Source organism: Oryctolagus cuniculus, chromosome 19, assembly GCF_051225735.1.
Source record: "Oryctolagus cuniculus isolate XC-2025 breed Fujian yellow rabbit chromosome 19, ASM5122573v1, whole genome shotgun sequence".
Lineage (NCBI taxonomy): Eukaryota > Metazoa > Chordata > Mammalia > Lagomorpha > Leporidae > Oryctolagus > Oryctolagus cuniculus.
This window is the reverse complement of record NC_142885.1, coordinates 27,437,865-27,509,953: the sequence shown is the minus strand read 5'-3', so window position 1 is coordinate 27,509,953 and position 72,089 is coordinate 27,437,865. Positions and strand designations below refer to the sequence as shown.

General features: G+C 44.6%; 2 pseudogenes; both read right to left on the bottom strand.

The window, feature by feature from the left end:
- Positions 1 to 1,946: 1,946 nt before the first annotated feature.
- Positions 1,947 to 3,100, bottom strand: LOC149120438 (26S proteasome regulatory subunit 10B-like; annotated as a pseudogene).
- A 27,755-nt stretch (positions 3,101 to 30,855) lies between these two features.
- Positions 30,856 to 31,885, bottom strand: LOC138846859 (progestin and adipoQ receptor family member 3 pseudogene; annotated as a pseudogene).
- Between the last annotated feature and the right edge of the window lie 40,204 nt (positions 31,886 to 72,089).

The window sequence follows — 72,089 nt, the reverse complement described above, 5'->3', positions numbered from 1 at the left end:
AGACCTGAGAATGAGGCCTTGGAATCCCCTCTAAGGGATTAGGGCTTTTGCAAGTATGCAAGAGATGAGAAAAGATCAGACAGAGTCACCTGTGCTTTCTAGGAAAATGCAGGTGGTGTGCAGGCCTGAAGCAGAAAAATCCTGGAAGAAAGAATCCAGACAGAAGTAATAGTTATCAGCAGATGTTCAGCTTTGGTCTGAGTGCTTGTGTAGGTCCTGAGACACCACTGGCATTGATTTGGTGACTACTAGGAGACAGATGGTTGGAAAGAGGGTGCTGCCAAGCTTTCCAACTTGGAAGGCAAGTCAGATGGAGCCACCAATGCAGAGATCCAGTGCAATGTGTGGAGCAGGTTTAAAGGGAAGAGGAAGTTTGTGGTACCCACAGGACACTCAAGCGTGTGTCTCTAACAGGCAGGTGGCAATGGAGATTTGGATCTCATGGTGAAGGCTGATGATGGAGACACTACTTTGGAAGGTAGTCTCATAGAAACATTGGTTGAAGCCACAAAAGTAAGATCACCTCAAGAGAAATGGGGCGCCCAAAAGGAGCAAAGCATTTCAGATGTGGTCTGAAATGATAGGTAATGCACAAGTAAGAGAGAAGGAAGAGAAGTACAAAGAATCCATCAAGGATAGCACAAAGTAGGCAGCCACACACAAGGAGTAAAGTCACAGGGTTATATTTGTAGAACAAACCAGTGGATGGAGAATCTCCCTCTCTACCTATCCCCTCTTCCCTCCTCCCTCCCCTTTTCCCTCTCCCTACTTCCCTCTCCCCTCCCCTCTGTCCTCTGTCCTCCATCCTCTCTCCTCTCTCCCTCCTATCCATTCCCAACCAGCTCCCTCCCTTTCAAACAATTTAAAAAATATATTTGTACAGAAAGATTTCTTTGGATGCTGAGTGGAAAACATATTACAGAGGAAAAGATTACTGATAGAAGAAATCAGCTCAGAGGTCACTGAATTCAGTCAAGAGAATTATGGTGGGCTGGGCTACAGTTGGGGTTATAACCAGGCATTTGGGGCATCCAGGGTACAGAATTTATGTAGGCACCTGCTCTATGAGCCATGCAAGAACAGAGTTCAGCTTTGCCTTGGCATAGAGTGGTGGCAGATATAGGCAGGTTGAAGATACATTTTGGTGGTGAAATCAAATTTATTGTGCAGATTCTTGGGTTCCTAAGTAACAGTTTTGAAAAACTATTAATGTTGGACGGCACCGCAGCTCACTTGGCTAATCCTCCACCTGCGGCACCGGCAATCTAGTCCTAGATGGGGCAGCGGATTCTGTCCCAGTTGCTCCTCTTCCAGAACAGCTCTCTGCTGTGGCCCGGGAGTGCAGTGGAGGATGGCCCAAGTGCTTGGGCCCTGCACCCGCATGGGAGACCAGGAGGAAGTACCTGGCTGCTGGTTTCACATCAGCGCAGTGCGCCAGCCATAGCAGCCATTTGCGGGGTGAACCAATGTAAAGGAAGACTTTTCTCTCTGTCTCTTTCTTTCACTGTCTAACTCTGCCTGTCAAAAAAAGACTATTAATGCAACATATTATGGAGGATCTTAAATATCAAAGGTCTGATGTTTCACTTCCTCCCATAGCCTATCTAAATCAATACTCAAATGATATAAATCATAAGAAATACTCTCTTGTACTACTCCCAGACCATTTTCAATGTTTTACAAAATGTTCACATAGCAAATATGAAAACCTTCAACACATTCTTCTTTTGTAATTTCTGCTGCAATAAATACATGAACAACATACAGATTTCTTCTGTACCCATCTTAAAAGTGGAGTCACTGAAGTATATACTAATTTATGTTACTCATACATATTTTACTCTTATTTTTAATGAGATCATTGCCAGTACACACATTGTTTGCTTAACTTTATTTTTACATTAAGCCAATGTCTGTCATGCAGCAATCAAAAAACTGACAGCAAATTATACGGGTTTGTAGTCCAATTTAGACTCTAGCTTCTTAGAATAACCCACTTTTTTTGACAGGCAGAGTGGACAGTGAGAGAGAGACAGAGAAAAAGGTCTTCCTTTTTCCTTTGGTTCACCCCCCAATGGCTGCTGCGGCCTCAAACACCACGTTGATCCAAAGGCAGGAGCCAGGTGCTTCTCCTGGTCTCCCATGCGGGTGCAGGGCCCAAGCACTTGGGCCATCTTCCACTGCACTCCCGGGCCACAGCAGAGAGCTGGACTGGAAAAGGAGCAACCGGGCCAGAATCCGGTGCCCCAACTGGGACTAGAACCTGGGGTGCCAGTGCCGCAGGCGGAGGATTAGCCTAATGAACCATGGTGCCAACCAGAATAACCCACTTTTCTGATGGCTTTCATGAAATCTTCCTGTACTACAAAATTATGATCAGCACGAATTGCAAACATACCAGCTTCAGTACAAACACTTCAGGTTTGCTCCAATAAAGCCATCTAAAAGGTTCATGCTTGCTTCATAATCTATTTCATAATGTTTTGTAATGGGAGCTGTGTGGATTTTCAATATATCTAACCTGGCTTGTTCATGTGGTAAATCAATATGTATTTTTCTGTCCAATCTTCCCAGACGTAGCAAAACAGGGTCCAGTGTATCTGGTCTGTTTGTAGCCATGGTCATTTTAACTCTATGCAGAGTATCAAACCCATCCATTTGATTTAGCAACTCTATTAAAGTTCTCTTAATCTGTCAGCTGATGTACCCTCAGGAAACCGATGACCACCAATCACATCTATTTCATCCATAAAAATGATGCATGTTTGATGGTCGGTCTCTGGCATAATAAAACATTTCTCTGATCAAACAGGCACTTTCACCAATCTATTTGTCTACAATAGAACTTGATACAACCTTTAAGAAGTTACAATCCAGCTGAGTAGCAACAGTTCTCACCAAAAGCATTCTTCCTGTGCCTGGAGTTCCATATAACAAACAGCCTTTTGGAGGTATTACTCCTACATGCTGGGATAATTCTAGGTTTTTAAGAGGTAATTCTATTCCCTGGGTTCCCATGAGGCATATTGTAAACCAGTGAATCCATCACTCCTGGCAAATCTCTCATGATACTTAGTGTAGTCATATCCAAAGAAGCTCTTGTTCCTGGATTCAGCTTACTTTTGTCAAGTTGTCTATGACAGCTGACGTAGCTTGGGGGGGTGAGGAGTGAGAAGAAAGTTCTGGAATCAGATGCCAGTGCTGGCTGCACAACTCTGCACATGTGCTGCTAGTGAATGTTCACCTTAAAATGGTATAAAGGAACCAAGGTATACACCAAAGAGAACTGCTAATGAGTAATATGAGTTAGCATTCATTCTGATCTAGTTCTCATGACTCCCCTTGCCCCAGCCCAAAGAAATAAGAGGTTGGGCTTAAGTTATGGGGATTACTGCTCCTCCGCAGGAAGCTGGAAAACCCAACGAGCACAGCCAGCCTTGCATGCGTGCACATGGGACTTTGAGACTGTGTCACTCTGTGGCTTCCTGGCTACAGTGCTGTGTGTGCATTTGTTCCTCTGTGCATGTGGTTTTTTGAAAACTGACAGTTAACATGCTGTCATGTTTCAAATAGGTTTTGATGGACATACATAAAAAACTGTCATGGGGCTGGTATTGTGTCCCAACAGGTTAAGCCTCTGCCTGTGGCATCCCATTTGGGTGCTGGTTTGAGACCCACTGGCTAATTCACTTTCAAATCCAGATCTCTGCTAATGCACCTGGGAAAGCAGCAGAGGATGGCCCCAGTGCTTGGGCCCCAGCATCCACATGGGAGACCCAGAGGAAGCTCCTGGCTTTATCATGGCCCAATCTCGGGGATTGGGGTCATTTGGGGAGTGAACCAGCAGTTGGATGATCTCTGTGTGTCTCTCCTCCTCTCTCTGTTAACTCTGCCATTCAAAGAAATAAGAAAACTTTTTAAAAAAGGATGGTCATATCTTTTAATATTTTCACCTTTCTTCATTCATTGAAGACACAAACAGACCTGTTCTATCAAACAGCTTATAAAACAGACCCTTAAACTGCATCTGATTTCAATGAGAGAGTCTGTATGCATTTTGTCAGACTTAGAAATAAGGTAAGCATCATTTTAAACTAAAACAAAGCTCCAAACTTTTGAGTTCTAAAGATAACAAATGAATAAATAAGAACAGTTTGCTAAAATGATCAATTTCATTAGTTGTTGAGATGGTTGGATGCCAGATGGTTGGATGCCAACGTCCTCAGATGACACGAGGTCCAAACATCTCAAAACACCAGAGCCAAGAGAACCTCATCTCACGTACACAACCCTCACTGGGAGGGTCTTCATGCTGGACTTTTTAGAAAGGCTAGTTTGTTTAAAAATGCTTGGTGTGAACAGAGCCAAGCCTGTATGCTTCTAACTGTATCACTCCTTGTTAAGAAAGAGGGAAACATCATTAATCAGGCACACACAACCACCCCAATCAGTTCCAAGGTCTCAGAGGAAGCAGGGTTCACAACCACTGATACACAGTATTCACTGGATAAACGCCAACAAGCCTCCTTCAGCAAGACAAAATGTTCATGCGCTCATGAAGTACCATGCATGGAACCGCCCAACTGGTAAAGAAGGGATTGCCTGTGACATTCACCAAAGTGGAACCCAGAGAGGTAGACCTGCTCTTCATTTCCAAAGTGAATTCCAAGATGACCATGTCATGGGGAGGTGGGGGGAGGCGATTCACAAAGAAGAGTAACAAACCAAAGGAAACAGTGAGCAAAAATTAGTGAAAAATTGACGTACAAATGCTTTTCAGGGACTTTTAATGATTACCTTAATAAGACCAAACTGTTTCCTAGATTCACAGCCACTCCTCTAATTACATGCTTGAGAAAATTCTAAGCCATTCGGGGTAGCTGTAACTCAGGGACAGAAAGCAATAAAGTAACACAGCGATGAACAAAGAGCACTTCTGCCTGAAGGTGCTGTGGGGGTTGGCCGGGGACTCCTCACTAACCCAGCACAGCCGCCAGCCTGAGGCTAGTTAGCAATCACTATGTTCTCCTATCTTTAGATGCCTGTGCATGGTTCCCACTGATCCCTCAGGGGCATGCCATCATACCACACGTGGAACTGGGAAGCTGAGAAATGCCACTTCCCTGGGGTCTGCAAAGAACCCACTTTACTAATCACTGCAACCGCCACAAGATCAAGTGTGGCAGAGGCACCTGTGCTAGCAAGCACAGCCCAGGCCCCCACTGCACCTGCCTGTGGGGCAGGGACTCACAGGGCCCTCAGCCTCATTTTAGCTACTTTTTTGCTCAGAGAAGTAAGGCGGGAACTGGCAAGACCCACCACACTCCTGCCCTCAGAATCTCAACTCCAGACAGCCCAAGCTGAAATCCAGGCAACCCTGAAAGGTCAAGGCTTTTGGCCCTGCAGAGACACTCCCAGCAGGCAAGTCGCACCACACCTCCAGGACCCTCCCTGCACTCCTCACACACTCACCTCTCACATTAGCCCACACCCTGCAGCCCAGGAGGGGCAAGCACAGCAGGATTTAAACTGGAACTTCACTGATCTCAATATATGGCCTAGGGCTGGTTCCCACTTCCTATAACTCATATTTAAAAGGGTATCAGTGGTGCCTTTCTCACAGAGTTTTGAAGAGGATTAGACAGGACAATGTGGTATAATTAAATAAAACTCTTGCTTCCCCTCCTTGTGTTGTTATTTAGAAATGAGACAATGGTACATTAAGAAGCCTGACCACTGAAAGTGCTTCATTAATGCTGATTCTCTTAAACATCCCTTCTTGTCCCTCCTACCTTTATTGCTGTAAACAGACCTTTCTATAACCAACAGTTCCTGTCCCAAGATCCAACAGTGAGTGCATTGTTAGTTCTGCATAAGCTGAATTCCAACTGTGTACCAGGGACTACAGGAATGAAAGCAGAGACAAAGCCCTGCCCTGGACAAACTCACAGTCTTATACGTGATATTGGTATTTAGCAAATAAATGGTGATAAAAGGGGTAAGCACTTTACATATACAGGTAGTGTGTTACACAAACTCAAGTTGCCCGAGGACGTCGGTTCCTGAACCCACACTGGAGTACTAGATAAAGTACATGGCTTTAGCTTCGGCATGGCCCACCACCAGCCATTGTAGCCACCTGCAGCATGAACCCATACCCTGAAGATCTCTCCCGCCCCGCCTCATCTAGAACTCTGCTTTGCAAACCATTCTTTAAATAGAATAAAATATCTAGTACTTACTGTGAGGTGTCAGAATCTTGGGGCAGGCTGGAACAGGGCACTGAGGGATTCTTGGCATTTCTCTAAGCTTCTGCTTTCTCCTCTGTGTGTGCAGTCTGTGAAAATTCACCAGATTACGTGCCAATTAATTGAGTGCCCCGTGTCCCCGTGTTCCTGCACACACACCTTATGCTGCTGAACAACCCGGAGCAGAGAGGCTGTCAGTCAAAGCCTCTTCGACAGACGCAGCTAGCCAAGGCTACTTCTGGCCAGGCACAGAAAACCCCTCAAATGGACCCAGAGCTCTGGGGAAAGTTCTTCCTCTCGCAATCCCCCTCCCACACACAAGCTCTGGGACTCCTGTCACTCTCCCCTTCCTTTCCTCTCCCCCACATGTGTTTCTCCCCCTCCCTCCCTCGCCTCTCCACTTTCATTCTCCCCACTTCCTCTCTCTTCCTGCCTCCCCTTTGACCCTCTCCTCTCCTCCACCTTTTATCCCAGCTACACCCTACACACACCCCTCCCCCCGCTCTGCACCCCAGGCCATGACTACCCCTTCACAGGAAGGCCACCGCGCCAAACTCCCCACACAAAGAGCATTTCTGTTCCTCAGGAACAGGAACTGAGTCCCAAAGTGTAGTCTTCAGGTAGGGGTCGAAGCAGAGGACCACGCCTGGAAGTTTCCAGAAGCCCAAGGAAACTGATGTGGCCGCCTCCGGCTGTAGCCTCACCTGATCCCAGCCTGAGTCTGCAGGGCCCTGGGTCTCCTCAGGTTCAGCCACCAGCGTTGAAGGCAGCTCCTCAAGGCTCTGGGCAGGAGCGGACACAGCGCTGACTCCCACCAGTGCATCGAGGGCAGAAGTGGCGGCGCCTGCGGGTGCACTTCTGGGTCAAAGCACCAGGCACAGGCGCACTCCTCACTGGCCACAGGACACACATTGGCATGGAGCTGGATGAGAGATGGAGTAGACAGGACTTGAACTGACTCCCCTGTGGGATACCACAGCACCGGCACACCTGTTCTTACTTCTTAAACTTCTTATTAGCCTTATTACTGTAATATAAATATAAAATATATTATCTGAAACTGGAAGGAAGGAAAAGGAAGGAAATGAGGAAAGAAAGAAGGAGGGAAGGATGGAAGGGGACTCTGGGAGAGTCAGTGTTAGAAGGAGAGCAGAGAAAAGGGAATGTGGTTTATTTTTAAATCAGTCTATAAATTATATTGAAGAATTTTTTGACCCTAAACATATACACGCATCCATTGGACACAATATCAATGTTTAATGGAAACTTATAGAAAAAAAAAGTACTCACACTACAGAGAAAACGAGACACACTGTGCACATTAGTAACATTGTGTATGTGGAAAATTCTAGGACTTTTATGAAAATATAAGTATGAAAATGTTTCTGTAGAAATACTCTAAAAGTAAGAGTAAGCTACAGAGGCCGGCGCAGTAGGTTAAAGTCATGGCCTAAAGCACTGGCATTCCATATGTGCACTGCTTCTAGTCCCAGCTGCTCCTCTTCCAATCCAGCTCTCTGCTATGGCCTGGGAAAGCAGTAGAAGATGGCCCAACTCCTTGGGCCCCTGCATGCATGTGGGAGATCTGGAAGAAGCTCCTGGCTCCTGGCTTCAGATTGGCCCAGCTCCGGCCGTTGCAGCCATCTGTGGAGTGAACTAGCAGATGCAAGACCTCTCTCTGTCTCTACCTCTCTCTGTAATTCTTTCAAATAAATAAAATAAATATTTAAAAAAAAGAGTAAGCTTATAATTCTGAACATATATTACTCAAAAGTACCAAATAACACTGCATTGTAAAGAATGACACATCATTTAAGTAACACTTAAGGAAGAATGCGCCTTCCTAATAAATGTCACAGTCTGACACAGAGACACAGTTTAGGGACTCTAAAAGCAACTGGAAATATCTGAGCTGGCAAAAAAAAAAAAAGCAGTTGTAGAATAGGAAGTATCACTAAGTTTGAATTCCAACAAATTGGGAAGCTATTCCAAGAGCTCATACCGTATTCTTTCTGTTTAAATCCTTTAGGACTCAAGCCATCCCTAGCACCCCAAAATAATAAGAACAAAAACATCATGAAAGCAGGAGCTTTCACGCAGAGCTGCCTAGAAAGATATGAAAAACACCCATCACGACAAACATCCTCTTTCCACAAACTTTCTCAAGGATGTTCAAGAAGCATTCAGTATTAGATAAATAACAAGAATGAATGTGAGCGAATAACAGACACATTCAAAAGCCAAGAAGCACACGTTTATCAAGAGAGAGTCCTCTGCCCGAATTCTGACGTCTACAAGTGGACTACAAGCCACAAACTTCATTCCCAGCCTAAGACAAGGTCTTCATGTTCCCTAGTCCCTTAACAACCCAGTTTTCTTTCAGATAACATCTTCTCCATCTCTTGGTATTCTGCAGATGTTATCTGAATTTCCTGATTAATTCAGCATCCATTCCCCATCCCTTCTGAAAGTTCCCTCTACCAGTCCACCCATTTCCCTTCCCTCACTTTTCCTAAGGTTGCTCCCCAGACCCTCTCCCAGGTCTAACACTCTGATACTCCACTAGTTCTTATAAGTTGACCTAACACCTCCTTCATGTTACAATTCTGTTGAAAGTCACCTGACTTCCTCTATATAATCCTTCCATTTTCCCTATCTATCAAAAGATGATGACATAAAGAAATTACCTCATTTCAGCTCCCAACTCCCAAGTGCCTTGCATGTCCCAAGTTCTTCTGTGGCATTTACCCTTATCAGCCCCCCCCAGCAGAGATTCCTTGCAATCTTGTCATCCTTAACCATGAATTCTAAAACCCAAACTTTTATTTCCATATCCCTCAAAAACAGACTTTTTGTGTTTTGTACTCTGAGGCAACAGCACACACTTCTCCTCCCAGGTCTCCCTCTCATTGCCTGGATGCCCCAATATTCCCCCTCTTACCACATTCTTTGACACCTGATTCACTGCAAAACTTGGGGGAACGCATTCTCCAACATCCAAGTGCCCTCATCCTCATTGCACCTAACTCTCCTCTACCCCGTTGGCCCCCACATTTCTTTTACCCCAACCTCTGGGGCTACTCCATTTGACCCTCCCTGTCACGGGATGAAAGTCAACTTCACTGTCCACATGGCCCACCCAGCCGCAGGGAACCTGGTATCCCTTCCCTACTCTTTCCCTTGGGCTCCAAGGCTGCCACGTACATGAGGTGGTCACATCTGCTCACCAGTTGCTCCTCTCCAGGAAGAAGTCCCAGCTGTGTTTAGCAGGAAGTCGAGCAGTCCCCAGAAATGGAAGATTACCCAGCAGATGAACTTCAACTGCATCCAGTTTCATATCCATGAAAATGTCTACAATGAAAATTAATAAATATTAAAGAAATGGAAGAAGACACTCAAAACAGAAATATCTTCCATGGTCATTCATTGGCACAATCGACATAATGAAAATTTCCATTCTACTATAAGCAATTTACAGATACAATGGGATCGCAATCAAAGGTCAAATAACATTTTGCCCAGATGGAGAGAAAACCATGCTAAAATTCTTATGAAAACACAGAACATCTGAATAGTGAAAGCAATCTTATACAACATAAACAAAACTCGAAGCATCGCAAAAACAGATTGCAAAACACAGAACAGGGCAGTTACAATCAAAACAACTGGTTTAGTAAAAATATTGACATATAGAACAATGGAACAGAAAAAGAACTCCAGAAATCAATCCACACATCTACAATCAATTTATCTTGGAAGAAGGCGCTAAAGATTAATCTCAGGTGCAAAGGACAGTTTCTTCAAAAATGTTCCTGAGTAAACTGGACCTCCATATGCAGAACTATGAAAGAAGACCCATGCCTTACACCTTATAGAAAAACCAACTGAAAATAGTTCAAGGAACAAAATCTAAAACCCAATCTCATCAAATTACTAGAGAACACTGGGGAAACCTGAAAGACACTGGCATAGGCAAAGATTTCTGGGAAAAGACAGCAGAAGCACAAGCAAAAGCAGCAGAAGCAGAAACAGAGAAACGTGATTCCATCAAACTGAGAAGCTTCTGCGCTGCAAAAGAAACACTCAGCAAAGTGAGGAGACAACAGAATGAATGGGAGATAACTGTCTGCAAACAAGAAACTGATAAAAGATTAGTATCTACAATCGACAAAGAGCTCAACAATAAAAAATATATAGTTAAGAAATGGGCGTAGAACTTGAACAGGCATGTTTCAAGAAAGGAAATCCATATGGCCAACAGACACATGAAAAAATGCTCAGGATCACTAGCCATCAAGGAAATGCAAATCAAAATGGCAATGAGGTTTCACCGCACCACAGTCAGAATGGCTCTCATACAGAAATCAACAACGATAAATGCTGCTGAGGAAGTGGGGAATACAGTACTCTGATCCACTCACTTTTGGTGGGAATGTAGACTGGTAAAGCCATTGCAGAAGACAGTATGGAGATACCTCAGAAAGCTGAAAATAAATCTACCGTTTACTATGAAATTTATCGGCAATCCCTGTTCTGGTGATTTACCCCTAGGAAATTATATCAGTAGATTTGAAAGAGTTATCTGTACCTTCATGTTCACTGCAGCTCAGTGCATAATAGCTGGGTTGTGGAATTAAACCTGATGTCCATGAACTGATGACTGGATAAGGAAATTATGGCATATATACACTATGGAATACCACCCATTGGGGAACACGGAAATGTTGTCTTTAGCAACAAAATGGATGTAACTTTAACCCAGTATATTCAGTGAAATAAGCCAGTCCCAAAAGGACAAAATAACGTATTTTTTCCCTGATTTGTGGTAACTAATAAAGTACCTAAATGTAATGTGTGGGAGAGAAAATGAAATTCTGAGATAAAATTGTTTCTTATAGTTCTAGTCTCACTTTCAAGAACAGTGTTTTGTTCTTCATACTCCATGTTGAACACTGTTACTTAATCATATGAATATATAGTTAACTGAAAACAGATAATTCGAAGAATTAAGGGTGGGAACAAGAGAAGGAGGAAGAAAAAGGCTGGTGTGTAGGCTTGAGAGATGCTAGCATGGGAAGAAGTATCAGTATGTTTTGAATCTATATATAAGAAATACATGATATTTACATACCTGATATAAAATGTTAAAAAGTAGATAATTTTCTAACCAGACTAACAAAAAAGATAAAAACACCAGTCAATAAAATTACAGACAAAAAACAGACATTATAAACAACATCACTGAAACTCAAGGTTTCAAAGAAATTGCTATTCAGTACTGTATATTAATAAACTGGAAAACTAGGAGGAAATGGAGAAATCCCTGGATAACAAATACACATAACCTACTAAGATTAATTCCAGAAGACACAGACATCCTAAAAAGACTCATAAAAATCAATGAAAACTAAAACACCCACCAGAAATACTGCTAGAACTGATGAAATAACTAAGTTACAGGTTACAAATAAACATACCTTGTAACCCGCAGTCCTGTCCTCCAGCGCAAGCCCAGCCACCCGCTTCTCCGCTTCCCACAGCCGAGCCGCCGCCCGCCCCCACGGCCACTCAGCCTGTGGATCTGAGTGTCTACATTGCTCCGAGGCGCCACAACCCCCCCCACCTCCCGAGGTCCCAGGCCTCTCACTGTTTTTTAAGAAAAACTCACCTTCGCTCCCGCACTCTCCAGGCCAGTACCACTGCCGAAAACGCCGCCGGAAGCCGACAACTCTAGCAGCCGACAACATGCTGCCACCGTCGGCTCTATATCCACCAGACTGACTGCACAAGCGCTATCCATCTAGGACCCGCCTCTTCCTCCCAGCGGCACCGGAAGTGGCCAGGCAGTGTCAAAAAAGTGGGTGACAGCTGTCTTGGCTCCAGGCTTGGATACAGGGCCAGTGTTGATCTCCGGTATGCTGCAGGTAAGAAAGCTTTTCCTATACAAAAAAAAAAAAAAAAAAAAGACTGGATGCAACTGTAAAACGTTACATTTTGTGAAATAAGCCTTTCCAAAAAGATAAATATGTATATTCTCCCTGATCTGTGGTAACAGAGTACCTAAAATGTGATCCTTAGAAGTTATATTGACACTCTGACATACAATGATTTTAAACAACTCTTGCAGATATAATGATGATTTTAAACAAACCATGTCTTGCCTCTTCAGGAACGTTTTTATTTTTTTTTAATTCTTTCAAACTGTTGAATTCTTTACTTAGTGTAGTCTTTATATTGTGAGTATAAAATAATTGAAAATAGATTTTTGCATAAAGTAAGAATGGGAAGAGTGGATGGAGATTAAAGAGGGATGGGAGCTGTGGCGCAGTGGGATCACGCCCTGGCCTGGAACACCGGCATCCCATATGGGCGCCAGTTCGAGACCCAGCTTTTCCTCTTGTGATCCAGCTCTCTGCTATGGCCTGGGAAAGCAGTGGAAGATGTCCCATGTCCTTGTGCCCCTGCACCCGTGCGGGGGACGCAAATGAAGCTCCTGGCTCCTGGCTTCGGATCGGCACGGCTCTGATGTTGTGGCCAATTGGGGAGTGAACCATAAGATGGAAGACCTCTCTCACTCTCTCTGCCTCTTCTCTCTGTAACTCTGACTTTCAAATAAATAAATCTTTAAAAAAAATGAAGAGGGATGGGAGCATGTTTGGGTGGGTGAGTGTGAGGGAGGGAGGGAGGGTAGGGTGGGAATAATTAGTGTTTCTAAATTTGTATATATGAAATACATCAAGTTTGAATATTTTAAATCAAGTTTCCAGGTAAAAAGAGAGATAAAATTTTTAATAATTTATTATGAGTGAGATAGCAAGAGATAGTTCTCATCTACTAAGTCACTCCCCAAATGCCCACATATGGGACTAAAGCTGAGAAGTGGGATCTGGATCCATGTCTCCCACATGGTTGACAGGAACTAATGCCTTGAGCCACTCTCCAGGATATACAATATGGTAGGCCATAAGTCTCAGCAAATTCAACAAATATCGAAATCATACCATGCATATTCCATGACCACATGGAATGAAGGGGCAAATGACCACACCAAGAACCTCAAGAACATATACAACCACATGGAGACTGAACATGCTCCTGAATGAACCGTGAGTCATACAAAAAATAAAAAAAATTATGGAAACGAATAAAGATGACAGTATAACATATCAAAACTTATGGGAAACTGCGAAAGAGTATTAAATGGAAAGTTTAGAGAAATTGATCCCTAGACCAAGAAATTGGAAAGGCATCAAATAAGAGCCACCAATGTAGTGCCCTTGAAAAACAAATGAAACCAAACACAAAATTAGGAAGAGGAAAGAGATAATTAAAATTAGAGAATAAACAAAATTGAAAACAAAAAAGAATATAAAAATCAGTGAAATGAAGAACTTGCTTAAAATATTTATACACTCTTGGGCCAACTATCCTTAAAAAAAAAAAAAAAAGAAGAAGACCCCGATCAGTAAAGTCAGAGATCAAAAATGAAAGGTAACAATAGCTACCACAGATGATAAAAAGATTTATCTATCAAGAGTTAATACAAAGGACTGTATGCCAACCAATTAAAAGTCTGTCTCTCCTATTCTGTCTATAATTCTGCCGCTCAAATAATAAAACTTTCAAATAAACCATAGGTTTATTTCAATAGATGCAGGGAAAGCATCTGACAAAATACAACATCCTTTCATAATGAAAACCTTAAGCAAACTGAGTATAGTAAGAACATTCCTCACCACCGTCAAGGCAATTTATGACAAACCTATAGACAGCATCTTATGAATGGGGAAATGTTGGAAGCATTCCCATGAAGAGCTGGAATCAGACAAGGATGCCAACTTGTGCCCTTGCTATTCAATATAGACCTGGAAGTTTCAGTCAGAGCTATTAGGCAAGAAAAAGAAACCAAAGGATACAAACTGGTAAGGAGGAAGTCAAATTACCCCTACTTGCAGATGACAGGATTCTATACAGAGGGGAAATAAAAGTCTCCACTAAGAGACTACTGGAATTCATAAAAGAGTTTGGTGAAGTGGCAGGATATAAAATTAACAAAAGAAATCAACAGTCTATATATAAAAAGCCATGGCTGGGAAAGAGCTTCTAAGAGCAATCCAATTCACAATTGTTACAAAAAAATTAAATACCATGGAATAAATTTAACCAAGAATTCCAAAGATGTCTATAATGAAAATTATAAAATATTAGTGAAAGAAACAGAAGACACAGAAATTGGAAAAAAATCTTTAATGTTCAAGGATTAAAATAATCAATATAATCAAAATGTCAGTAGTACCAAAAGCAATTTACTGATTCATGTGATCCCAATCAAAATGCCAGTTACATTCTTCTCAGATCTAGGGAAAAAAAGATGCTAAAATTCAAATGGAAACACAAGAGACCCAGAATAGCTAATGGAATCTTGTATGTGAAAAGCAAAGCCAGAAGCATCACAATACCAGAATTCAAGACATATTTCAGAACAGTTACAATCAAAACAGCCTGATACTGGCAAAAACTACACATGTAGACCAATGGAACACAACAGAAACTCCAAAACTCAATCCACACTTTTACTAATAATTTATCTTTGACAAAGGATCTAAAATCTAACCCTGTGACAAGGTGAATCTCTTCAAAAAATGGTGCACAAAAAGAAAATAGAAACCTACCTTATTCTAATACAAAAATAAACTCAAAAAGGATCAAGGACCTAAATGTACAACCTAAGACCTTCAAATTCTTAGAGAACATTGTGGAAATGATGCAAGACATTGCCATGTTCAGACTTCTTAGAACCCAGAAGCACAGGCAATAAAAGCAAAAACATACAAATGGGATTACATCAAGCTGAGAAGCATTTGCACTGTAAACAAAAACTCAGAAAAGTTCACTTTGCAACCGACAGAATGGGAGAAAATCTTTGCAAACTATGTAACTGATAAAGTATTAATATCCAGGATGTATAAAGTGCTCAAAAAACTCAACAACAACAAAACAAACAATGCAGTTAAGAATGGGCAACAGACTTGAACAGACATTCTTCAAGAAAGGAAATTCAAATGGACAACAGACACATGAAAAAATGCTCAGGATCACTAGCCATTAGGGAAATGCAAAGCGAAACCACAATGAAGTTTCACCTCACCACAGACAGAATGGTTTGCATACAGAAATCAACAAACAACAAATGCTGGAAAGGATGTGGCAAAACAGTACCTAGGGGCCAGTGCCATGGTGCACCAGGTGAATCCTCCTCCTGCGGTGCTGGCTTCCCATATGGGCACCAGGTTCTAGCCCTCGTTGCTCCTCTCCCAGTCCAGCTCTCTGCTGTGGCCCAGAAAAGCAGTGAAGGATGGCCCAAATGCTTGGGACCCTGCACCTGTATGGGAGACCAGGAAGATGCACCTGGCTCCTGGCTTTGGATCAGTGTAGCTCCAGCCATTGTGGCCATTTGGGGGTGAACCCCTGGATGGAACACTTTTCTCTGTCTGTAACACTTCCTGTCAACTATTAATATAATTATAATATATTAATAATATTAATAATAATATTATTATAAAACAGTACCCTAATCCACTGGGAATGTAATCTGGTGAAGTAATTGTGGAAGACAGTATGGAGACTCCTCAAAGAGCTGAAAATAGATGAACCATAGGAACCAGCAGTGCCACTCATGGGAATTTACCTAAAAAAATTGAAATCAGCAGATGAAAGAGTTATCTGTGACCACATGTTTATGGCAGCCCAATTCACAACATCCTCGATATGGAATTCACCTAGATGTCTATCAAATGATAACTAGATAAAGAAATTATGGAGACCGGCACTGTGGCAAGGTGGAATAATCTCCTACCTGCTGCACCAGCATCCCATAGTGGAGCCAGTTCAAAGCCTGGCTGTTCCTGACGAAGGCCTAGGAAAACAGTGGAAGATGGCCCAGGTCCTTCAGCCCCTGCACAGTGTGGGAGACCCAGAAGAAGATCCTGGCTCCTGGCTTCACATCAACCCAGATATAGCCATTGCATCCATTTAGGGAGTGAACCAGAACGAAGACCTCTTATTCTCTGTCTCTCCTTCTCTCAACTCTGCCTCTCAAATAAATAATTCTGGAAAAAAAGTAATGGTGGTATATATACATTATGGAATACTATTCAGCAAGAAAAAATGGAATGCTGTCTTTTGCAATAAAATGGATACAACTGAAAACAACCATTATACTTAGTGAAATAAGCCAGTCGCAAAAAGACAAATATCATATGTTGTCCCTGATCTGTGGTAACTAATATAGTACTTAACATGTAATAATGTGTAGGAGTAAAATGAGTATTTTGAGATATGATGCTTTTTTTACAAGCCTTGTCTCATGTTGAGGAACAATTTATTTTCTTCATACTATTTGTTGAACTTTCTACTTAATGAACAGTGAATATTATGAGTATAAAGTTACCTGAAAATATTTTTCTATTAGAATTAACAGTGAAAACAGGAGAGGGAAGAGGAAGAAGTATGGGCTAGAGGAAGTGTTGGGTGCGAGGAATCAATATGTTCCTGAATATGTATATGGCAAGTACATGAAAATTGTTTACCTCACATAAAATTTTTAAAAAATAGATAAGTCTCTGGGCAAGTGCTGTGGCTCATTATTCTAATCCTCTGCCTGTGGTGCCAGCACACCGGGTTCTAGTCCCAGTCGGGGTGGCGGATTCTGTCCAAGTTGCTCCTCTTCCAGTCCAGCTCTCTGCTGTGGCCCGGGAAGGCAGTGGAGGATGGCCCAAGTACTTGGGCCCTGCACTGGCATGGGAGACCAGGAGAAGCACCTGGCTCCTGGCTTTGGATCAGCGTGGTGCGCTGGCCGCAGCGGCCATTGGGGGTTGAACCAATGGAAAAGGACGACCTTTCTCCCTCCTCTCTCTCTCTCTCTGTCCACTCTGCCTGTCAAAAAAATAGATAATCCTCTAACAAGACTGACAAAGAAAAAGAGAGAAAAAACTCAAAAAATAAGATTAGATGAAAAAGCAGACATTATAACCAACACTACTGAAACACAAGGCTTCAAAAGAAACTGCCATTCAATATTATATGCAAATAAACTGGAAAACCTCAGAAAAATGGAGAAGTTTGTCAATACAAATAAGTTACCAAATTTAATCCAGAAAATAAAGACAATCTAACAGACTCATAAAAATAGTGGGATTGTAGCAGTAAGCAAAATTCTTCCATCAATGTAACATCCAGGACTTGATGTCTTTATTATCCAATTCTACAAAACTTTAAAGACAAACTCCAACAATATTCAAACTATTTGAAAACACTGCCAAACACTTTTTAGGAGGCCAACGTCATTTTGATGCCAAAAACGAACAAAGAAACAAAATGGAAAGACTACAGGCCTATTTCCTTGAAGAACATAGATGCAAAGATTCTCAACAAAGTACTGTTGTGGAGTTTCTTGATCTCTTTGTAAATTCTGGGTATGAATCCTTTATCTGTAGCATAGCTTGCAAATATTTTTTCCCATTCTGTCAGTTGCCTCTTCACTCTCCTGACTGTTGCTTTTGCAGTACAGAAACTTCTCAATTTGATGCAATCCCAATTGTTAATTTTGGCTTCGACTGCCTGCACCTCCAGGGTCTTTTCAAGAAAGTCCTTGCCGGTGCCAAAATCTTGTGGGGTTTCTCCAATGTTCTCTAATAATTTGATGGTGTCGGGTCATAGATTTAGGTCTTTAATCCATGTTGAGTGGATATTGTGTAAGGTGTAAGGTAGGAGTCTTGCTTCATGATTCTGCATGTGGAAATCCAGTTTTCCTAGCACTATTTATTGAATAGACTGTCCTTGATCCAGGAATTGGTTTTAGATCCTTGATCAAATATAAGCTGGCTGTAGATGTTTGGTTTGATTTCTGGTGTTTCTATTCTGTTCCATTGGTCTATCCATCTATTTCTGTACCAGTACCATGCTGTTTTGATTACAGCTGCCCTGCAATATGTCCTGAAATCTGGTACTGTGATGCCTCCAGCTTTGTTTCTTATTTATTTATTTATTTATTTATATATTTTTTGACAGGCAGAGTGGAGAGTGAGAGAGGGAGACAGAGAGAAAGGTCTTCCTTTGCCATTGGATCACCCTCCAATGGCCGCCGCGGCGGACTCTCTGCAGCCGGTGCACCACGCTGATCCGATGGCAGTAGCCAGGTGCTTATCCTGGTCTCCCATGGGGTGCAGGGCCCAAGCACTTGGGCCATCCTCCACTGCACTCCCGGGCCACAGCAGAGAGCTATCCTGGAAGAGGGGCAACCAGGAAAGAATCCAGCACCCCGACCAGGACTAGAACCCGGTGTGCCGGCGCCACAAGGCGGAGGATTAGCCTGTTGAGCCACAGCGCCAGCCCCAGCTCTGTTTTCATTGTACAAAATTGCTTTAGCTATTCGAGTTCTCCTGCGTATCCATATGAATTTCAGCATAATTTTTCTAGATCTGAGAAGAATGTCCTTGGTATCTTGATACAAACAACCCACTTAAGAGATGGGCCAAGGACCTCAATAGACATTTTTCAAAAGAGGAAATCCAAATGGCCAACAGGCACATGAAAAAATGTTCACAATCACTAGCAATTAGGGAAATGCAAATCAAAACCACAATGAGGTTTCACTTCACCCTGGTGAGAATGGCTCAGCTTCAGAAATCTACCAACAACAGATGCTGGCGAGGATGTGGGGAAAAAGGGACACTAACCCACTGTTGGTGGGAATGCAAACTGGTCAGGCACTATGGAAGCCACTCTGGAGATTTCTCAGAAACCTGAATAGAACCCTACCATTCAACCCAGCCATCCCACTCCTTGGAATTTACCCAAAGGAAATTACACTGGCAAACAAAAAGGCTGTCTGCACCTTAATGTTTATTGCAGCTCAATTCACAATAGCTAAGACCTGGAATCAACCTAAATGCCCATCAACAGTAGACTGGATAAAGAAATTATAGGATATGTACTCTGTAGAACACTATGCAGCAGTAAAAAAAAAAAAAAAAAAAAAAAAAAAAAAAAAAAAAAAAAAAAAAAACAATGAAATCCGGTCATTTGCAACAAAATGGTGGAATCTGGAACACATCATGCTGAGTGAATCAAGCCAGTCCCAAAGGGAGAAATATCATATGTTCTCCCTGATCAGTGACAAGTAACCGAGCACCAAAAAGGAAACCTGTTGAAGTGAAATGGATACTATGAGAAACGGTGACTTGGTCAGCCCTTGCCCTGACTGTTGATGAACAACTTAATACTTTACCCCTCTTAGTATTTTTTTGTTCTACTTAATACTATTGGTTGAATTCTGTAATTAATACACAGTTTTTCTTAAGTGTTGAAACTTAACTGAAAAGTGATGGCTGTTAAATATAATAGTGGGAATAAGAGAGGGAAGAGATGTGCAATTCTGGACATGCTCAAGCTGACTTGCCCCAAATGGTAGAGTTAGAGACATACCAGGGGATTCCAATTCAATCCCATCAAGGTGGCATATACCAATGCATGTCACTAGTCCAAGTGATCAATTTCTGTTCACAGTTGATCATAAGGATAGGATTGAGAGTCAAAGGGATCACATAAACAGGACTAGTGTCTGAAAATACTAATCAATAGAATAAAAAAGGGAGAGAACAATCCAACATGGGAAGCGGGATACACAGCAGACTCATAGAATGGCGGATGTCCTAAACAGCATTCTGGCCTCAGAATCAGCCCTTAAGGCATTCAGATCCAGCTGAAAAGCACGTGAGAGTATTTCAGGCATGGAAATCCAAGACACTCTGTCAAAAAAAAAAAATGACCTAAAGGAAAGATCTCTGTGAGTGAGATCCCAGTGGAAAGAACAGGTCATCAAAGAAGGAGGTACCTTTCTCTGAAGGGAGGAGAGAATTTCTACTTTGACTATGAACTTGTCTCAATATGATCAGAGGCGGGAAACTCAAAAGGCTTCTATAGCCTTGGCAACTCATGATAAGAGCCTAGGGTGATTACTGATGCCATAAACGAGAGTGTCAATTTGTTAAGTCAGTAACGGGAGTCACTGTGCACTTACTTCTCATGTAGGATCTCTGTCCTTAATGTGCTGTACATAGTGATTTAATGCTATAACTAGTATTCGAACAGTATTTTTCAGTTGGGGTTTCTATGTGGGTGCAAACTGTTGCAATCTTTACTTAATATATACTATATATATATATATATATATATATATAAAGAGAAATGAAAATGAATATAGATGTGAATGGAAGGGGAAAGGGAGCAGGAAAGGGGAGGGTTGCAGGTGGGAGGGAAGTTATGGGGGGAAAGCCATTGTAATCCATAAACTGTACTTTGGAAATTTATATTCATTAAATAAAAGTTTAAAGAGTACTAAATAAACAATTCAAAGCCTCAAAAAGCTCATACATATGCCGGCGCCGCGGCTCACTAGGCTAATCCTCCACCTAGCGGCGACAGCACACCGGGTTCTAGTCCCGGTCGGGGTGCTGGATTCTGTCCTGGTTGCCCCTCTTCTAGGCCAGCTCTCTGCTGTGGCCAGGGAGTGCAGTGAAGGAAGGCCCAGGTGCTTGGGCCCTGCACCCCATGGGAGACCAGGAAAAGCACCTGGCTCCTGGCTCCTGCCATCGGATCAGCGTGGTGCGCTGGCCGCAGCGCGCCGGCCGCAGCGGCCATTGGAGGGTGAACCAATGGCAAAGGAAGACCTTTCTCTCTGTGTCTCTCTCTCACTGTCCACTCTGCCTGTCAAAAAAAAAAAAAAAGCTCATACATAACTATCAATCGGAATTGATCCCAGAAATGCCATGCTGGTTCCATTTTGCAAAACAATCAACATCATAAATTAATCAACATAATGAAAGAATAGAAACCATACTCAAATTAGATGCAGAGAAAGCATTTGGTATGATTTATTACCCTTTTATGGTACAAAAAAAATCCCTCCACAAATTAGGCATAGCAGGAACATGCCTCAAAATCATAAAGGTGATATTTGACAAACCAACTGCCAATATTATGCTGAATGAGGAAAAGATGAAAGCATTTTGTCAAAATCTGTGACAACACAAGGATGTCCACTTTCACCACTCTGATCGAATAAAGTACTGTAAATTTTCACAAGAGCAATTAGAGAGGAGAACAAAATAAAAGGCACTAAAATTGGAAAAGAGCAAGTCAAATAATTAATGTTTGCAGGTGACATGATGTTGCTCCTGGAAGAACACAAACATTACATTAAAATGCTGCTTGAACTGATAAACCAATTCAGCAAAGTTTAAAGGTAGAAATAAACATACCAAAAAAGCTGCTTTTTTACATATTAATGATGGCCTCACTGACAGAGAAATCAACAAAAAATCCAATTTACAATAACCACAAAAATTAGTATATTGAGGAATAAATTTAATGAAATGAGTGAAAGATCTCTATAATGAAAATTCTCAAACACCGACCAAAGAAACCATCAAGGACACAAAAAATGGAAAGGTACTCCTGCTTGTGGATTGGAAGAATCTATATCTTTTAAAAAAACTATTTCACGTAAATAAATCTACAGAATACCAATGACATTCTTTACAGAATTAGAGAAACAACCCTCAAATTCATAAGGAACCACAGAAGATCCAGAATCTCTAAGGTGATCCTGAGGAAATAAAAATCAAGCTGGAGACATCACAATACCTGACTTCACAACATATTAAAAAGCTACACTAATTAAAACATCATGTGACTGGCAATAAAAAAACCGAGACACAGACCAGTGGAGCAAAACAGAGAATCCCAAAGTTAATCTAAATACTTACTGCCACCTGATTTTTGACAAAAGGGTTCAGACCATTCATTGGTGTAACGATAATCTCTTCAACAAATGGTGCTGGCAAAGCTTGATGTATTTACATAGAAGAACGGAATTGTATCCATATCTCTCATCATTATAAAAATCAAGTCAGATGCTTCAGCCATGCACTTCTCAGAAGACGGTTCTTACAAGTATGGTCAAAAACAGTGAGGTCAGGTGCCAGTGCTGTGGTGTAGTGTGTAGGGCAGCCAGCAGCACTGGAATCCATTGTGGGGACCAGTGCCTGCCCTGGATGCTCCACTTCTGATCCAGCTCCCTTTTAGAGGCCTGGGGAACGGCTGTTGAGGATGGGTTGATTGTTTGGGCCTCTGTCACCCTGTGGGGAGACAAGGTGGGGCCACTGGCTCTTGGCTTCTTATAACCAGTATAGATAAAAGATTTCTTTCTCTCCCTCCCTCTCTGTAACTCTGACTTTCAAATAAACAAATAAATCCCCCAAACAAACCAAAAAATCTGTAGTGGTTTCTCATTAAGGGCAGTCCACCTGGGGTAGATTAACCATTCAATCAGATGTGTGTGAGATTCCCCATTCCCCAGTTTGCAATGAACATTTTCTCTTGGACTGCTGCTGAGCTGTCCTAGGTTTTCCAGGGCATGGCAGGCAAATTATTTCCTTGAGAACCCCCCAATGTTGTTACCCTGTTATCTTTCCTCCTAGCTTGGACATTTTCTCCAGGGAATTCTCATCTGATTTTTTTGCCTGGAGAGTCGAAGTCTGACTATTCAAATTCTTAAAATCTGAGAGAAAATAACGTCCCAGTATTCAGTGAATAATTTTCACTGGATCTCTTTTCAGCACAGGATCTTTTTCTCAACTCTACCTATAGGACCCTCTGAAGGGAATGAAACCTGGGCTACAGCCTGGATGGGCAGGGCAGAGGCTACCCAGTGCACTGTGAGGACGCTCATTAAACACTCTTTTACCCTCAACTTCATGCCCACCTCAGCAGCCTGAGGCTTGGGGGGTTTGCATTGCGTTACTGAGGCCATTTCTCAACTTTCCCCACTGCAGGCTCACAGCTTATGTCTATGTTTTCACCTGCTCATCTGCTTTCTTCTTTCCAGAGTTTTGCTGCTGTTGTTTTCTCTCTCATTCTTTGTGCTCCTGAGTGTTCAAGCCTTCTTCAAAATGATTATAACTGATAAACAGCATTTAGGATGGAGCAGAGATGTTTGTGCATTTGTTCAGAATTTAAGATTTTAACTGAAATTCTGTTTTATCCTTTATATTTCAACCTTTAGTCCATTTGGAAATATGAATTCATACTATGAAGAAAACTGTCTTAATTTTCAAAGGTTAGATATTCTCCCCCAGTGCCTTCTATCGGATAACTTACTTTTACCTACAGATTATTAATATATTTATATAATCTTTAATATTATAGACTATGTTTTCTTTGGCCCCTAATTCTCTGCAGAGCCCCAGGAAACTCATCCCCCAACATCCTATCCATCCCTGTCTCCACTGTCTCCAACTCTACTGAAGCCCACCAGGACCCTACATTTCTCCGCATGCCTGTGGGGCTACCCACATGACCCTCTCTGCCATGGTTATGAAGTTCACATCTCTGCCTGGGCTGCCCAACCCTAGGGAATGGGGTGTCCCTTCCCCTCCCCTTGGGCACCCAGGCCATGGCCACCACTGGGGCAGCCACAACTGCTCACCAGTTTCTCCTCTCCAGGAAGAAGGCCCAGCTGGGGTTGAGCAGGAAGCCGTGCAGTCTCCAGAAATAAATAACCTGTAGTCTATGCAGATGATGGAATATTGCTCTGTGTTAAGAGATGAGTGATCATACCATGAAAAGCTTGCATAGGAGAACCAGGAATGTATATTCCTAAGTAAAAGAAACCTATTTTTGTGATTTCAACTATAGGACAGTCTAGAACAGACTTAACTATGGAGACAGTAAAAGGATCAGTGGTTGCCTAGGACAAGAATTTTAAGGCAGAGAAAATAACTCTGCATTAAATTATGATTGATATGTGTTGTTGTACATTTTTCAAAGCCTGTAGGATATATCACACCAAGAGTGAATCTGAGTAAACTGTGGACTACGGGTCATAGTGATGTGTCAATGTAGGCTAATTAATGAGAATAAACATACCGTCCAGTGGGGGATGTTGATATAGGTGAAATGGGGGGGGCAGAAGAGGAAAATCTCTGTATCTCCACTTAATATTTTTCTGTAAACCTAAAACTGTTCCAAAAATAAAGTTTATTTTTTAAAATGAAACATTCACAGAAGCATAAAAAATCAAACACCTAGAAATAAATCTGATAAAAGTCCAAGATCCCTTTGTGAAAATCATGAAGCATTACTGAGAGAAATAAAACATGAATTATTTAAGTAGAAAGATATAACATGATTATTGATTGTATACTTTATGTTATAATGATCTCAATTCTCTTTCAGCTACTGTTCTATAGCAAAGATGTGATTCTAAATTTTATATGGAAACCCAAAAGCTTAAGAATGGCCAAAGTAAACTTTTGAAGAAGAAGATGAGAGGACTTGCTCCCCAGGACATACAGACACATTAGTTCTGGTAATTAGGACAATCTGATAATGGGCAAGTTAAACAGTGGAAGGGAACTGATGATTCCAAAGCTAACTCACACAGAATGGGTTTGATGTATTGTAAGGATGGTACTTTAAAATAAGAGAAAGAGGACTGTCTTTCCCATAAGCAGAAGTGGGGCAAGTGGGACTCATGTGCAAAAAAATATTAAAACTTGACTGCTACGTTTAGTTTCACAAGATTCAGAACTAAATGCAAAAGGCAAAACACTAAAAAAGGGAAGGCAACATAAGGTGATATCTTCTTGTTCTCAGGGTAAGGAAATATCCTTAAATTATGACACACAAAATACAAATCATGTCCTAAACAGCACTCTGGCCTCAGAATCAGCCCTTAAGGCATTCGGATCTGGCTAAAAAGCCCATGAGAGTATTTTTGGTATGGAAAGGCAAGACAGTCTTGCAAAAAAAAATGACCAAATGAAAGATCTCTGTGAGTGAGATCCCAGTGGAAAGAATGGGCCATCAAAGAAGGAGGTACCTTTCTCTGAAGGGAGACTAGAACTTCCACTTTGACTGTGGCCTTGTGTAAATCAGATTGGAGTTGGCGAACTCAAGAGGCTTCCATAGCCTTGGCAACTCATGACTAGAGCCTCAGGTGATAACGGATGCCATAAATAAGAGTGTCAATTGTTAGATCAACAACAGGAGTCACTGTGCACTTACTCCCCATGTAGGATCTATGTCCTTAATGTGTTGTACTCTGTGTGTGAATTAATGGTATAACTAGTACTCAAACAGTACTTTATACTTTGTGTTTCTGTGTGGGTGCAAACTGTTGAAATCTTTACTTAGTATATACTAGATTGATCTTCTGTATATAAAGATAATTCAATGAATCTTGATGCGAATGGGATGGGAGAAGGAGCAGGAGATGGGATGGTTGCGGGTGGGAGGGAGGTTATGTGGGGGAAAAGCCGCTATAATCCAAAAGTTGTACTTTGGAAATTTATATTAATTACATAAAAGTTAAAAAAATACAAATCATAAAAGAAAACATTTAAAAGTTGGGCCCTATCAAAAGTAAGAGCCTCTGCTCATCTGGAGACAGCATGAAGAGAATGAAAAGGCAGTCTCTTCATTAGTATATAGAAAGAACCAGTATAAATGAGAAAAAGGCAGAGCTTCACCAAGTGGCCAATAGTTTTGATGAAGCAGGTAATTCACAAAGGAGAATATCCAAATAGCCATGAGTACATGGAAATATACTGACTTCATTAATAACTAGGAAAATGCAAGTTGAAGCACCAGGAGCTATCATTACTATAGCCATCAGGATGACAAAAATGAAACTGACTGACAATATCAAGCTTGGCAGGTGATCAGGAGCTAAGGGACTTCTCAGGGATTGTTGAAGGCACACTGGGGTGCCCTCGTTGGAAAAGAGTTTGTCCTGATGCACAGAAGTTCAAAGACACATGAGCTCTATGAGCCACCACTTACAAACAGAGGCACAAATGCCCTCAAAGTCACAGGACCTGGTTGGTGTGCTTCCCCGGATTCCTCTGGAGATCACCAAGGCCCTAGACCTTGATTTAATAGTAATGAATGAGGACGTACGGAGTGCTGGGGTCTGCTCTCCTAAGAGGAGACATTTGGGCTCAGTCTGGGAGGAACAAGACCTGAAGATGACTCCATCTTCCTTCTGTCCTCTGGTCTGTCAGCCCATGGTGAGGTCCGCCCTGCACTTTGTGCTAAAATCCCACCGCTCTGGCTTTTTCAGACATTCTTCCTTGATGCAAAACAAAGTGTACTAGTCTGAGACCTGCCCTTCAGAAGGGAGTTAGTGGTTCAGGAGGCCTTCGGTCTGGTTTTGTTAGAATGTTAAATGGAGCTCCTTCTTTTTCCCTTCCTGCACTCCCGCCAGCAGCATGGCAGTGTGGGCTCAGTGGTTTCTGAGTGCCCTTAGCTGGTGTCCTTGCACTGCCAGCAGGACAAGGATGTCATCGTCCACCAACCACGAATTAAATCGAGGTGTCTCTCCTTGGGGCAGGGCAGAATGCATATCTCCCCAAGGACAGTGAGGGGGCTTCTGGAGGCCTCCCATTAGCATTATTCCTGGCCTCTAGGCAGTGATATAGAATGATTTCAAACCACGGTTCACTGCTTTTACCTTAGCAACCAGACTGAAGCAGAATCCATGAATGCCCTCCGCAGTGACAAGCTTGATTTATCCTCCTGGGTAGCAACTATTTCCCCATACAAAGAAGGGCTCCATATACATTTATTATCCATTGACATATACTGTGACATCACTGTGGGCCCAAGACAGAGGATTTGTGGAGGAAATAATAAATAAGTAAATGAGGACACGATCAGTCTGCAGCCCAGCTGTACTGAGGCCCCTCTGAGACAGTGGAGTGGACCTCCACTCACCGCAGGAGGTTGTAAATTCCTGGCAGAAGGAAGTCTTGGCTTCCGTGTTCTGCGTTTGTTTCCAGGCAAAGAAATGGCCCATATTTCACTTTGTTTTCTCATTTATTTATGTGCTCAGTTATTTACTGTCTGCCATTCCACTAGACTGAGTTTCCAGGCATCATGTGTATTGCATACAGGTATTGTCCCCATGCCCTAGTATAGCCATGGACACGTGGAGGGCCAGGGGATTTTTGTTGAGTGGATCTACAATTTTAAGCTCTGTCTGGAGCAGGATCACTACATGCTACTCCTATTCTACTCTCATGGAACTCCATCCCATCCTTGGGTGGCCCTGCAAAACTTCCCACAAGAAGGTGTCTTGAGTGTGCAAATCTCCATGGAAAATTTGGGACAAAACAGAAGAATGCCATGCAAGTTGATCGGATAGTTTAGGCAGCCAGAGAGTTAGTGTTTCATGGATACAACAGTCTCCTTGCCTCCCCCTCATCCCAGAGATTATCCCTAACACCCCCACCCCATTAGAACCTCTGGCAACTCCAGATCTTGCTGTCACTTTTCCCTTTCCATCTCTCCTCCTTTTCTCAACTCTTCTTTATGCTTTTAGGAAGAATAACTCAACTCTTTTAAGTTCAAGTTCCTACCTGAACTCAAAAGCTCACCCTTGCCCACTCAAACACCATCAGTGCATCAGCCAAATTAAAGAACTCTGTCTCTTAGCAAACCCAGAAGGTCAGAGACAGATCAGTGTTCTCTTCTGGCAGTACTCCCCTTATTCACAACCAAGAATTTCACCTGCTTCTCAGTCTGTTATTTTACCTCTCTGCTTTTCCACGAAGTTAAAACAAACACCAAGTATCCCTCCTGTTCTCCAACATGTTCCTTTCCTTTCTTCCATTCTTTTCTTCCTTTCTGTCTTGTCTTCTTCTCCTTCCTTCCTTCTTTTCTTCCACCTTTCTTAATTAATTCCTCCCTTCCCTCCTTCCTTCCTTTTTACCTGAGAGGGGGAGGGGAGGCAGTAGGGGAGGAAGTGAGGGAAGGAGGAAGGGAGGGAGGGAGAGTGAGAGAAAGAGGGAGGGAGGGAGGGAGGGAGGTAGGGAGGGAGGGAGAGAAACTTGCTCATCTGCTGAATCACTCCCTAAATGCCAGCAATGGCCAGATTTGATCAGAGGCCAATGCTGGGAACATGGAATACATTCCACATCTCCTATGCAAGTGGCAGCAACCCAATTACTTGAGCCATCCTTTATTACCTCTCAGGGTCTCCAACAGCAGGAAGCTGGAGTCAGCTGGAGCCAGGAACCAAACCCAGGAACTCCAGCACGGGATGCAGACATCTTAACTGGCTTCTTTTTTTTTTATATTTAGTAAGCCTACTTTATTTACATAATACATATTTTTGCCATGCAGCTTAATAAATTACACTCAATGTAATGACAGACAAACACTACCTGGCTATTTGAAAATGGCTTTATATAGAAAGATAACTGTACTTAAATGAGTTAATTACAACCCTATAAATTACTGTAGACAATATAAAACAGGCATAGTAATTTTAAAACATAAAGTCTGTAGGTAAAGAACTTTTACAGTTTACACATAGGTAAAATTAACACCAGTTGTTTTTGAGCACTGAAGCTGGATAGCATACTTTTAATCTTATTTTGATAACTATAAAAACAAAATAAATATACAAGGCTCAGATTTGTATGCAAGTTTTAAATGTTCTTTAATGTTAACAATATCGTAAAAATTTTAACAGTAGTGCTGTGCACACAGTAGGTGGTCAATAAAGGTGGATATACAGAAGTGCTTATAGTTTGACAGCAATCGACTCCTTCATTCCCTACTTTATAATAAATATAACATAGAAAAGATAAAAATGAGAGAAGGCCCTCTTCCAAATTCTAGCCTTTTCATAAACAGTTGAAATGTTTACATGGCATAATTCTCTCTACGGTGAGACAGTATATCTTTTAATCAAAGAAAGGTGTTAAAAATACAGTATATGCATTAATTCATATGGCAAGCATTAAATCAATACACTAAAACAAAAATATGAATTTAAAATTGAAAAAATTAATTTCTTTTTAATTTGGAGAAGATTTTATAATAAAAAATGGTTCCATACATAAAATAACTGGACTTCCACTTTATTTTTAACTTGATTGTTAACTACTCAGTGTATTCTGTTTGACCAAAATGACAAAAATATTAATTTAAAAGTAGGCCAACAAAGCATGCTTTAAAGGAAATATCGCCTACTCTTGTACCACTTAACATATACATCGAATTTGTGGCCTTATGAGGTAAGAGAGCCATTTTCAGAGTAGCATTCTGTCATAAAAAATGGGTATGACAGAAAATGCCCTGACTGAACCTAGCTAGGAAATGCTCCTTGCTGAGCATTGCGGGTGGGGTGGAGGTGAGGGTATGGAATTTGTATTTCAAAAGCACTACACTGGAAAGAAACACAACATTTTACAGATGCATAAACTGAGGTACATTAAAGCAGCTTTCCTAGTATCCGATGTACACAAGGCATTTTGGGAATGAACTTCACCAGGATCAACTTTTTTTTCTGATATTCAATAATTGTGTTCTGAAAGCAGTTCATGCTCATGAAGAAACTTGGATAATATTTTATATTCCAAAAAAAGATGTACATTTTTGTGAATCTGCTTTAAGGGATTTAATTAACGCAGATGAAAATACTACAATACAAGGGGGCAGGGAGCCCTAGTGAGTACATACAAAACAGAGTACGTTTAACACTTCAGGTCCAAGTATCAGTGTTTCTCGGCACTTTGTCAGGGCAATGCATAAAACATGCAGAAGCAGGACCAGAGCACAGGTGAATAGCCACATCACCCAACTGGGCATCGGCATGACTTGTTCTAAGGCCTAAAAGTGCACTTCCAGGTCAAGACGGCCATCTGGGTCCTATGGCCTTGAAATTATTCGCGGCCATATAGCTGGGAACCCCCATCATCAGGAAATTTAGGAATACAAATTCAGAAAAGCAAAAGTTTTTCTGGAATTTCGGAGTCAAATTTTCTGTCTTGCAATTAAATTATTACTGGGAATTAAATAGTATCTGGAATTAAAACTTTTGGTGGCTAAAGACTTCTGTGGTTTTACACCATAGAATCTGTTGCCTAATCACATAGTTACTATCTAATGTGATTCTTATCTGATAGAAAATAACAATGCAAGTTTCTTTTCCTTTTCTCAATACCCCTCTCAACTTGAGAAGAAGTTGCAAGTTTTTGTTCTGGCAAAGTAAAAAAATCCAGTGTTGCTAGAGAGTAGAGAATGTATAACTAAAGGAAATACTATCTTAAGTGCCAGTATCAAACAAAATATGTATTTAATGGCTAGTGATTATGCAAAATCACTGTCCTAACTTACATGAATACTAAGCACAGGCCGTATCAATCTTGCCTTGATTAGGCACTTAAATTTGACAATTTACTGAAAGTATCTTCTATTAAAGTAATCACACAGGATGACTCCATTTTCTAATGGAGATGAGCCCTTCCTAAGGAAACGAAGCTGGTGGTAAGTAAAATAAAATCCTATTTCTGCACTAGTGCCACATTCATTGTTCAGATGTTTCTTATGATTGCCAGCGAAACTTCACTTTCTGTATAAGCAGAAGATTAGTAGTTTTAAGGGTCCATAAAGCAGTTGTTACTACACAGATACCCAAGTTTATTTTTCCAATTTTAAAAAGCATTACTCATGATATATTAAACAAGAGGAAAAAGAAAAACTAATGAGAACCTTAAAAACAGTGGGGTATACAACTCCCCATTATATATTGCTTAACAACTGAATTCACCAGGTGGCCATACCTGAATTCACAAATGTGAAATATAGTCAGGACAAGGCTTGCTATGTCTATACTGCATGACATACACTGTTGACTGATGCCACCAATATAACATCACTACTGCAAGGATATGCCATATTTGGTGGCTTGATCCGAGGTAGTTTAGTTGTCCTGGAAAGTACCGTTCTGGCACTTTGGAAATGTAGAAGAGGAAAGCAAGAAGAGCAATCATATACATCACAAGTACACGGGGTGCAAAGTCCTGTACAATAGGAGCACCGATTCCACCATTGAGCCAAACCCATTGAAGAGTGGGGATCACTCCATATCCCGAAACAGAACAGAAGATGATAGAACGGAGCCTCTGCCATTGCTGTTTGAGGTAATTGGGATGAATCTGCGCAAAGAACACTGCCAGGATCATGGCCAGCACTGTGATCAAGTACACTTGGCGCCAATAATTATTACAATAAAATGCATAAAATACTCCTGAGACATAGCAGCCCAGTACTCCAATAGAAATTCCTGCATAATCTAATGCCATCCATCTTCGACATGTTTTTTCTGATTAATGGCAAGAAAAAGGGTGATAGCCCACAGAGCAAAGCATACAGACCTGGAAGCAGAAAAGACAAATAGAACAAATTACAAAATCTTCTCTGGATGCACTTGCCGAGGGTAACACAGATGTCATATCATAAATTCCCAGGGTGAAGAAGAGAAAGAAACCCAGCAAATGACTCCAGATGTTAACCGTCTCATTAGATAAAATAAACAAACTTTTGATACACAGCCTGGAGGGCAGGTAGGCCCGGTAGCCGTCGGTGATGTAAGGGTTGTCCTTGAGGGACACGGGGATCTGCTCGTAGGTGTAAAGGCGGATGCCGCGGGGCACCAGGACCGGCCAGTACTGGTAGCTGCCCAGCTCGATGTAGTGCGCGCTCTTCAGCAGCTTCTGATGCATCGTCCCGGCTGCCGCCGCTCCAGGCTCCGGAGCTCGCCCAGGCCCCGCCTCCCCAGGGAGGGGGCTTCGCCGCTGGAGCCCCACCCCGGAGCCCGCGGACTCTGCGCCTTAACTGGCTTCTTTACCACTAGGTTTAATGCCTGCTTCCTTTCCAATACTTTTATCTAGAGTAAAAGTGGTTTAAAAGATGACAGATGGAGACCTTGACAAAGATAAATAAAATCCTCTAAAAGTCTGGATCCTGAAGCCTAGGTACATGTAGATGTGGGGAAGGGAAATTCCCCTTTTCTTTGCCTTGGTGGTTAGAGAGGTATGTGAGTTGCCTGTATTTATCACACAAGGGTTTTTATTCTTAGGGAAGAAGAGTTAAAGGAGTCATCATTTTGATTCTTGAATTTTCTACGCCCTTTTATCTGTTAAAGTAAAGCTGACTGCTCAAATATAAACCTTGGAATCTTTGAGACTCAAAACATCATGCTTACTTCCATTCACATTACAGGTTGCAGGGCCTTCCACATGATCATACAGAGGCCCAGGCCCCTTCTAATTTGTGGCTCCTTTGACCTCTTCTTCCTCTCAGCAGCTTACAGATGCAGACAGACTATGAGGGTAGACATCGCTTCCTAACCACCTGGCACTTCACCAAGCCTGTCTGCTTACATTCCATCGGTGAGAAGCAGTCCCACGTCCCATCTACATATAAGGTGGGGGGGATTGAGAAATGCAGCCCTTGGCTGGACCAGGAAAAACAAACCTTTGGTGGTCACCAGGCCATGCTGGTCAAACCTCAGAACCAAATTTCCATCTGGAGATTAGTCCCAGGTAGTTGGCCTCTTTCCCTCCTCCTGGCCTCAAATCTCAAATATTAGGCTGAGGCTTCTACTCTCAATCCCAGAAGGATTCCTCTTCTCCCAAACTTCATCCCTGATGGACACTTTTCTCCCATCTGAAAAGGTCAAATCATACATGAAGGAGGGGATTCTATACTTTGAATTGTTTCTTGGCTTTAGCATTTCTCTTTCTGGGCCAAGCCTGTGTCTCTCTGCTTCTCACTCCTCTTTGTGAGTGCATTGTCAAGTTCTCAGGAGTCCTGAGCACTCAAATAATCTTGATTGTACCTTGATTTAATAGCATAAAGATTCTTATGCTATTAAAAGCATAAAGATTCAGCCAGGGACTACCTTTCCAAGCCGTCTCCACCTATCCACCCACTTGTGACTTGAGGGGCCAAGTGACTGATTCTCATCAGTGGAAGCGTTTTGTGAAGACCTGAATGGTTAAGGAACAGGGGTACCTACTCTATGGTCTCTTTCCCCAGTACCTGGAGGGAGCCTGGGCCACACTGACCTCATCTGCAGGAGGGTGGATCTGCAGCAGTGGTGTCTAGCTTCTCACATTGCCTCCCCTCCTTTCTGACTTCTGCTCTTCTCAGGTCATCACTGCCCCTGTTGTTATTCTTTCTTATCAAAGATAAACTATTTTTTTGACAGGCAGAGTTAGACAGTGAGAGAGAGAGACAGAGAAAAAGGTCTTCCTTCCAATGATTCACCCCACAAATGGCCACTACAGCAGGCGCTCTGCACCAATCTGAAGCCAGCAGCCAGGTGCTTCCTCCTGGTCTCCCATGCGGGTGCAGGACCCAAGCACTGGGCCATCATCCGTTGCCTTCCTGAGCCACAGCAGAGAGCTAGACCGGAAGAGGAGCAACTGGGACAGAACCGGTGCCCCAACCAGGACTAGAACCCAGAGTACCAGCACCACAGGCAGAGGATTAGCCTACTGAGCCATGGCGCCAGCCAAAGATTAACTATTAAAAACTTTAGATGTGAGCTTTTCAAAATAGTTTTTAAATAAAATTCTTGAAATTGGAAAACTCCTCAAAGTCCAAGAAGGAAATTTATCATACAGAATTATAGGCTCTATAACTGATAGGGAGGGAGAGAGAAGTATTTTGGAACAAGTTGGCTCCTCGTAGCCCCATAAAGATGCAATGATTAATATCTATCATTTTTTGACATTCATTACACACTGTGTTAAATGCTACATGTAAGCGTTCACTGGATTTTTTCTACAAACACATGAGGCTGATTTAATATTGGCCTTCTTCAAGCTTTGGTCATCTCAACTAGCGACCATTCCTGGAGAGATCTGCCACACTGTCTCCCATTCTTTCCCTACTTGTTTTAAAGTGGTTTTCTTATTTTCCTCAGGTTCACAATCCCATTCTTTTTTCTCTGTCCCACTGAAATGTAAACTGCTGTCTGAGAGCATTTCTCTCTGTCTGCCTTCTAAATGCCTACCTTGCTAGACCTCCGGTCATGGTCAAAGAGATTTGAGACACCCTATGTCTAATACATATTTATAAGCCCCACAGAACTCAACCAGGCAACTTTTCTGTAGACAGTGTTTAAGAACCATATATTTGAGTAATAAATGAATTCTAGTCTTCCAAGTCTTACATTTTAACTACTCTTGCAGTTCTTAAACTTATCTGGATATAATAAAATCAAGCAAGAGAATTTGTTACTATCTCAAAATTTCTAAGGATGAGTTTTCTAAATCCCTATTTTTTTTTGACAGGCAGAGTGGACAGTGAGAGAGAGAGAGACAGAGAGAGAAAGGTCTTCCTTTGCCGTTGGTCCACCCTCCAATGGCCACCACAGCTGGCACACTGCAGCTGGCGCACCATGCTGATCTGAAGCCAGGAGGAGCCAGGTGCTTATCTTGGTTTCCCATGGGGTGCAGGACCCAAGCACTTGGGCCATCTTCCACTGCACTCCCGGGCCACAGCAGAGAGCTGGCCTGGAAGAGGGGCAACCGGGACAGAATCCGGCATCCCAATTGGGACTAGAACCTGGTGTGCTGGCACTGCAGGCAGAGGATTAGCCTATTGAGCTGCAGCACTGGCCCTAAATCCCTATTTTTACAAGCTGCCTAAGCAATTTTGAAACACCAACTTTTCGCATCCTCCAGACTGGCAGTTGGAAACCTGTAAACTACTCCATCTTCCTTCATCTCAGAATCCTATATGTCTTCCTTCTACATCCATGCTTCCCTAATCATTTTCTCTTAGCTCCCAAAACCAGGAACCAAGTTGGTCCATCCTGAGACTCTCAACATGAGACAAAGATATGCTCCCAAAGTCTTTAGCAAATGGTATATTCTAATGGACATTAAAACCTGCCCCTATGATTTGGCCTCTACCTGCACATGGGTGACCACTTCTACAACCCAAATGAAAAAGAAGAAATGTGTTCCTGGATGTATTTCACCAAGTTGCACATTTTATTCAATGATACATGACTGAAATGCTCCACAAATGAGCTTTGCCTTTGAACTGTATTAATATAGAGTTGGTATTCAGGCATCTTATACTCTCAGATAATCTGATTCTGCTGTTTTCTCATGCTGACTCTAACTGCAGCAGGTTCTTCAGGGGAACTCTTTGTAAAGATGCTTAAAAAGTAGAATAAGCAGATTCAAGAAATCGGCCAGCTGGTTTCCATGCTGCAGATGCCCACACGAGCCTTGAAAAAAATCTAGCAGCAGAGGATGTAGAAGATCCTGTGGGTTGGTTGATAAAGGGAGAAATGAGAAGGGGATTTTTTCTTCTCCTGCTAGGTTTCTATAATTGGATCTAACTGCTATCAATTGAAAAAGAGAATTATCACTTCTAGGTGGAGGGTCTGGAACATTAAAAGACTTCAGAAAATAGCATTATTTTATATTATATATTCTAGAGACATGCACATTCATGTGTAGTCATTTTAATTGTATCTATCATCTACCTATCTGAAAGGGAGAGAGAGAAAAAGAGGAGAGGAGAGGGGAGGGGAGGGGAGGGGGAAGGGGAGACAGACAAGACATTTTCACTGGTTCATTCCTCCCCCAAATGCTGGGAGTCAGGAAGTCAGTCCAAGTCTCCCACTTGGGTGGCAGGAACCTAACTACTTGAGCCATCATCTGCTGCCTCAAGCATATGCATTAGCAGGAAGCTGAAATTAGCAGAGTTGGGACTTGAAGTCAGGTTCTCTGATATGGGATGTGGGTATACCAGGTAACATCTTAACTGCATATAAACTGTGTGTGTGTGCATGTGCACACACGTGTGCACATGTGCACACATGCATTATTTTGGTAGATGTCAGACTCTGAAAATTAATTTTATTTTTAAAGTCTATATTTTTAATTTTTTGAAGATAGAGTGGGGAGAGGAAGGAACAGAGATAGATATCTTCTTCTGGTTCACTCCCCAAATAACTGCAACTTTCTGGGGTTGGACTAGGCTGAAACCTGGAGCCAGGAATTCAATGCAGATCTCCTAAACAATCCAAGTACTAATGTCATCACCTGCTGCCTCCCAGGATATGCATCAGTAAGAAGTTAAAATTGGGAGCAGAGTCAGGACTCAAACTCAGTTTACCTAATTCACCAGCCCTCTCATAGGGGATAAAGTGAAAATCCAGAGAGGTAAAGTGACCTGTCCAAATACATACAGTTGGTTAGGAGTAGATCTGTGGTGGTTTCAGAGATAGGCCCAGACCTTTGTTAAAAGCTGAACTGTTACCCCTGCTGCCAGGAGGGCAGTTGACAGGCAGCCTTCTGTTTTTGACCTCCTTAGAGCTACAGATAGCTTTGCTCAGATACAGGTTCATTCAGTGACTGCTTGAGGTTAAGAGTAGAAAGGTCCAGCCCTTTGACCTTGTGTGGGACACCTTGACGGGCCATTTTATCTCCAGAGCTCTGAGCAGGGTTGGACAAGGCTGCCAGGTGGTCAGCAAAACTAGTTTGTGAGTTGGTTTCCTCTTATGTTTTCCTTCCCCCAAGAGAGCTGTTGAGTAAACTTCTTGCACATCAATCTTAAGCTCAGAATGTTTCCCAGAGAACTCAATTTGGAATAAGAACTAAAATAAAAATCATTTCTCCCAGTTCTAACTAAGGTGTCCAGGCAGGAAGTAAATGTGTGTCTGTGTGTGTACATGTGTCTCTGTATGTACATGTGTATATGTGTGTGTGTATGTGTGTGCATATGTAGGTGTCTGCTTGCATTTCTTATTGCTTTGTTCCCTAGAAACCTTCCCATTTGAGGGATGGAAAAATGACTTCTAATTTTTTTTTCCTCATGCACAAACAAGTTTTTGTTTCCCTAGCAAGATGGTGGTTATCTGGTCTAAATGAATAATGCATCTTCCTTTGGCACAGATTAGCTCAACTTGTTCAAGATTAATGTTGACTTCACATCCTAGGAGGCAATGAGTGATTCAGTGAGAAAGCAAGGATCACATGAAGAGAATTATAAGATCCTTGCATTCTTCTACTTTGGACACTGACAGGAAGCCCAGAAAATCGGTAAATTTCTCTTTGCCTGTCAATAGCAGCAAATTTTTTTTGGATTTTTCAATTATTTTTGTTCCTTTACTGAACAGCTATTAAAGCAAGGATATACCTACCAAGTGAGTGCCTTCAGAGAATGTACACTCTGGGGAAGATGCCTGTGTAATTCTAGGTGGGCAACCACTCTGCAAATGCTTACTGCAGAGGGACTGACCCTGTCTGAGGAAGATATGGACGCTGCCTCTGCAGCATGTCTGGAAGGAATGGGGAAGGGGTTGTGCAGGTCAGTGCTGTGACCAACCTTGGCCAAGGGCAGGAGGTTGGTGAGCTTGCCAGATGTGGGTGTGTAGGGAGAGAGCCTGGGGGAATGGTCATCTTGAGGGTGACCTAACATGCACACAACATAGCAGCTGCCAGTGTCTGCGGTAAGCACTAGGAAACAGAAAGCTTTTGAGACAAGGCAGCGTATGGCAGGGCTAGGTTTTCAATGCCAATGACTCCATTGGTCCACCCTGAAGGAGTGGCCACTGGATTGTCCAGGTGGAAAGGAAGATTCTGGCTATTTAGGAGGTTTTTTGTTGTTGTTATTCTTGTTTGTTTGTTTTTTTAACAAAGCAAGACACATAAGCCCAAAGGATCTTGTTGCTCCAGATGTAGAAGAAAAGACAGAGGCCTGCTGGGTCAGCACAAGTACATCCAGGACAGGGCCTTGTTATAAGCTGCACTTCTCACAGCTCTCCTCCTCATGGGTACAGCTCCTCAGGAAGACTCCTCGAGTCCCACAAACCACATTCTCTTCTCCCAGATTCTATGGAGTACAGGTGATCTCCTAGTCCCTCTGCCAGCAAGTCACCCAGGAAACTGCCATACCTGCCATTCCCTACCCATCACGAGTTGGTGGACTGACAATGGCCACAGGGGCTGCTGTGCCTGTGGAAGTTGGAAAGCACATCACATCTGCCTAAGAAACTAGGAGACCATCCCTCTTCCTGGGCCCCCAGAGAGCCTAGATCCATGACAGGCAAGGGAGTAAGTGTTGCTTGCCCATGACAGAGTGCCGGTACAAGACAAGGGATGCTTGCCAATGGGTGAAGGCAAACCAGCAGTCCTAGGGATTCAGCAAAAGCCTCTGATAAATTTTAACTTTGAATCATCATGAAAAGAAAAGAAAAGAAAAACCCTTTATCCTAGAGTTACTGTTGCATATGGGTATAAAGTCTGAGCCATGGAACTGCTGGGTCAAAAATTATGTTCATTTCACATTTTAACAGATATTGCTAAACAGTATTTTTCACCTATACAAGCAATATGAGAACCTACTTTTCTATTTAAGGCTCTTACCAATAAACTACACTATTACATTTTCATTCTTTTTTAAAGATTTATTTATTCATTTAAAAGGCAGAGTTTACAAAGAGAGGGAGAGACAAAGAGAGATCTATCTGCTGGTTCATTCCCCAAATGGCTGCAATGGCTGGAGCTGGGCTGATCTGAAGCCAGAGGCCTCTTCTAGATCTCCCACATAAGCGCAGGTGCAGGGGCCCAGGGACTTGGGCCACCTTCCACTGCTTTTCCAGGCCACAGCAGGCAGCTGGATCAAAAGCAGAGCAGCCAGCAGCCAGGACTCAAACAGGCTCCCTACACGGGATACCAGTGTCAAAGGCAGCAGCTTTACCTGCTATGCCACAATGCCACCCTAAACTGTCATTCTAATGTATAGTTTTTCCACAAATCTTTCCCAAAAAGCCTCAAACTCCACAAGAACACTAGTCTAACTCTGTAACTCCAGGGTTCAGCACATCCTATGTATTCAAATGTTGCTAGAAGAATGAATGACCAAGAAAAAGGTAAGATTTACTTTGACTATCATAAACAAATATGCCTAAAACATTGGCCATTTTTCCCCTTTCAGAAGGGGAAGAAGAAAGCAAAGATGAATAGATTGATTCTTCCATAAAATTATGTCTCCTATAGGTATTAAAAGCACAGAAAGGGCAGGTTGTGATGTAGCAGGTTAAGCCACCACTTGGAACATCCACATCCGATCAGAGCAGCAGCTCAAGACCCAGTGATTCCACTTCCTATCCAGCTCCCCACCAATGCACCTGGGAAATAGCATGTGAAGATTCAAGTACTTGAGTTCTCACCCCCAAGAGGGAAACCAAGATGGAATTCCAGGCTCTTGGCTTGAGCCTGGCCCAGCCCTAAGTTGTAGGCATTGGGGGAGTGAACCAGTGCATGGGTAATATCTGTATCTATTTCTATTTCTCTCTCTCCCTCTCTCACTGTGCCTTTCAAATTAATAAATATGTATGTATTTTAAAAAGGAAGAAAAGAAAACATCATCTGTATTCCTCAGGTCTGTACTTCTCATTCCCTGCACTGATATTCTTCCACTCCCACATGGCACTATTTCCCAAGGCCCATCTCTTCTAAGGTAAGAGCTACATCTCAAATGTGGGCTGCTTCCCTGGAGATGCTGACCAGATCTCCCCAACTGCCTTTGAAACACTCTGGGAGCCCTGAAGCACTGCAGAAACCTGCACCATTCCTGCTGTGAAGAACTCCAGCAGTACAGCTCCTACACATGCACACACACACGAACACACACTACTAGTACAAAAAGTGCCCTACTAGTGCAAAAAGACCAAAAGCAGCCAACTGGATAACTATCTTTAACTCAGAGATCTTTAAAAAGTACCAGCAGCCAAGGATTTACAGGGTATTCATGTAAACAACACAGATGCAGATTCCATGATTCCATAAAAATGCAGAATCATACCACATGAGTCCTGTACCAATCAGACATCGTAACCACAGATTTTCAGACAAAATTATCTCAGTAGGACCAGAACAGCAACAGAGTCTGGACACATGACGGAGCTGCTGCAGGTCTTGCTCAGGCCCCTGCATTTCTGCTGCACATGCTCAATGCTGCTTGGTCCCTGGCTTCTTGCTCCCACCTCCAACTATGTGCTAAAAAGTTCACCAAGCAGCTTCTCACTCATGAACATCTCATCGACCCTCACAGGCTGTGACTGAAACAGGCTGGGAGAACTGCTGGAAGAGGACACAGGGCTGCCAGGCCCCCACAGAAGCAGACCTATGGCCACTGGATGGGCGGGAGGGACAAGGGCACAACTGTGCTTTCCCAACTCCAGGGCAGCCATGGGGCCTGGGGACTATGTAAATGGATTAGTCCAACATGGGCGCACTCAACACCTGTGTATTGAACGCCTACTGAGCATCAGCCCTCCTGGAATCCGTTCCAATGACCCTGTGAGGTAGAATCTATCATTGCCCCATTGTAACAGAAGAGGAACATGAGGCTTGGAAACTCATCTTTCCACGACATCTCCCGCAGATACCAAACTCTTAACCACCTGGAAATGTGGTGTGTTCCTCAGTTTCATGGCACAAGTTCAAGGACAGAAACAATCAAGAAAGAAAAGCAATGTAAGTGCCCCGAAGTGAAAGAGAACTTGGCACCATCACGGACCTGAGAGGCCAGCATGGATGGGGCAGAGGAGGAAGCTGCATAAGGTCAGATTCAGAGAGGTCCCATGAGGACACTCCTGCTGGTGCCTTGGGACTCATTCTGCCCCACCAGCCTCACTTCTCTGCTCACAAGGACTCACTCCCCAATTACGCAACACAGGCAGCATCATGCTGTGTCACCAGGGGCAAGTCACTCAGCCTCTCTGAGCCCCAACTTCTGCATGTGAAAATGAGAATAACGTGTATGGAGCAAAAGCCCCACTGTGAAAAAGTGATTGCCTGTGGCATTCACCAAAGTAGAACCCAGAGAGGTTGACCCGCCTTTCATTTCCAAAATGAATTCCAAGATTATCAGGTCACAGGGAGGTGGGGGGGGGGTTCACAAAGACAAATAACAAATCATAGGAAACAGTGAGCAAAAATTAGTCAGTGAAAAACTGACCTATAAATGCTTTTCAGGGCCCCCAACCCCTGGGTCCTGCCTCAGGATACATTAAGCTCTGTCCCTTGCAGCCAACTGCAGCATGGACCAGCAGATGGCAGACCTCTCTCTCTCCCTCTCTCTCTCTCTCCTCTCTCTCTCTCTCTCTCTCTCTGTGTGTGTGTGTGTGTAAATCCTAATTTCAAATAAATAAAAAATATCTTTTAAAAAAGGCATTTTTTTATTCAAAAAGGAAAACATACCAATAAATAAAATAATACATCAAGGGCATTACAAGAGTTTATTTAGAATTTGATTTTATATGCATTACCTAACCTATTAACACAGAATTTGAAAAAAAGTTTAACTTGGTCTTAGAAGAAAAAATTTTGGTGCCCATTCATTCTCTTTTTCCTTACAAACATTCTGTGTGGTATCATCTCTGACTTGCGCATGAGGTAATCTTAGTAATATATTTTTTTCAGACACTTATGTACCCACTCACACAAGGACTTGAAACACCTGTGATCTACGGAGTTCTCCACAGAACACAGGTCTACTTCCTAGTCACCACCTTGCACAGCCTAGCCCTGCATTTAAAGCATGGATCATGTTGGAAACAGCCCAAATCAAGTCTTCCACAAAGAAAGATCGAATACAGAGAGGTAGCATCTGAGGTCACTGTTGCCATTTTCTATGTGCATGTTATCATGCTGGTATATTTTCTCTCATTTCTCAATATTAGATAAAATTGAGAGAGTAAGTCCAACTATCCCCAATTGCAGATCACATGACTCTATATATAGGTGATCCAAAAGACTACTCTAAGAGACTATTGAAACTCAGAGTAGAGTTTGGTAAAGTGCCAGGATAGAAACTCAACATCCTATTTGTATACATAGACAATGTCATGGCTGAGAAAGGACTTCTAAGACCAGTACCGTCACATAGCTACAAAGAAAATAAAGGACTTTGGGATAACTTTAACGAAGGAGGTTCAATACCTGAGAATCACAAAGACTAAACAAAGAAATAGATGAGAACACCAAAACATACAAACAAACAAACAAACTGAGAAGCTTCTGCTCTGCAAAAGAAACACTCAGCAAAGTAAAGAGGAAACTATCGGAATGGGAGAAATTATATGCAAAGTATGCAACTGATAAAAGATAAACTACCAGAAACTTTCAAGAAACTCAATAACAGCAAAACAAACCACCCACTCAAGAAATGGGCAAGGAGCTTCAACAGGCATATTTCTAGAAAGGAAATCTAAATGGCCAACAAACACATGCAGAAATGCTCAGGATCACTAGGCGTCAGGGAAATGCAAATCGATACGACAACGGCCTTGAGGATGTGGGGAAAAAGGCACCCTAATCCACTGCTGGTGGGAATATAAACTGAAATCACCACTGTGGAAGATACAATGGAGATACATGAGAAATCTGAATATAGACGTACCATAGGAGCAAGCCATTCCAGCCCAGGGTATATACCCAAGGGAAATGAAATCGGCATACAAAAAAAGAGTTCTCTCTGCCCCCATATTTACCACAGCTCAATTCACAAGAGCAAAGATAAGCCATCAGCCAAAATGCCGATCACCTCAAGACTGAATAAAGACATTATGGGCTATGGACACCATACATGCGTCTGCAGACTGTATAGCCTGGCTTTTGTGCATCCTACTGCAATAAGCATAAGCCTGTGAAAACCTCTCTGTCTACACAATGATTTCATTTCCTTCAATATGTTCCCAGTAGTGGGTACACCCATACAGTTTTCAATGTTGACAGGACTCATTGCACACGAGAAACTGTATTGCTCTACAGGTATATAATACAGAATACAGACATCGGATCCATAAACCCAATTTTACCTTCAAACTGTCCTCCTAAACCAGGACACAGACACGCACTTTTGCTCTCCTTCCTCCTGACAACACTCTCAGTGGTCTAGAGCAGGGTAGCTGGGTCCTCAAAGAGCAAACAGACGGGAATGCAGGGCCATTCCGGGAGGACACCGAGCCAACTCTGCTCTTGTACAGCTGCTCGCACCCTGGGGACCCTTCCAGTCCATCCACACAGCACAACCGCGACTCCACCAGCACCTTTGGGACCCAAGAACAACAGGCACGCCTGCAGCCAAGATCCCCAGAAGGAAACCGCAAAAGCCGCGCGTCACTCACCTCCAAGGGCACCTGGTCTGCTTGGCGGCACTGAGGTCCGTGAAGGCCGTTGCTTCCGGAAGGGGACGAAGAAGAGAACCGCGCCTGGGAAATGGCGCGATAGCCTCGAACCCGCACCCTCGCCTGACCCTGGGGCCACTGGTTCTCCCTCAGGCTCAGGCTTGGCCAGCAGCGTCGAGGACAGCTCCTCTCCTCCTGGCTTTCATAGGTTCTCGGGCAGGAGAGGATGCGGCGCTGACTCTCACCTGAGCACCGCGGAGTTGGGGTCAGGCGTGCGGGTGCACTTCCGGGTCACAGCGCCAGGCGCAGGCGCACTCGCCAATGGCCGTCGCCATGGTGCCCAGGGACGCATCTGCACACTGCTGCATCCAGCGTCCGGAGCCCCAGGGTCGCTTCCAGTCTTCCTCATCTACATAGTGAGTATTTGGCTTACTGGGCATTTTTGGTTCTTGGAGCAGGTCATGTAGTTGGTGCTGTTCCTGCCTGAGCAGAAGCTCTGGGCTGCTCCTTTCCCCAGCTCCCCTGCTATTAAGAAGTCAGGGGATTCTTCCTCCTCTCCTTTTGATTACCTGGCTGAGATCTCAATGAGATCATTTAGTTAGGCTCCTAGTGTCCCTTAGCTAGCTGATCTCTCCCTGTGTTGTTCACTCCTGGGGACAGGGATCCTGCTGTCTTTCTTTCCCTGTAAGTTGGGCAGTCTGTGTGGAGCTGAACGACTTCACATTGTCTTTTCTGAAGGTTTAATAACCCAGGCAGAGTGGCAGCCAGGAGTTAGAGGACTGATGTTTCTCTTCAAGAGATGGAATCTCGCTGAGTGGTGTCAGGGAGGGTCTTCCTCACAGGATGATGGCTGCTTAGGCAGTGTCTGCGTGCTGGGGGGAGTGCAGTGAAATCTGGGCACGTGGGGGAGGAGTGGCAGACCCCTGACGTGGGGTGAGTCTCTGAGCCTTGGCTTCCTAATCTGTGGAGAAGGGATGGCAGTGACTGTGTGTGTCCCGAGTTTGCACTGTCCAGGATACCTGTCGCTGCTGCCACGGTCATCTCAGGTCTAGGAATGCCCGGCATTCAAACCAAGGCACCTTGCAGCTTCTGTCCACCTCTGACTTTTTATGGTGCTGGATTCTGTACCTGGATGGAGGGTTGTAGCAGACCCCAAGTTTTCTTTGTAAAAGCTTTTTGGCTTTTTGTAAATTCAAGTTGAAGCATTTAAAAAAATGTTTGTTTATTTATGTAAGAGGCTGAGTGACAGAAAAAAGAGAGAGCAATCTTCCATCCAGTGGTTCACAAATACAAATTATGTATTTTCCTTTTAGAAATCTTGAAAAATAAAAATGGATAGGAAAAAATAATTCCTCATCCTGCATCTTAACTGTGCATAGACAGGCACACTTAACATTTTATGTGTCTAGTATTGTTTATTCGTTTTAAAAATTGGATTGAATTTAAAAATTTATTCTATAAATCTGTATTCTGATTTTCAAAGTAGCATAAGCCTTTTCCATATTATGAAGATTTTTTATAAATGCCACTTTTATTATTTTTTAAAGCTTATTTATTTGAGAGGCATATTTAGAGTGGAAGAGACAGAGAGAGAGGTCTTTCATCCACTGGTTCATTCCCCAAATGGCTGCAACAGCTGGAGCTAGGTTAATCCAAAGCCAGGAGCCAGGAGCTTCCTCCAGATTTCCCACATGGATGCAGGGGCCCAAGCACTAGGGCTATCCTCCATTGCTTTCCTAGGCTATTAGCAGGTAACTGGATTGGAAGTGGAATAGCCAGGACTTGAACTGGTGCCCGTATGGGATTACAGCACTGTAAGTGGAGACTTAACCTGCCCCTCAATGTCACTTTTAATCACTGCATCTGTTTGGAATGTTTGTGTGCCATAGGTTTTATAACAACTAGTTCATAGTCAATAGATTCTAATTATTTATCACTATTCTAAAATTATTTTTATTAAAGATTTATTTATTGGGGCCTGCACTGTGACACAGTGGCATATCTGCAATGCCACCATCCCATATGGGCATCCATTGGAGTCCCAGCTGCTCCACTTCCAATCTAGTTCCCTGCTAATGTGCCTGGGAAGATGGCCCGAGGTGCTTGGGCCCATGGATCCACATGGAAGACCTCTAAGAAGCTCCTGTCTTCTGGCTTCATACCAGCCCAGCCCTGGCTTTTGTGGCCATATGGGGAGTGAACAAGCAGGTGGAAGCTATCTATTTCTCCCTCTCTCTCTCTCTCTCTAATTCTGATTTTCAAGTAAGTAAATGAACAAACCTTAAAAAAAGAGATTTCTTTATTTATTTGAAAGGCAGAGTTAGAGAGAGAGGAAGAAAGAGAGAAAGAGCTCTTCCATCTGCTTATTCACTCTCTGAATGGCTGCAATGTCCAGAGCCAGGCCAGGCAGAAATCAAGAGCCTGAACCATCTGGGTCTCCCTTGTGTGTGGCAGGGATCCAAGTACTTGGGCCATCTTTCACTGTTTTTCTGGTGCATTAGCAGAGAGCTGGATCAGAAGTGGAGCAGCCAGGACTACAACCATGCTCCTGTGGGATGTTGGCATTGCAGGCAGTGGTTTAATTCACTGTGCCACACTGCCAGCCCCAAGTCTTTGTTACTAAGGTAATTTCTTCATCTGGATATTATGTTAAGATCCAGAGAAATACTTAAAATTTTTCTAGGTAGTGCTTCACACAGATGATTACATAATAAGCTGACAACTTCACATAATTGCCTTGCCTTTGGTGGACCATGTTTACGCACTTGAAAGGAACAAGGAAAATATTTAGTCTCTTGATCTACTTGAATGATTGCTTATCAGGGCCTCCAGCCTGTCGTAGGTAAATGAAGTGACAAGCAGACAGGAGCTGCTGTTGCTGGGAGGGAGGAAGGCAGGGTTCATCTCTGTTTGTCAGTGTTCTGTGAGGATGCAGGTGTGTCGTGGCCTGTCTTCATGGTAGTGACACGCATCTTCCTCACTTTGTGTAGTGGAACCATCATGTCACAAGGACGTATGTGCAGAGTCCAGGAAAGCCTAGTTGATTTTTCTTGCCCATGTAAGGTGCTGAACTCGCTGGCCATGGTGATTGGCTATTTTGGGATATCTGTGTTTTCTTCCACACTTTACAAATTGGGGCACCATGGGTGGGCAGTGTGACAAAATGAACAATGGAGCTCATGGCTCTGAGTCTGAAGAACCTCAAGAACCCTGTGAAAGCCATGTCACTTTTCCAGGTCTGTGAAATGGGCGCTGTGATTCCCCAGGGATGCACTCTGCGCTAGGACTGGAACGGGCTTGATGGGCTGGGTTAGAACCTCAACTCTGCTCATTTGCAGTGTGACCTTGGGAAAGGGACGGGGTGTCTCAGGGCCTAGTTGGATGGTCCCTTGTGTGGGGCTGAGCATGATTTTGTAGTAATTGGGTGAGTGCCAATTCTGTGTGAGGCAGTGCTGGGGAAGCCCCTGGTAGTATACTCATCCTATGGGGTCCTGTCTAGGTACCCATTAAGCAGCGCTCAGGACCAAGGAGCCTTGCTGTTGCTCATCCTGCTTCCACCCAACTCTTCTTGTTGCATGGAGTCCTTCCCCTGCTGTTTGCTTTGGAGATCACAAATGACCAGTACACCTTTGTCACATTCATGCCCATTTCTCTTCTTGCCAGAGAACAACCCCCCGACTGTTGCCTTTTTTAAAGACTTATTTATTTAAAAGACAGAGTTAGAGAGAGAGAGAGAGAGAGAGAGAGAGAGAGAGAGAGAGTGGGAGAGAGAGAGAGGTCTTCCATTACCTTGATCATTCCCCCAAATGGCTGCAATGGGCAGGGCCGAGCTTAAGCCAGGAGCCAGGAATTTCTTCTGGGTCTCCCACATGGGTGCAGGGGCCCATGCACTCAGGCTGTCTTCCACTGCTTTTCCAGGTACATTAGCAGGGATCTGGATTAGAAGTGGAGAAGCCGGGACTTGAACTGATGCCCATGTGGGATGCTGGCACTGTGTGCAGTGGCTTTGCCCGCTTTGCCACAATGCTGCCGCCCCCCATTACCTTCTTGAGTCCTGATCCCGTAGGGTTCTTCTCACCCTCATTTCCCCACTGCCCTTGACCTCTGTGTTTCCCAGGTGTTGTCCTTGGGCCCTGCATTTTCCTTCTGTCACCTTCTTTAGGAAATGCTCTCTCTGCTGGTCTTCCTGGTGCTTGGAAGTCCTCCCTGTGCCCAGCGCACTTTCCTGGTGGCTGTGCCACAGCTTTTGGGTGCTCTTCATCTCCGGGTGGTCCCCCAGGGCCCTGTCTGCAGATGGGGTCACCTTGACCTTCATCTTCTGTACTCCTGCCTTGCTCAGGACTTCTCCTACCAGTCCAGAGCTGTTTCCTTTAGTGTCAGCCCTGTCTCCATCTTTGTCTTCAGCTCCTGTGTCCATTTGAACATTGAATCCTTTTTGCTGTAACTCCCTAGTAATAAGGAAGTTACTTAGATCTGTGCATCTCAGATCTCCAGAGCCTTGTACTGTGCTTGGCACCCACTGTCTCACAACCATTTTAAGATTTATTTATTTATTATGAAGGTCTGAGTTATATATAGAGAGGGAGAGACAAAGACAGAGAGAGATATTCCATCTGCTGGTTCATTCCCCATATGCCCACAATAGCCAGTGCTGGGCCAGGCCAAGCCAGGAGCCAGGAGCTTCAACAGGTCTCCCACGGTTTTAGCAGGGGCCTGAGCACTTGAACCATCTCTCCACTGCTTTTCCCAGACCCATTAGTAAGGAACTTGATCCAAAGTGGAACAGCTAGGACTTGAATCGGTGCCAATATGGGATGTTGGTGTCATAGGTGGCAGCTTTACCTGCTACACCACAGCACCGGCCCCACTGTGTGACAACAGTTGATGGTGTAGATATTTGGCTGGACTCACACCTAGGTATTTCCCATGTCCCCCATTACCTCCTGCTTCTTAGACACTCCCTTGATTTCTGTCTGAGCATCGATGTGTTGCCCTGTGTGGAGGCTTGGGTTACTCTCACTGTGTAGTGCTCTGGGGGTTTGCCCAGGGTCCCCATGATGGTCCTACGATGGGTCCCTGTGAGAGCTGGGCGTTTGTCTCTTCAGCTGTGTGAGACTGCTAAAAACGCCAAGCTGCTTTTGCTGAGTGAATTTGTGTTCTTTCAGTTCTTGCCTGGGCTTTGGTGTCAGTGGTTTGCATGGAGGGGAGTACTCCCTCCTTCTCTGTCTTCTGGAGCACTCGTGTAAGCAGTGAGCTTGGTAACACTCCCTCCTGGAATGTGTGAGAGGACTTCGGAGTGAAGCCATCTGGGGCAGGACGCTCTTTTTGGGGAGTTTTGATTACAGGTTCAGATTCTTTAATAAATGCAGGGCTATTCAGACTGTCAGTTTGTCTTCTGTCATTTTTCCTTGAGGAATTTTTCTGTTTCACCAAAGTTGTCAAAATTGTTGGCATATGGCTATTAATATTTCCTTAATATCCTTTTTTCAAAAAATATTTATTTATTTGAAAGTCAAAGTTACACAGAGAGGAAAGGCAGAGAGAGAGAGAGAGAGTGAGAGAGAGGTCTTCCATCCAATGGTTCACTCCCCAGTTGGCTGCAACATCTGGAGCTGCGCTGATCCAAAGCCAGGAGTCAGTAGGTTCTTCCAGGTTTCCCATGTGGGTGCAGAGGCCCAAGGACTTGGGCCATCTTCTACTGCTTTCCCAGGCCATAGCAGAGAGCTGGATTGGAAGTGGAGCAGCCGGGTCTCAAACCAGGCACCCATGTGGAATGGCGGTGCTTCAGGCCAGGGCATTACCCCACTGTGCCACAGTGCCGGCCCCCTTAATATCCCTTTCTTCTTCTTCTTTTTTTTTTAACAGGCAGAGTGGACAGTGAGAAAGAGAGAGAGAGAGAAAGGTCTTCCTTTGCCATTGGTTCATCCTCCAATGGCCGCCGCGGCCGGTGCACGGCGCTGATCCAATGGCAGGAGACAGGTACTTATCCTGGTCTCCCATGGGGCGCAGGGCCCAAGCACTTGGGCCATCCTCCACTGCCCTCCCTGGCCACAGCAGAGAGCTGGCCTGGAAGAGGGGCAACTGGGACAGAATCCAGCGCCCTGACCGAGACTAGAACCCGGTGTGCCAGCACCGCAAGGCGGAGGATTAGCCTAGTGAGCCGCGGCGCCGACTCCCTTAATATCCTTTTAATGAGCATAGGATCTGTGCCCCTTTATCCCAATATAGATGATTTGTGTTTTTCTCCTAGGGGAATTATCAATTTTATTAATTTTTCTTCTAAGAACCAATTTTTGACTTTGTTGATTTTAAAAATTAATTTGTGTTGTCTGTTACATGGATTTTTGCACTTTGGGTTTAATTATGCGATTTTACTAGCGTTTACAATGAAGACACAGATCCTTGGTTTTCAGTCTTCCTTCTTGCCTAGGATAAATACCCAAAACTGCAAATTTCCCTTCAGTACTGCCTTAGGTACAAGTCACAAGTACCAGCACATTGTGTTTTTGTTAACAGAAATGTATTTAAAATAAAGTTCATTGTGTTTGTTTGAGGCTTACAACATGGTTTCATGACTCACATATGAGGGGACTCCAGAAAGTTCATGGAAAAATAGAATTAAGAGGTAAGCTTGTGTTAATGTGGACATGTTTGAAATCTATACATATGTAATGCATATATATATACATATATGTAAAAATGTGAATTTATCCATAAGCTTTCTGAGTACTCTTTGTATAGGTAGTAAAATGGTTAGTAGAGTGGAGTGGATTAACGTGTCATCTTGATGTAAGCAGTGAATATCTTTGGGCATTTGATTTTTTTTTTTTATCTTTTATTTAATGAATATAAATTTCCAAAGTACGTCTCATGGGTTACAATGGCTTTCCCCCCCATACCGTCCCTCCCACCCACCACCCTCCCCTTTCCCACTCCCTCTCCCCTTCCATTCACATCAAGATTCATTTTCGATTATCTTAGTATACAGAAGATCAGCTTATTATACCTTAAGTAAGGATTTCAACAGTTTGTTCCCACACAGAAACATAAAGTGAAAAATAATAGATGATTTTTTTTTAAATGATGATGAAATCAGATCAGACCTATTGTCATGTTTAATCCCAGTGAGAGTCAAGTTGGGAATTGATAGTTTCTTTTTTTTTTTTTTTTAACAGAAGATCAGTTTAGTGTACATTAAGTAAAGATTTCAACAGTTTGCACCCCCATAGAAACACAAAGTGAAATATACTGTTTGAGTACTCGTTATAGCATTAAGCCTCAGTGTACAGCACATTAAGGACAGAGATCCTACATGAGGAGTAAGTGCACAGTGACTCCTGTTGTTGACTTTACAAATTGACACTCCTGTTTATGGCATCAGTAATCTCCCTATGCACCAGTCATGAGTTTCCAAGGCTATGGAAGCCCCTTGAGTTCTCCGACTCTTATCTTGTTTAGACAAGGTCATAGTCAAAGTGGAGGTTCTCTCCTCCCTTCAGAGAAAGGCACCTCCCTCTTTGAAGACCTGTTCTTTCCACTGGGATCTCACTCACAGAGATCTTTTTGCCAGAGTGTCTTGGCTTTCCATGCCTGAAATACTCTCATGGGCTTTTCAGCCAGATCCGAGTGCCTTTAGGGCTGATTCTGAGGCCAGAGTGCTATTTAGGACATCCGCCATTCTATGAGTCTGCTGAGTATCTCACTTCCCATGTTGGATCACTCTCCCCTTTATTTATTCTATCGGTTAGTGTTAGCAGATACTAGACTTGTTTATGTGCTCCCTTTGACTCTTAGTCCTTTCATTATGATCAATTGTGAACTGAAATTGATCACTTGGAATAGTGAGATGGCATTGGCACATGCCACCTTGATGGGATTGAATTGGAATCCCCTAGTATGTTTCCAACTCTACCAATTGGGGCAAGTCAGCCCGAGCATGCCCCAAATTATACATCTCTTCCCTCTCTTATACCCACTTTTATGTTTAACAGGGATCACATTTCAGTTAATTTTCAACACTTAAGAATAACTGTGTGATAATTACAGAATTAAACCAGTCATATTAAGTAGAACAGACAAAAAAAAATACTATGAGGGATAATGTATTAAGTTGTCCATTAGCAGTCAGGGCTATGCTGATCAAGTCACCATTTCTCATAGTGTCCATTTCACTTCAGGAGGTTTCCTTTTTGGTGTTCAGTCAGTTGTCACCGATCAGGGAGAACATATGGTATTTGTCCCTTTGGGACTGGCTTACTTCACTCAGCATGATGTGTTCCAGATTCCTCCATTTTGTTGCAAATGACTGGATTTCGTTGTTTCTTACTGCGGTATAGTATTCTAAAGAATACATATCCCATAATTTCTTTATCCAGTCTACCATTGATGGGCATTTAGGTTGGTTCCAGGTCTTGGCTATTGTGAATTGTGCTGCAATAAACATTAGGGTGCAGACCGCTTTTTTGTTTATCAATTTAAACTCCTTTGGGTAAATTCCAAGGAGTGGGATGGCTGGGTCGAACGGTATGGTTATATTCAGGTTTCTGAGGAATCTCCAGACTGATTTCCATAGTGGCTTGACCAGTTTGCATTCCCACCAACAGTGGGTTAGTGTCCCTTTTTCCCCACATCCTCGCCAGCATCTGTTGTTGGTAGATTTGTGTATGTGAGCCATTCTAACCGGGGTGAGGTGAAACCTCATTGTGGTTTTGATTTGCATTTCCCTGATTGCTAGTGACCTTGAACATTTTTTCATGTGCCTGTTGGCCATTTGGATTTCCTCTTTTGAAAAATGTCTATTGAAGTCCTTGGCCCATCTCTTAAGTGGGTTGTTGGTTTTGTTTTTGTGGAGTTTCTTGATCTCTTTGTAGATTCTGGTTATTAACCCTTTATCTGTTGCATAGTTTGCAAATATTTTTTCCCATTCTGTCGGTTGTCTCTTCACTCTCCTGACTGTTTCTTTTGCAGTACAGAAACTTCTCAATTTGATGCAATCCCAATAGTTGATTTTGGCTTTGACTGTCTGTGCCTCCCGGGTCTTTTCCAGAAATTCTTTGCCTGTGCCAATATCTTGAAGGGTTTCTCCAATGTTCTCTAATAACTTAATGGTGTCAGGACGTAGATTTAGGTCTTTAATCCACGTTGAGTGGATTTTTGTGTAAGGTGTAAGGTAGGGGTCTTGCTTCATGCTTCTGCACGTGGAAATCCAGTTTTCCCAGCACCATTTATTGAATAGACTGTCCTTGCTCCAGGAATTAGTTTTAGATCCTTGATCAAATATAAGTTGGCTGTAGATGTTTGGATTGATTTCTGGTGTTTCAATTCTGTTCCATTGGTCTATCCATCTGTTTCTGTACCAGTACCATGCTGTTTTGATTACAACTGCCCTGTAGTATGTCCTGAAATCTGGTATTGTGATGCCTCCGGCTTTGTTTTTGTTGTACAAGATTGCTTTAGCTATTCGAGGTCTCTTGTGCCTCCATATGAATTTCAGCATCATTTTTTCTAGATCTGCGAAGAATGTCTTTGGTATCTTGATTGGGATTGCATTGAATCTATAAATTGCTTTTGGGAGAATGGACATTTTGATGATGTTGATTCTTCCAATCCATGAGCATGGAAGATTTTTCCATTTTTTGGTATCCTCTTCTATTTCTTTCTTTAAGGTTTTGTAATTTTCATCGTAGAGATCTTTAACGTCCTTGGTTAAGTTTATTCCAAGGTATTTGATTGTTTTTGTAGCTATTGTGAATGGGATTGATCTTAGCAGTTCTTTCTCAGTCAAGGCATTACTTGTGTATACAAAGGCTGTTGATTTTTGTGCATTGATTTTATATCCTGCCACTTTGCCAAACTCCTCTATGAGTTCCAATAGTCTCTTAGTAGAGTTCTTTGGATCCTCTAAGTACAGAATCATATCGTCTGCAAAGAGGGATAGTTTGACTTCTTCCTTCTTGATTTGTATTCCTTTGATTTCTTTTTCTTGTCTGATGGCTCTGGCTAAAACTTCCAGAACTATGTTAAATAGCAGTGGTGAGAGTGGGCATCCCTGCCTGGTGCCAGATTTCAGTGGAAATGCTTCCAACTTTTCCCCATTCAATAGGATGCTGGCTGTGGGTTTTTTATAAATTGCTTTGATTATATTGAGGAATGTTCCTTCTATACCCAATTTGCTTAGAGTTTTCATCATGAAAGGGTGTTGAATTTTATCAAATGCTTTCTCTGCATCAATTGAGATAATCATATGGTTTTTCTTCTGCAGTCTGTTAATGTGGTGAATCACATTGATTGATTTGCGAATGTTGAACCATCCCTGCATACCAGGGATGAATCCCACTTGGTCTGGGTGGATGATTTTCCTGATGTGTTGTTGTATTCTATTGGCCAGAATTTTATTGAGGATTTTTGCATCTATGTTCATCAGGGATATTGGTCTGTAATTTTCTTTCAGTGCTGCATCTTTCTCTGGCTTAGGGATTAAGGTGATGCTGGCTTCATAGAAAGAATTTGGGAGGATTCCCTCTTCTTCGATTGTTCTGAATAGTTTGAGAAGAAATGGGATTAGTTCTTCTTTAAATGTCTGGTAGAATTCAGCAGTGAATCCATCTGGTCCTGGGCTTTTCTTTGTTGGGAGGGCCTTTATTACTGTTTCAATTTCTGTTTCAGTTATGGGTCTATTTAGGTTTTCGATGTCTTCATGGTTCAATTTTGGTAGATTGCATGTGTCCAGGAATCTATCCATTTCTGATAGGTTTTCCTGTTTGCTGGCATACAGGTCCTTGTAGTAATTTCTGATGATTCTTTTTATTTCTGTGGTGTCTGTTGTTACGTTTCCTTTTTCATCTCTGATTTTATTGATTTGGGTCTTTTCTCTTCTTTTTTTAGTTAGTTGGGCCAATGGGGTGTCAATTTTGTTTATTTTTTCAAAAAACCAGCTTCTCGCTTGGCTGATTTTTTGTAATGTTTTTTTGGATTCAATCCTGTTAATTTCTTCTCTGGTTTTAATTATTTCTCTTCTCCTACTAGATTTGGGTTTGGTTTGCTGCAGTTTTTCTAGGTCCTTGAGGTGCGCTGAAAGCTCATTTATTTGGTACCTTTCCAATTTCTTGATATAGGCACCTATTGCTATAAATTTGCCTCTCAATACTGCTTTTGCTGTATCCCATAAGTTTTGATATGTTGTGTTGTTGTCTTCATTTACTTCCAGAAAGTTTTTGATTTCTCTTTTGATTTCTTGAATGACCCAGTGTTCATTCAGGAGCATGTTGTTCAGTCTCCATGTGTTTGCATACTTTCTGGGGTTTCCTGAGTTGCTAATTTCCAGCTTCATCCCGCTGTGGTCTGAGAAGCTGCATGGTATGATTCTAATTCTTTTAAATTTGCTGAGATTTGCTTTATGTCCTAGTATGTGATCAATCCTAGAGAAGGTTCCATGCGCTGCTGAGAAGAATGTGAAGTCTGTAGATGTAGGGTTGAAAGTTCTGTAGATATCTGTTAGATCCATTTGGGCAATAGTGTCAATTAAATCTGCTGTTTCCTTGTTGATCTTCTGTCCGGATGATCTGTCTATTTCTGAGAGTGGAGTATTGAAGTCCCCCAGTACTATTGTATTGGAATCTAAATCTCCCTTTAAGTCCCTTAACATATCTTTTAAATAGACCGGTGCCCTGTAATTAGGTGCATATACATTTATAATAGTTACATCTTCCTGTTGAATTGAACCCTTAATCATTATATAGTGTCCCTCTTTGTCTCTCTTAACAGTTTTTGTATTAAAGTTTATTTTGTCTGATATTAATATGGCTACACCTGCTTTTTTTTGGTTTCTGTTGGCATGGAATATCTTTTTCCAACCTTTCACTTTCAGTCTGCATGCCTCTTTGTTAGAGAGATGTGTTTCTTGTAGGCAACAAATAGTTGGGTTGTGTTCTGTGAGCCAGTCAGCTAAACGGTGTCTTTTAACTGAAGAATTCAGACCATTAATGTTCAATGTGACAATTGATACGTAGTGACTTTGCCCTGCCATTTTCCCGGAAATATTTTCTAGTATATGCTTTGAGCTTCCCATGCTCTTTTACTGGTAGGTGTTCTTCCTTTCCCTTCTTTCATATTGATGGCCGTGTTTCTGTGTTTCTGAGTGTAGCACATCTTTAAGTATCTTTTGCAGGGCCGGACGAGTGGCCACAAAGTCTTTCAATTTCTGTTTGCTATGAAAGGTCTTTATTTCACCTTCATTCACAAATGAGAGCTTGGCAGGATATAATATTCTGGGCTGGCAATTTTTCTCTCTTAGCACCTGTGCTATGTCTCGCCATTCCCTCCTAGCTTGTAGGGTTTCTGATGAGAAGTCAGCTGTGAGTCTGATTGGAGATCCTCTGAGAGTAATCTGACGTTTCTCTCTTGCACATTTTAGGATCTTTTCTTTATGTTTCACTGTGGTAAGTTTAATTACCACGTGTCGTGGTGAGGATCTCTTTTGGTCATGTTTATTGGGGGTTCTATGAGCTTCCTGTACTAGGATATCTCTGTCCTTCTCCAAACCTGGAAAGTTCTCTGCTAGTATCTCACTAAAAAGGCCTTCCAATCCTTTCTCTCTCTCCATGCCTTCAGGAACTCCTAGAACTCGAATGTTGGTTTTTTTAATAGTATCCTGTAGATTCCCAACAATATTTTTCAGGTTTCTAATTTCCTCTTCTTTTCTTTGGTTTGACTGTATGTTTTCCTGTGCTCTATCTTCTAAGTCCGATATTCTCTCTTCTGCTTCACCCATTCTGTTTTTAAGGCTTTCTAATGTGTTTGTCATTTGATCTATTGAGCTCTTCATTTCATTTTGATTTCTCTTGACTATTACACTTTCCTGTTCTACTAGTTTCTGAGTTTCATTTTGACTCTTCCTTAAAATTTCATTTTCACGAGAAAGATTTTCAATCTTGTCCATTAAGGATTTCTGTAGTTCAAGGATTTGCTTTTGAAAACTTCTAAATGTTCTTATCATAAATTTTTTGAAATCCGTATCTTGCATTTCTTCTATCTCATCATCTTCATACTCTTGGCTTGGGGTGTTTTGCTTATTTGGAGGCATCATAGTGTCATCGTTGATCTTGCTCCCTCTATTTCTGTGTTTGTTACTCGGCATAGTTAATTCTTCTTGCGTCACTGTGCGCTTTTTTTTTTTCTTTTTTTTTTTTTTATACTGTGTCCGTGTTAAGTGGACTGCCTGCTGTTGGAGGAGCCTTGGAGGCTTGAGATGGGTGCGGCCTGAGAGCTCTGCCTGGTTCTTCCAGGTTAAGGGTGTGTAAAGGTGACACCCTCAGGTTATGTGTGGTAAATCTCTCTCTTTTTATTTATTTATTTATTTTATTTATTCAGGGGGTAAGTAACACTGCAGGGCAGGGCTGTGCAGAATTGATGGTATTTATCTTCCAGTCTTTGGCTCCTCTGGACTCCCACTGGGTTGCCTAGGCTACTGAATTGTAGTGACTCAGTTCCTTAACTCTCCCCCACTGATATGTAAATCCAAAGAGGAGGCCTGCTCTTTGTCTCTTGGGAATTCTTCAAGTCTGGCAGCCTTGTAACCTTTGCAAGGTTAGGGGGAAGAGAAACCCCGAAGCTTTTTTTTTTCCTTCTTTCCGGTAGTGAGTTTGCTGCACTTTCCGGCCCCCCTCTAGATTCTGACCCCCGTTTCCCCACCAATGTCTCGGGTTATTGAGCTCACCTCCCCTTCCAGCGCCGATGTGTGGACTCGGAGCCCTGAGCGTCTCAAGTCTCCCCGCTGTTTTCTGTGTGGCGTGCACTCTCCTTGGAGCACTGTCGCGCAGACCCTGGGGCTTCTGCGGCTGGGTCCCGCGACTTTGCTTCCGTGCGGTGGGCGACCTTGTTCTCCCAGTAGGTCGTCCGATTCACGCCTGCTCCATTCAGAAGGGTTTCCCCTGCAATTTTTGTTTGGTTCTATTTTCTGCGGCTACCGTAACTCCCCTTTTATTAAACTAAATTTTCCCGGACTATCGGTGAGCGCCCTCACTATTCCGCCATCTTGGCTCCGCCCCGGGCATTTGATATTTTTTAAAGATTTATTTATTTATTTGAATGGCAGTGTTAGAGATAGAGATAGAGATAGAGAGAGAGAGAGAGATTCCATCTGCTGGGTCACTCCCTAAATGGCTGCAGTGGTTGGGGCTGGGCCAAGCCAAAGTTGGGAACCAGGAGCTTCTTTTGGGTCTCCCACCTGGGTGAGGGGCCCAAGCACTTGGGCCATCTTCTGCTGCTTTCCCATGTGCACTGTCAGGGAACTGGACTGGAAGCACAAAAGCTTGTACCCGAACCAGTGCTCCGTTGTAGGATGCTGGCATCACAAGAAGTGGCTTAACCCACTGTGCCAGAACTCCAGCCCCTTGAGCTCTTTTTAAACATTCCACATGTAAATGAGATCATGCAGTGTTTTTCTTCCTGTGTCTGTATTTCACACAGCAAGTCTTCCAGGTCTCTCTGTGCTGTGGCAAATGGCAGGATCTCCTACTTCTTTAAGGCTGACTAGTATCCCATTTCTCTCTCTGTCTCTTTCTCTCTCTGTCTCTCTCTGTCTCTGTCTCTCTCTCTCTCTCTCTCTCACACACACACACACACACACACACACACACACAAAGTTCTTTATTCACCCCCTCACCAGTGAGCATGTTGGTTGTTTCTGTGCCTTGGCTGCAGTGAACATGAGGGTGCACGTATCTGCACAAGGCAATTCTCCCTCTTTGGGTCAGTAGCTAAGGGAAGGACTGGAAAGTCTACTTTTAAATTTCTTTGGGAGCCTCCATGGAGTTTTCCCATCCACATTCCCACCAGCCGTGTGCTGGGATTCTCTCTTCCCCACACAGATCAACAATACCATTTATGAGAATTGAAGCCTTAGTGTGGTCCCTGTTTGTGTAGCTGACAGTCCAGGGCTAGATTCTGAAAACATTGTTTCAGCTGGGGTCCGACCTCAGCTGTACTTTCACCTCTGCCATCTTCACTTTCCTCCAGGAAAAGGGGGTGCATTTGCTTGTCCTCATCCTGTCGTCCGCCTGTTCAGAAAGCCACACCTAACTGGGTGCTTGTGCGGCTGTCTCGTGTTGTTGCTGGGGAGAAGCAGGAGTGAACTGTGAAATCCTGACGTGCTGGTTTTCTTGCCGGTGTCAGCTCATGGATGGCAAATGGCCTGGAAGCCGTTCATGGTCTGAAGCTCTGGTTGCCGGATTTTCTGCTTCTGTAGTGAGGTGACAGCTCGTTTTCATTAAGAATGCTCTGGTTTTTCTGTGTGAATTCTTTAATTTCTTGGGGTGGAAAATTTGAGTTTCAAAGGCGTTAGATGCTCTGTCTACAGTTAGCGGTAGGTACTCTGGTCAACATGGACAGGATGTATTGGATTTTAGTGAAATAATGAGTGCCCTCCTCCCGCTGACCGGAGTGTCTGGGGTGAGAGTCTGGGTGTGTGGAGCAGATGTCAGTGGCCGCTGCGTGGGGCCTTGTGCTTGCTCCCCTTTGTTACATGGGTGCCTGGGCAGGTTGGAACAGGAGGATGCAAGCTGACCTCGTTTCTATGTACTACCTGGAAGAAATCATGTCCTGTCCCCAAGCCCCTTAAGCTTCCAGGATGCTTCAAAATGTTCAAGGAAAATGGAATTAAAAGAAAATTTTTTTTCAGTAAAAGACATTTTTGAGATTCATTAATAGATTTTCCATAATACACGTTTTTCATGAACTTTTTTAAGATTTATTTTATGTATTTGAAAGGTGAAGTTACAGACAGAGATAGAGTTCCATCTGCTGGTCCTCTGCCCAAATGGCCACAATGGCCAGGGCTGGGCCAGACTGAAGTCAGGAGCCAGGAGCTTCTTCCAGGTCTCCCATGGAGATTCAGGGACCCAAGCACTTGGCCAGCTTCTGTTGCTTTCCCATTAGCAGGGAGCTGGAACAGAAGTGGAATAGCTGGGATCTGAACCAGCAGCCATATGGGGTGTTGGTGTCGCAGGCACCAGCTTCACCCATGATGCCACAATGCTGGCCCCTTCATGAACTTTTTAAAGCCTCCTCAGTTGAAAAAAATCTTTAAAAAAAGGTACAAAGCATAGTAATGTGAATCTCCAAATATTAGCCACCAAAATTTAATACTTACCAAGATTTTTGTGCATTTACTTCATCTGTTGCTTTTTTTGTTTGAGTTATTTAAAAGAAAATCCTGGCCACATTGTGTCATTTCACATCTTCATACTTTAGTAAGCCTCTAAAAAATGGGCATGCTCATATATTACCACAATGTTAATATCATAGTTAAAAATTAATGTTTAGGGACTGGCACTGTGGTGCAATGGGTTAAGCCAAAGCCTCTGGCATTGGCATTCCAAATGGGTGCTGAACATAAGTCTTTTAAAAAATTAGATTTTGGTAGCATTTATAACCAGTGCATAATGAAATTTTCCAGATTATCCTTGAGTTAGTCTATCATGTTTCAAAGGGGATAATAATGCCTCTCCCCCACCTCTTTTTGTTTCAATAATAATTGAAGATTTTTTTAAAAGATTGATTTATTTTTTTGAAAGACAGAATTCCCAAGAGAGAGAGGTGGAGACAGAGAGATCTTCCATCCACTGGTAAACTCCCCAAATGGTTGCAGTGGCCAGGGGTAGAGCAGGCTGAAGCCAGGAGTCAGGAGCTTCATCCAGTCCCCCATGTGGATGCAGGGGCCAAGCACTTGGGCCATCTTCCAGTGTGCTCCCAGGCTATTAGCAGGGAGCTGGATCAGAAGTGGAGCAGCCAGGACTTGAACCAGCACCCATATGAGATGCCGGCACTGCCAGTGGAGGCTTCACCTTCTGTGCCACGGCACTGGACCCCCTCTTCACCCCTTCTTTTATAGAAATTTTGAGGGAAAGTATCATGTACCTATTTTGAATAAAAAGTATTGAAGTTCTTTAAATATACCAAGATCTCTTGCCTTCAAGGTTTTTTTTTTTTTTAAAGATTTGTTTTTATTTATTTGAAAGGCAGAATAACAGGCTGGCACCACAGCTCACTAGGCTAATCCTCCACCTTGCGGCGCCGGCACACCGCGTTCTAGCCCCGGTCAGGGCACCGGATTCTGTCCCGGTTGCCCCTCTTCCAGGCCAGCTCTGTGCTATGGCCTGGGAGTGCAGTGGAGGATGGCCCAAGTCCTTGGGCCCTGCACCCCATGGGAGACCAGGATAAGTACCTGGCTCCTGCCATCAGATCAGCGTGGTGCGCCGGCACCAGCGCGCTAGCCGTGCCGGCCAATGGAGGGTGAACCAATGGCAAAGGAAGACCTTTCTCTCTGTTTCTCTCACTGTCCACTCTGCCTGTCAAAAAAAAAAAAAGGCAGAATAACAGAGAAAGAAAGAGGGAGAGACAGAGAGCAATCTCCTATCCACTGGTTTACTCCCCAAATACCTTTAATGACCAGTGCTAGGCCAGGCTGCAGCCTGGAGCTCCATCTGGGTCTTTCATGTTGCTACAGAGGCCCACAAACTTGGGCTAGCCTCTGCTGCATTCTCAGGCACATTGGCAGGGAGCTGAATTGGAAATGGAGCAGCTGGGACTCCAACCGGTACCCAAATGGGATACTGGCATTGCTAGTGATGGCTTTACCCACTATGCCACAATGCCGGCCCCTCCTTCCAGATTTTGTAGTCTGAGGAACACAGCATGGTACTTGGCCTGCATGAGTGCTCAGAAAAATGCAAGTATGGGTAAAGGCAAGGTCTTCTTCCCTTTAAGGAGTTTGTGTCCCAAAAGCTGTATCTTTACTTCTCAACCTTTAAAAAAACAAACAGCTGGGAAAGTGCTGTTTGGTCGCAGGCACACTCCTCCCCCCGTCTTGCCTGCTGGCTGCCTTGGAACTTGGTGCAGACACGTTTCCTGGGCCAATGGAAACCTCGTCGAGGAGAGTGCCTTGATGTTGCCTCCATCCTTAGGCCCTCACATGGAGCAGCTACTGCTGAATGTCTGGATCCACTGAGGGACGCCCTGCACAGCCCTCGCCTCCATGGTCCATACCTGTCTACCTCGGAGTGCTCAGGAAATACCGCAGCTGCCCGTTCTGTTTAATGAGCCTTTATCTTGTGTTTGTGTTCTCTTCAGAGAAGAAGGATGTGACTCAGAGCCTGGAGAACTACACCTCCAAGTGTCCTGGGACCATGGAGCTCATCACTCTCCCAGATGGCCTCACCCTGACCCTGTGCCCTTCACCAAGCTCCCCATTGTCAGGTAAGGTGGGCGGGGCTTCTCCCACCCCACGTGTAGAGATCTTGAGAAGAACTCCATGTTTTCCTGGATGACCGCCATCCTGGGATATGTGGACGCGAGAGATTGGACCTGTGATGTCCCACAGTGGCCCCAGGCACTTGCCTGTTCAATGGCAGAGCCACGTCCAGATCCAGGTCTGCCTGGGCTGTGACTGAGACTAGTCTGACCTTGTCACTCTCCTACTTACAAGGTTCCAGTCAGCTCCTTTTCCTTGGGCCACGTGGCCCAGCAGCACAGGAATGGGAGAAACTTCTGGAACATGCCAGGAGCTTTCCGGCCTCAGTGCCTTTGCACGTGCTCTGCCTATTGCTGGCATTCATTGTCCTCTCCCTGACTTTGTCTGGTGTTAACCCGTTCCTTTATTCATTTATTTTAGAGAGATTTTTTCTTTCTTTCCTTTTTTAATTAGGCAGGTAGCGTTACAGACAGTGAGAGAGAGAGAAAGAGAGAAAGGTCTTCCTTGTGTTGGTTCACCCCCCCACCAAATGGCCGCCACGGCCAGTGCTGCACCGATCTGAAGCCGGGAGCCAGGTGCTCCTTCCTGGTCTCCCATGCAGGTGCAGGCGCCCAAGCACTTGAGCCATCCTCCACTGCCTTCCTGGGCCAAAACAGAGAGCTGGACGGGAAGAGGAGCAACCTGGTCTAGAAACCAGTGCCCATTTGGGATGCCGGTGCTGCAGGTGGAGGATTAGCCAAGTGAGCCATGGTGCTGGCTGAGATTTTTCTTTCTATAATTAATTTGAGGGACATAGAAATAGACAGAGATAGATAGATAGATAGATAGATAGATAGATAGATAGATAGATAGATATGGATTCTGTCCTCTAGTTCACTTTCCAAATGACTGCAATGGTCTAGCTCAGTCCTGAAGCACAGAGCCAGGAACTCAGTACAGGTCTCCAACAGGGGTGTCAGGAACCCCTTCACCTGAGCTATCACCACTGCTTCCTGGGGTCTGCGTTAGCAGGAAGCCAGAGTCAGCTCGGTATTGAACCTAGGCACTCAAATGTGGGAACCAGATATCTTAGGTGGGGGTTAGGGTTAGTGTCTTGACCACTAGGCCAAATGCCTACCTCCCTTCCCCCACACTGTTTCTGTAGACTCACAGCCAGCTCAGTTGCCTTCTGGGTGCAAAGCCAGTCCTCTGGTTTCCATGGTACATTGGTCACCTCCGTCATGACATTCACCACCATGTGTGGTCCAGGAATTGCCTTCCTGGACAGGTGACCATCTCTCCTGCTGGGTCTAGACTTGAGATGGTGGAGGCCTGTGACTCCTACAGAGTAGGCACCTGTAGAAATGGATGAACTGACCTCAAGTGATTTCCGTGTCCCTGACCCATCTGAAGACTGAAAAGAAGCTTGAGACGTGGCTTTGCCGCTGATGGGGGTGCTGTGACCCCAGGTGTCTGTGGAACCAGTCCCCACGGGGTTGGGCTGCTGGTCCCTGCCCTGCCCCCCACATTGAGAACAGCCCCAGGGCATGAGGTTTCCATGAGCATCTTGTGCAGCAGGAGTGCGTGGCATGGGGCTGCTCAGTGTCTCTCTCCTCATAGCTCATTGAAGGCAGGTGTGGTATAGCCAGAGCTGTGTGACCCCCCAGAGCTGGGTGGGCAGGGCCACCTGGCACACATATTCCTGGCAGGTGTCTGAAGGGCACTCTTGAGGCAGCTGCTCAGCTGGAGGTGGCCAGGGCAGTGCCCACAGCCTGGGCTGCAGCCTGAGGGCTTGCTCTGGCTGCCAAGGGCTCTGTCTCGGGAGGGATGTGCAGCAGTGAGGCACGGGTGGGCCTGAGGAGGCCACAGCTGCTCTGCTGTGCCCCCTGCCTGCTGGGAAGGGAGGGCTTCCTTGTGGGCTTCGCTCTAACTAAGGCTTCGAGTGGAATCTGTTTGATTTGGGATTAAGGGCACGATTCATTTTTTTAAAATAAAAGACTAGAAAAGCCTTTCTTAATAATTTTTATCTGCATCGTGGCTTGGATCATTTTTAAATTTAGAAAACCTTGTATAATAGGGCACTCCGCAGTTCATGGAACGTTCTGGGCCGTGTGCGGATCTCTGAGCAAGCAGGACTCTCATCAGTGAAGCTGGAAAGGGTTGTTCCTCACAGGGCATGGCCACCAAGAAGGGACTTGATCTCCCAGAGACGCTGGAGGGGAGGGAGGCTGAGCCATCCAGGCAGCCCTGGAACTGAGATTTCAGGCCTTGGGTTTGTTCTCCACTAACCTGGGGCCTTGGACAAGGACATAGCCTCTCTGAGCTTTGTTCTCAGGTTTCCCACAGGCTTAGAAATGCCCCTTCATGGGCTGTTTGGTTTTATTTCACCATGACTCCTACGTACAGCAACACCAGCATAGTTCCTGGTCCATAGGAAACACAAAATGAATCTCCGTTGTCTTTTTTCCTTTTTTTTTTTTAAGGTTTTTGAATTTGTTTATTTGAGAGCTAGAGTTACTGACAGAGAGAAAGGTATTCCATTCACTGGTTCATTCTCCACATGGCTGCAGCGGCCAGAGCTAGGCTCATCTGAAGCTGGGAGCCTCCTCAGGGTCTCCCACGCAAATGCTGGGGCACACACATTTGGGCTTCTTCCACTGCCTTCCCAGGCCATTAACAGAGACCTGGATCGAAAGAGGGGCAGCCAGGACTTGAACTGACGCCCATGTTGGATGCTGGCCCTGTAGGCAGAGCTTAGCTCACTATGCCACAGCACCAGCCCTTTGTTTTTCTTTCTAAAAGATTTATTTGTTTGAAAGGCAGACTTAGAGAAAGAGAGGTCTTCCATCTGCTGGTTCATTACCCGAATGGCCACAACAGGCTGGGCCAAGCTGAAGCCAGGAGCTGGGAACTGCATTCAGGTCTCTCACATGGGTGACAGCTGCCCAAATACCTGGGCCATCTTCCACTGGTTTCCCAGGTGCTCCCAGCAGGGAGCTGGATCAGAGGTGAAGCAGTCGGGACTTGAACCAGCGCCCAAATAGGATGCAGGCCTTGAAGGCTGCTGCTTAACCCACTGAGCTACAACACTGGCCAAGTTTCCTTCTTGGAGACATTTTTATACCCACACTTCCCAACAGTACATGGATCACATAGGCCTGGTGTTGTATCAGAGTGACAGCAGCAGCTCCTTGCCTCGCATTCTCGTCACTCCATGTTCAGGACAAGAGAGAAGGAAAGGTAGGGTCCATCCTCTCAGGGGCCTTTACAAGTGTCCCTATGCTTTCCACCGTCCCAGGTCCACACCCTTGAACTATATGACGGAGGTGAAGCCTCAGGACTGTTGGCCAATGGGGCGGAGTGGGGGAGTGGACGTTAGGAGTCAGCCCTCAGTCCAGGACCCATGTCGTGCATTGTAACCCACTCAGCCTGCCATGCTGCCCCAGGCACAGAGGCCAGTTTTCGTGTCCAGACTGCCATGCTGTGGGGCAAGACAGCACACTGGTGGGAGCTGCCCTTCCCTCCTCTGAGAGGGAGGCCTTGGACAGGAAGCTCCGCCACAGAGTGGGGGTGTGCTCTGTTTTGTGAGCTGTGTTGCCTCTTCCTGAACTCGTGACATGTTCTGCCTAGGAGGGCTGGGTCTGGGGGCCTGTGTTTTTATCCAAGACTAATTTTCATGCACAGACACACATTCGCTTACTTTAATGTGCTTGCCAGCTTTTGCTTTTGTGCTGTTCTCCTAAGTTTTCCCTGCTTGGAAAGATAAGGAATTAGGACAAACGTGATGTCCTTGCTCTGTAATTCTTCAGCCTCTAATCTTTTTCTTCTCCTTGTCCAAGTAAGATCTTTCTTCTCCAGAGATATGCCCCGGGTCATGCTTCTGGAACAGGCTGTGTGGGCTTCCTCCTCTGAATCCCTCTCTGTCACAGGCCTCTGATGCGTAAGCACTTCCCTGGGCTTCAGGAAGGAGGAACTGTAGCTAACAGTTATTGATGTAACTTCTTAAGGCCAAACATTAATAACTTCCCTTAATGTAAAATTGGAAAAACCATAGGATTCTGCCCAGTAGACTTGTATCCAAACTCTGTTTTCTGTAATTAATCGTGTGGTTGCGAAAGAACCATTTAGCTTTTCCGTGCCTTCATCTCCTCCTCCCAAAGTGAGGCCGCTGGTGCTGAGCTCCTGTGAGGACTGAGTGAGACGCTGGGGAAGTGCAGTGTAAGCAGCAGAGGTCTCTGCAGGTCTGTGTTCTCCTGGAAGCTCCAGGGAGCTCTTGCACTGATTAAAGTGACTTTACCGTTTCCTGCCAGTTAATGCTTTTGCCTATACATACAAGTATTAAGTTATGTCAGCTGAATTAAATCCATTGTTCCCTATGAAATGAAATGTGACTTTATTTACTCTTGAAAATTCATGTTACTTAGAGCTAGAGCTAGGAAATGAGGAGTGGTTGTGTTGGTCCACGTGTCTCTCATCTGATTGTCTATCCTCTCTCTCTGTCTCTGTCACTCTCACCCTCTCATCTGTCCATCCATCCATTTATCCATCTTCCTGTCTTTCTCTCCCCATCTGTCTTTATCTAATCTATCTATACACCCACCTACCTTTCTGTTTGCCCATCTGTCTATATATCTGTCGATTACCAATCTATCTGACCATCTTTCTATCTATCCATCTTTCTATCTACCCACTGTCTGTCCATCCACCCATCTATCCATCTGCCTACTTTGCTATATGTATACTTATGATGTCCTGTAATATATTATTATATGATAAACTCCATCCTATTGTTATTGTAATGCTTCCATCATTCCTGATTTGGCCAGTGGGGGCCCCTTCAAGAAGTCTGCTGTGTCCTTTGTCACATGCGTAGGGTTCATCTTATCTAACACTTCCCCTGCTCCAGCCCTGCAGTCAGTTGCAGCCCAGCCCAGTGGGCTGTGTTCCAGGTGTCTCACATCTACAGCCCCTTCTCTGGTCGTGAGGACCCTGCCCTCCACTCTCGTGAACAGCTACTTCTCTGTTTTCTTGTCTGTCACCTGTTGTTGTCCTATGTGTCTCCCTGTGTAGCTCTGCCTGCCTCTGCTGGGGTGCTGCTGGACCCAGCCCATGGGCCCTTCCTGCTCTGCCTGAGCCTCGTCACCCGTGCTGGGCCAGTGCAGGCACCCACCTGGCTCTGTCCTGTCTGGTGGCATCAGGACTGACTTGTTAGGGGCGGGAAGGGAAGGGGTGGGTGCTGCTGGATGCATTTGGATCAATGAAGACACTCGGCCTTAGACTCTTAATCTAGCATGCTTGGCTCGCCTAGAAATGGTTCAAGTGGTTATTGTGTGGGTACTATTCTGCCTTATTTCCTAGAGTGTTTGCAGCAGCACACATAAATATACATTAAAAATAGTCCTGCCAGAGTGATGGGAAAGCAAGGGCGCGATGGGAAAATAAAAGGACAAGTTCTGTTAGTACCTAGAAGTCTTAAGGTACCATGTGAGGGCTGGAAAGGGCAAAGCATGACCTGGCTGTGGCCAACAAGAAGTCAGCCTGCTGGATGCTGAGGTCCTCTGTCTCATGAGCAGACAGCTCCAGTCCCACTGGGGAGACACGTCTTCGTGGTGACAAGGCTCATGGGGTCTCAGTGAGATGACCTTGGGCTTTACAGTTGTGGGAGGAGAAAGTAGGAGGCCCAGGCTTCCTCTGGGAGGGAGCTGCATGGTTCCCACCCCTCACCTGGTGGCCAGAGCTGCTCCCATGGCCTTATCTCTGGGAGGTGGGGGTGGAGGGACATGCAGGTGCATTGCCAGCAGTGTTGCTATCATACCTGTTCTCCCCCATCCAAAGAGGTTTCCTTAGCAATATTCCTGAGCTGATCCACCACCTTGCCAAGACTATCTCCCAGGAGAGACACCCCCCAACCCCCGCCATGGTTTCAGAGCCAGCATCTCTTGCTGTCATCCATGTCCAGCCATGGGATTTGGGGCTGTGCACTTAATCTCTTGTTTGATAGCTGGTTATGTGGAGATCATACTAACAGCACCCAAGCTGACGGTGGATGTGATGCATCAGTGAGACCACACAGATGAAGTGTGGGGTTGGTTCTGAGGGTCTGTGAGCCAACCACTCCAGGGAGGCAGGGTAAGGGTCAGGTGGCACTGACAGGAAAGCAGGGCTGCTGTTGGCCTCTGACCTCCTGAGCCCAGGGCAGCCCAGCCTGCTGGTTGCAGTAGCAGTGGGGGCTCATCCTGGGCCTTGTCTGTGGGGCCAGGGGAAAGCGGCTGTGCCCCCATCCTGGGGTGGGGGTGTTCCTGGGCCTTCCTGGGCTCACTGTGTGTGGCATTCGGCTGCCTTGCCCTGCTGCTGACTTTGAGTGCTTTCCCTTCCTTTGGTTCATCTCCTCTGACCTATCCACTTTTGTTCCCACACCTCCTGTCTCCCTGAGGCCAGGCCAGCATGGCTGCTGACATCTTTGAGCCATTTGTCACAGGCGTGTGAAGCTGTTGAACCTCCCCGCCAGCCTCCAGCCACAGACAATGAAAGAGCTTGCTGGGTCAGAACGTGTCGGCCAAGAGCCCCTTCATCTACTCGTCGGTCATCACACACGACAGCAAGGAAGAGTGCAACAAAAAGATAGGTAGGCCCCGTGGCCCCAGCTCTGTCCCCCCGCCCTGCCTCCCACTGCCCCTGGCGCCTCTGGATGTCAGCGCAAAGCTCCAGGCTGGCCACCTGTGTGCCTTTCCTCCCACGGAAGCTTGTCTGGTTTGCTGCCTTTGGCAGGCAGCTGCCCGTGGAGCTGAGTTTTAAAGCTCTATTTCATTGACGGCATTTTCAGGAAAGTCCCAGGAACTGGAAAGAGCTGTGTTTATTGAGACTTAACACAGATGATGTCAGAGTGGCAGTGGAGACAAGCGTGATCTCACACGGTCCGTGCTGACTTCCCACCCAGCAGAGAAAGCTCTGCTCTGGGGTTGGGCCGTGTCCCTGGTGCCGTTTCCCCGTGAACGTGGGGAGAGGGGGAGCAGAACCCTGGTTCTCTTGAAGACCTCGCCTCTGCCCTTCTGGCTCCAAGCTCCCCGCCCCTTCCCAGGCTGCAACCACTCATGTCTCTCCTGTCACTGACCCAGGGCACAGTGTGCCCCAGGCCCTCCCTGTCCTCTGTCCAGGTGTCCTTTGCAAGGCCTGGCCGTGGCTTGAGCTGTCTCCCTCACTGCCCTGGAGACAGACACCAGGGTCCCCTTGCATGTGGGGCGGGGATTGCCTGTCATGCTGGTTGGCCTGTGCGTCCCCATGACAGATCTACAGGGGCAGGGGCCTGCATTTCCTAGACAAGGAGCCCAAGCTTAGGGAAGGCCGGGCCCTGCCCAGAGGCCGACTGCCCTGGGTCCCCTCCTGGTGTGGAGGCCCAAGGCTGCTGGCAGCTCTCTCGCTCTCGGTTTTTGATCCTCAGCACTTTCTGTGCTGCCTCTTTATTTCTGGTTTTGATTGCTGTGCCTCCTTTTAGGGAAAAGGCACCTTCATTCCTTAGGGGCCCTGCCTCGCATACCACCCCTGCTGCCTGCCTGTCCTGACCCCCCCACCTCTCTCACCTCTGCTTCTCAGATCCAGCCACATGACTCCTTTCTCGTCCTTGAACACATGACTTGTCCCAGTCCCACGGCTTTGGTCTCTGCATGGACCTCGTCCCACTGCTGTCACTGCCTCACTCACAGTCACGCTGCTTGGGTCTCTGTTTAAATATCGTCTTCTCAGAGGGGGAATCTGCTGCTCCCAGCACTCTGGAGGCCACCCTGCCCTCAGCATCCCTAGCTTGCCCCTCGGTAGTGCCTTTCCTTAACTCAATTAGACATTTGCCTCTTTATGGCTTCCCTCCCACAATGTAGCAAGAGGCCGGGAGCTCTGTGCTGCTCCCTGTCCTGTCCCCAATGCCCATAGCACAATGAAAGAGTGAATGGAGTGGACAGGGCTTGTCCAGGACCTCACTGCCAGGAGAAGTGGCCTCGCTGCTCAGTCTGTGCTGTCCGCAGTGCCACGTTGTTCCCTGCAGAAGGGACACCGGAGTGCTGTGTGGAGATCATCATCGTAGTGTTCCTCCTGTAACTCCAGCACCAGCTGGCCTCAGCTCCTAGTAGGGCCTCACCGTAAACATCACCAACAAGTTGCATGTTGTCAGAACTCCCTGAAAACAGTGCGTCTTTGGAAGTAAAGTTGTTTGCTCAGCTACAGGGCAAGACCAAGTTGGGAGTCCTAGACAGACCTGTGCTTTCTGTCCCTGGAGATCACTTCTTCATTCAGATGCTGCTTGAGAAGAGGCTGGCTCGTATTTTTGTGCCTTTAGTTGTCGCATTAATTTTGGAGGAGTTGATTTTTATCTCCTCTTATAGACAGAAAAACACAGACTCAGAGAGATGGTTTCCTACAGGTTACTTAGCTGCTTAGTGGCAAAGCCAAGAGCTGGGCTCACACATCCCTAGACCAAGTGTCCCGCTCCCAGGGGTGCTCTCTGGTTTGCTCTAATGTGCATGCACACCTGGTGTGGGCCCCAGTTAGCTGCAGATTATGCCTGGCTCCTAAGGGCTCAGGTACAGCGTCATGGCTTCATGGTGGTGTGGTAGCCACCTATACACCATTCTGTCCTTTGCTGTCAGTGTTCAGTAAATCATGTGAGCCCAGCTCCTGGCTAGTGTAGTTGTTCCAAGCATGCTGACATTGGGCTGCACTGAGCTAAGCCAGAGGGGTGCAGCCTGCCCCTACCCACCCAGTTCGTGCAGGCTGGACAAGTGCGTAGGAAGTTGAACAGGGAGACGGGATGTCGGTGGCAGAGGTGCTCCTGGGTACCTCCCCTTTGAGTCTGAGCAAAGACTGTGCACTGGGGAGGCGGGGCCAGAGAGGCTCTAGAGCAGACTTGTATAGAGGGCTTAGGGGCTGGAGGCCAGGCTCCTCTTCTTGAGGCCACCTGTGTGATCCACAGGGCCCAGCACAGCAGGGGATCGGGGAGCCCCTGGTTACAACATTATTAAGGATTCAAAGACAGCGACATCAGAGCCTTAAACTCAAGGCCTTCGAGCTTGGCTTGGAGTCTCTGCCCTTGTGGCTCGTGCCCAGCATCCAGCCTCATTACTGTTCTTTGTTCTTCAGCAATTGATGAGGCTTCCTTTTGTGAATGAGGCCCAAAGCCGACACCAGGTAGGAGTTCTCATCGTGGTGGGATGCTGATGCTGCAGGTGCCTGTTCACGGAGAGGGTGGAGACTGAGGGGTGCACATCACCTGCCCTGAGCCAGCCAGCCAGGTCATGGCCGGGCCCTGTCTCCTTCCCTCGGCTTAGAACTCGGCACTCAGGGACTGCAGTTTGTTTGTTTGCTTTTCATTTTATTTGAAAGGGAGAGACAGAGAGAGAGCAAGGGAGGGAGGGAGACATGGAGAGAGATCTTCCATCCACAAGTTCACTCTTCAAATGCTTACAACAGCCAGGGCTGGGCCAGTTCAAAGATGGGAGCCCAGAACTCAATGATCCAGGTGGCAAGGACCTGAGTACCCAAGCTGTCACCTCCTGCCTCCCAGGGTACGTGTTAGCAGGAAGCTGGAACTGCACCTCCTGCCTCCCGGGGTGCACGTTAGCAGGAAGCTGGAATTGAGGTGGAGCAGGGACTGAAACCCAGGCATTCTGATACGGGATGCAGGCATCCCAAGTGGTGTCTGAACCGCCATGCCTCACGCCCTCCACCCTTGTCCTCTGTGATACAGTTTTGCATCATAGTAAGAAGTGCCTGCTCATCTATTCAGTGGATAATGTCAAGCGTTGTGTTTTTTCTGAAATATCTATAACAGAAGGTTCAGCTGAGATGCATATTATTTGTTGAATACTCATGAGTAGGAGAATGTACTTTGTGTTCCACGACTTCTGATATCTTTTGGACAATTTTCTGCCTATAGTGTGAAGACTCGTGTGCCTTTTGCCTGAGATTCTAGTCTCTGTAAGTCCATCTTTAACTGGGCACTGGAGGTGAGGCAGACCCTGAGGGCCAGTGCTGACACCACCTGCCCTCCGGCTGCACTGAATCCTGGCCTGAGTGCCTGTGTGCAGGCTTCATCTGGGCCCTGCTCTGAGCAGAGATGATGGCAACCAAGGTCCCAGGCAAGGCCTGGAGGGGTGAAGAGATTCCTCCCTCTTGTGAAAGGACCTTGTGGTATCCCAGATTCAGTCTGAGGTCACCGCTGCCAGGCAGGGTGGCCTGGACAGAACGTGGCAGCCTGGGTTGCAGCCTAGCCCTGCAACCCCCACTCCCCACCATGTGACCTTGGACAGCCGACAGGGCCACCTGGGCTGCACGTGTGCCCTCCATGCTGTGGGCACACTGGGAGCTCATGGGAGCATTGTGCTGAGGGTCAGATTAGAGAGTTCCTGATGTCCCTGTAGATGATGTTTGCACTGGCACTCGTGTGCCTGGGGCTCGGTACTGGGTTGCAGCAGGCAATCAGGAGCGCTTCCTCCCACAGGCAGAGGCAAACGTGGCCACAGAAGCACCTGTCTGCACAGATGATAAT